The 71,911-nt window shown below is 40.2% G+C and overlaps 5 protein-coding genes across 5 annotated transcripts; 4 read left to right on the top strand and 1 right to left on the bottom strand.

The window, feature by feature from the left end:
* Positions 1-7,454: 7,454 nt before the first annotated feature.
* On the top strand, positions 7,455-14,945 carry LOC125282520 (olfactory receptor 56A1). The gene has a single exon (XM_048217477.2). It carries the CDS (start codon positions 10,661-10,663, stop codon positions 11,603-11,605), a length of 945 nt encoding a protein of 314 aa, XP_048073434.2. The 5' UTR covers positions 7,455-10,660; the 3' UTR covers positions 11,606-14,945.
* An 11,737-nt stretch (positions 14,946-26,682) lies between these two features.
* LOC125282521 (olfactory receptor 56A4-like) lies at positions 26,683-27,636 on the top strand. The gene has a single exon (XM_048217478.2). It carries the CDS (start codon positions 26,695-26,697, stop codon positions 27,634-27,636), a length of 942 nt encoding a protein of 313 aa, XP_048073435.2. The 5' UTR covers positions 26,683-26,694.
* A 14,394-nt stretch (positions 27,637-42,030) lies between these two features.
* On the top strand, positions 42,031-43,360 carry LOC125282522 (olfactory receptor 56A4-like). Its single transcript, XM_048217479.2, has one exon. It carries the CDS (start codon positions 42,148-42,150, stop codon positions 43,087-43,089), a length of 942 nt encoding a protein of 313 aa, XP_048073436.2. The 5' UTR covers positions 42,031-42,147; the 3' UTR covers positions 43,090-43,360.
* Positions 43,361-52,512: 9,152 nt separating this feature from the next.
* On the top strand, positions 52,513-55,078 carry LOC113248222 (olfactory receptor 56A4-like). The gene is made up of 2 exons (XM_026489580.4): positions 52,513-53,444; positions 54,225-55,078. Exons 1-2 carry the CDS (start codon positions 53,061-53,063, stop codon positions 54,918-54,920), a joined length of 1,080 nt encoding a protein of 359 aa, XP_026345365.3. The 5' UTR covers positions 52,513-53,060; the 3' UTR covers positions 54,921-55,078.
* An 11,732-nt stretch (positions 55,079-66,810) lies between these two features.
* On the bottom strand, positions 66,811-67,701 carry LOC113248219 (olfactory receptor 56A3). The gene has a single exon (XM_026489577.4). The coding sequence runs from the start codon at positions 67,699-67,701 to the stop codon at positions 66,811-66,813; it is 891 nt and encodes a 296-aa protein (XP_026345362.3).
* Positions 67,702-71,911: the final 4,210 nt, after the last annotated feature.

Genomic DNA, 71,911 nt, shown 5'->3' with positions numbered 1-71,911 from the left:
AATTTCAAGAAACATTCCAGCAAAGATTTTCAGAGGATGTTTGGTGTAGTCATACTGAAATGTAAAGTGGATATGTACGGTAAAAGTTTCACCAAATGCAAGAGAGTTTTTAAAAAGATTTGTCACACCTTACCAGATAATAAAACTCATTGTATATCTAATGGTTGTGCGTAGTGCAGCATAATGGGATAGAATAAAGAGTTTATAACAGGCTTACGTATTTAAGTTAAATTGATATGGGATAATATCATTTACATGTATATAACTTTAATATACACATAGAAAAACAGATGAAAAATACACAACATATTGCTTATACAGTTATTTCTAGTGACATTTTGCTGGACTTTAAATGATACACAATACTACATAATTTGAATGTCAGTGTATTATCAGAGGGAAGATTAAGAACTGCCATTGGTGGGCTGTATTGTTCAGAGTGAGAATTCAAAGGATGAGTATCGGATTGGGGAGAAAAACTGTCAGTTACATAAGTAGAAAACAAAGGTAAGAAGTCAGTTAAAAATTGAGCTACCCTATGATCCAGCCATTGCACTACTGGGTATTTACCCCAAAGATACAGACGTAGTGAAGAGAAGGGCCATATGCACCCCAATGTTCATAGCAGCAATGTCCACAATAGCTAAATCGTGGAAGGAGCCGAGATGCCCTTCAACAGATGACTGGATTAAGAAGTTGTGGTCCATATATACAATGGAATATTACTCAGCTATCAGAAAGAACGAGTTCTCAACATTTGCTACAACATGGATGGCACTGGAGGAGATAATGCTAAGTGAAATAAGTCAAGCAGAGAAAGACAACTATCATATGATTTCTCTCATCTATGGAACATAAGAACTAGGATGATCAGTAGGGGAAGAAAGGGATAAAGAAAGGGGGGGTAATCAGAAGGGGGAATGAAACATGAGAGACTATGGACTATGAGAAACAAACTGAGGACTTCAGAGGGGAGGGGGGTGGGGGAATGGGATAGACTGGTGATGGGTAGTAAGGAGGGCACGTATTGCATGGTGCACTGGGTGTTATACACAACTAATGAATCATCGAGCCTTACATCGGAAACCGGGGATGTACTGTATGGTGACTAACATAATATAATAAAAAAATCAATAAAAAAAAAAAAAAAAAAAGAAGTCAGTGAACTGAGGGATGCATTTTAAAGGTCACTAGTTAGGAACTTGTAGAGAAACAGTAAAAAGTTAAGTGTGGGAGAAGTGGGAACTACAAAGCAGCTCTTTCACTTTTTATTGGCTTGGTCGTAGCATCCTTTTTGAATTTCAGTTTTGGCCATCAGTATGTTTTGTTGCTATCTTTGCGCAGCACTGTTGTGTTCCAGGTGCGTACTTCCCAGCACAAGAGAATAGAGCTGTGTTACTGGATTCCCAGCAGAAACAGCTCATGCCCTGCTTGCCAGCTGAGTGGTTATCTCTTTGTTCTCCTCATTGTATCTATTTCGGATGGGCTCAGTCCTCCTATGCGATATAAAGTAACAGGAAGCTCCAGACTGCTACAATTACACCGATCCCAAACAAATTTATAAAGGGCACCAGGAGATAAGTGTCTGCCCATTTTCTAATGTAGGGTAGCTGCCAGGTGAATTACGTTTACAGGGGGATCAGATGAGACAACAAGAAAATTAAATAAATTATTACGTAACCAAATTGTCTAAAATCAGTGGGAGATACTATGGTCTAAAAATCCACATCACAAATTATTTCTCTCTTGAACATATTCTTTGCTTGATATCTAAGCCTTTCCTAAAGTCCTCTCAGATGTATCCTTAATTCTAGTAACTATACTGTATGTATCTTCTCCTATAGTTGTTAATTACTTTATGTATATGCATTTATTTTTCAGTGGAGTCTTATTGCTGGGAAAATGAAATATGTAAGTACTTAGATCAGCCTGTACTCAAACTTAAAAACTTTTTTGCTTAAACCTCCGGTTTTGACTTATGTCATTTTTGCTGCTCATCTACCTCTAACATATAGACTTGAAACATCTACTTCCTATCACCTTCGACCTTCAGGCTCAAATTTTCAACTATCCTTAGTATAGTCACAGTTGTTGAATATTTAGGGTCACAAGCCATTGGCAGAATCTTCTTCATACTATCGTTCATTCCTTTCTTGTCCTGATTTAATTTTTTTCTAGCCTTAGATTCTATAGCCCATCATTTAATTACATTTTTGGAAATAATCTAACCTCCTTTTGTAGTTGCTTGAAAAACCCCAAACTCTGTTTAAATCTAAATATCTGTCTCCTCTGTGAAAGACTGAAATTTGCTAGGAAAAAAATCCCATAAATAAACTTACAGATTTCATGTTAAATTAATCAATTAATTTAAGATTTTATTTATTTAAGAGAGAGAGAGAGCATGAGCAGGGGGGAGGGGCAGAGGGAGAGGGAGAAGCAGACTCCCCACCGAGGTGGGAACACTATGCAGGGCTCCATCCCAGGACTCCGGGATCATGACCTGAGCTGAAGGCAGACTCTTAACCGACTAAGCCATCCAGGCACCCACATTAAATTTATTATTACAAATTTCAGATGTACCCTCAACAATACCCAGAAATCTTAATGTGTGATGTCATTACAGTAAATGAGCCCATATCCACCAAGTTGTCCAAGATAGAATTCTAAGATTCATATTTGATTTCTACATTGAATACCTCATTTCTTATTTGTAATTCATCATTACATTAACCTGACTATTTTTCCAAAATTTGTTTATTCAAAGTCATTTCCTGTGCCACCAGTCTGGTCCATGCCACCACCATCTCTTGCCTGGACCAGATAATAGTCTTCTGCCTGTCTTTTCTGCTTCTACACTTGTTTTCCTTCCTGTTCATATCTCTCTTTGTTAAGACCTTTCTGATTTGCCTTACCTAAGCTAAAGCTCCCATAGTAATGTTCCATGATGGTACAAGAGGATTTTGTATATTTTCTTTCATATAATTACCAAAACTTTTAGCATTTATTTGTTTTATATTTTTATCTGTATTACCAAAAGAATGCCTTTTAGAAATATTTAATTAAAGAGTACTGAACTGATGAATCATTGGACATTATATCAAAAATCAATGATGTACTATACCTTGGCTAATTGAATTTAAATTTAAAAAAGTAATATATATACATGGTTCAAAATTTTGAAAATTAAAAAAGGTATTCAGTAAAAGTAATTATTTATTTGTTTCAGTTAGTGTATATCTGATTGCATACAGTAGAAACTCCAAATATGGTGACCAACAAATTAGAAAATTCTTTTCCTTTCATGTAGAAGAGTTTCAGAGGTGAACATCCAAGGCTGAAACCAGAGCTTCACCAGTTTCTCTCTATCCTCTTTATCGTACTTAAAAACTGACTTTTGTCCTCAAAGTTGCTGATGGTTTAAGCTAGAAATTCAGGTGTCAGTCCTGTGCCTGTTCCATGAGAAAGGAGTGAGGGCTAATGACCTTCATTTCTCAACTGAGTTAGCTCATATTAGAGTCTTCTTGGAAACCCCACCAAATGACAGCTACTAGCATTCAGAATCTGAGAGGTATAGTATTTCGGCAGTGTAGATGGGTACCCAAATAAAATCATGGTTTTTGCTAACAAGGAAGAATGGGGCCATCAGGTACACAACCAGCAGTCTCTAAGCTATCATTCTGTTCTATCTGCCAAGCACAGAATTTTCTTTCCCAGAAGCAACTGTTCTTACAGGTTTCTTGTATATCCTTCCAGAGGTAATTTGATTATACTTAAGAACATATATGATAACGCATGTATTTATATATGCACTTACTTACATGTATTTTTGTATAGCATTAAAAATAATGTTCTGTAGCATTCTATGCACTGCCTCTTCTTTGCTAAACAATATATCTTAGAATTATGCAAATAAGTACATTTAGAGATGCCTATTTTCTTTTAACAACCACATAATTAGAATGAGCTCTTGGTGAGGATAGGAACCATGTTTGCCTTATTCACCATTGTATACAGTGCCTAATACAATTTGTGGGGCATATGTCGTAGTTGCAATTAGCAAATGCCAGGGCTAGTATTCAAATCTGCTTGTGATTTGAATGGTTTTATTCCCATGATCTTATCCACAACCTTGATGTATTAGGTGACAGATTTCCTTATATTGAACTCTTGTTGCATTCTTTAAAAGGTAAATTTATTTGTCAGTTAAAAAATGTTAGCAGTTTTGGAGCACCTGGGTGGCTTAGTTGTTAAGCGTCTGCTTTCAGCTCAGGTCACGATCCCAGCGTCCTGGGATCGAGCCCCGCATCGGGCTCCCTGCTTCGTGGGGAGCCTGCTTCTCCCTCTCCAACTCCCCCCTGCTTGTGTTCCCTCTCTTATTGTCTCTCTCTGTCAAACAAACAAAGAAACAAACAAACAAAATGTTAGCAGTTTGCTAAACTCAACTTGCTAGGATTTTGTTTAGGATATTAATACCTATGGTCACATTTATCAGTGAAGAGAAGGGTCATTTAGAACACAGACGTTGGAATCTGACATGGCTATGAATGTAGGCTAATTGTGGTGAGTTTGGGCAAGGCTTCGTTTTTCTATTTATCCGCTACACAGTGGGGATGGTTAGTTTCTACTTAAAAGAGTTGCCCATTCATATCTAAGGAAGGTGATTCAATGAGAAACAATGTAAAAGAACTTAAGTAGTTTGGGTCCCTTAGAAAGGTCACTCAAAGCTTTAGAATTACAATTATAGTAAAGGAGGTTGCTCTGTAGTCTCCTTTACTACACATTTGACCATGTTTGCATGTCAGGTTTGTGCACCAGATCATTGGCTTCTGGCTTCTGGACAAGTTCTTACCTTAGCTTTAAACCACTCCATTCTTTACATCCCAACTCCCTACCTGCAGGAGCACCGTAAGACAGTTCCCAAAGGACTCAGCTCTTCATCCCCTAAGTCTGCTTCCCAAGCCACCTTTTCCCATCTGGGTCCAAAAAGGGAGGGTAGGAGAAGAATAGGAGCTCATAAAACTGTTCAGATTTATTCAGTCATAGTCCCAGCTGGTTACCGATACAGCTGATATATCATAAAGGACTCGTCCTTTGACATCTTCTGTAAGTTCCAGGGTCAAGGGAGGGTTGGTAGCACAGACTGAATTGGATCTAGGTGGGAAGAGTGACAAGGTAGGCAGGACTCTTTTCTAATAGGCAACCTCCAATTAGCAGGAAGAAAAGGCAATGAGGAGGTGGGAGATGTGGTGGCTCTGGATGCATTAGCATCCAGAAATCTTAAGCACCTCTGTAAGGAGCATGCTAGGTTTTCTTTCTTCCCTCTGCCTTTCTAAAAGAGGACCCCATTTCCTTGCTTGGTTAGGAGACCTAGTACATGTAGAGAATTGGACTTCCATCTTGCCTGACCAGGAAAAAAAAGGAGATCTATAAATCCTACAATGGGATAGGGGGTGTAGGTATGCTGAGCTTAGTATGTCACAAGATGCCTGGCACAGAGATTCAGGAAAAAAATGTTGATGAAGAAGCTCCCCCTCCCCCACTTTGTCTCAGTAGAGGAGTATGTTTATGAAATACATGTACACACACACACACACACACACAGCACTTAGAAGAATGTCTGGTACATACTAGACACTTGGTATATTTCAGCTAATATTGTCAATCCAGTTTTGGAGTCCTAAATCAGTGTTTATTCTATGTACCACATCACTGACTTATGTTTATATGTGTACTTCTACCTTTTAGGACATCTAGGAATCTGTTCTTTTTCCCTTCTCTCCTATTCCAGATTTTTGACTCCCTTCCCCTGTCCTGTTCTCCAATGTTAAGCAGTGAAGAGATGGAGTTGAATAGACTCTGAGCTGAAGTGGTAATACTGGGTGGCTGGAGGCAAGTATCCTGGGCTTGATGAGTTTTCGGCAATAAAGGTTTTTGCTTTTCCATAAGTTAATGACCAGCCTGCGAAGAACAGAAGCAGGTACATAGGAGAATTGATCAGTGAGTGGCCTTTGAGAAGAAGCATAAACCAGTATGAAGATTGTATCAAACAATGCTAGAAGAGGACAAAGTGCCAAGAAGGTCATTCAACAGGGATGAGAAAATAGGATATAGAGAGGATAAGAGTCAAGGAGGAGAGGAAAGACTGGTGCAGGGAGATAGATTTTGTATGGATAAGTTGGTAGTGACCAGACTGGAGGAAATTCGAGAGAATTCTAACCAACAGGGTAGGAGCAATAGGATTGTTTTGCGTTTGTATTAATTAGGGCCAGGGCAAAAGATTTCTTAAGTCAGAGACCTAACCCAAGGTTTTACCATTAACCAAGGAACAGGCTCTTGAGGAACACCTGTAAACAGTGGCCTGAAGACGCCCCCAAGTTCCAACATGCATTTTGTGCCCTTTCCTCAGTGACCACCGTCTGTCGTATTGATCAGGACTTCTCTCCCTTCCTCAGTGTCCCCTTCAGCACATTGACGCTCTGGCTAACTCTCCTGTCTCACTTTCCCTCCTTGGAATCTTCCATCAGTGTAGAACACCAAAGCTCAATAATTCATAAATCTTTTCAACAGATTTTTATTAAGAATCAGTGGGGTCTTAGAGAATGTTGGTGTGTATAAATGGAAAAGTATACTTTGTCTGTCTTCAGATATTTCATAGGAAGGTGGAGGGAGACAAGTACAAAATCTATGTGTTAAGTGTTACAGAGAAAATAATAATGATAATAATAATAATAATAATAATAATAATAATAACTTCCTCAATGAACTAACTGCATCAGTTATCTTACTTTCCTTCTGAATTTTAACGTTTCCATAAACTAGTAAGCATGCTGCAGTATGTTTCATTCCTGTCTTGCTTTTTTCTTCACTTACGAACTTGAAATGAGGCTCTTTAGCTATGTTTGCATGTCCTCTCTTACTAACTTCATCCCCCTTCGTTCTGGTTCCTGTTGGCGCCAGTCCAGTGAATTACTTTTGTCCAGGTCACTATAAAATTTAATGGCTATTCATATTCTCATGTTATTGAACTTCTGCTTGACTGACAAGTTGACCATCTACTCCTTGAAGTTTTCCCCCTGATTTTTCCTAGGTCACCATATTCTTCTGATTTTTTTCATACTATTCCAGACCCTCCATTTATGTGCTAATGCTTTCTGAATTTATATCTTAAAACAGAATCCTTCTAATTTGTTCAAACTCCTCTTCTCCAACAGTCTAAGATAAGTCTCTACATAGAGTATAAACACCTCAGCCTTGACATACACTCATACACACTAAACCTACTAATTCTCCTGTTTCACATCTTGGTGATTCTATTTATTCAAGCCAGAAAATTCTGGGCTTCTCACCTACCGTCTCTCTCATAACTGTCTACATTACCACCAGAACATGCCATTTCCTTCCGTCCTCAGTGCTCAGACTTTGTTTACACAACACTTTTCATCTGGGCAATTGTGGCTTCCATTCTTTTTGCTTCTGCTCTCTCTCCTTACTCAAATCATCCATTGCGTTGCATCCAAAGTGATCCTCTGATAGCCCATACCTAGTCACCTCTCTCCCCTAATGAAAGTATTTCTGTCTTCTCTTTATATATAAGATTAGTTCTAAAATCCTTAGCATAGAAAAGGTCCTTCATGATCTGGCTTTCTTTTTTTTTTTTTTTTTCCCAACTTCGTTTTCTGCTCTTTCTTTCAACTCCCCACCCTCTAGGTTCCAGTCAAATTAAATATTTCACAGTCTCCCTCTGAAGGTTTTCTCCAACTTATTTCCATGCTTTTACATAACCCACTTCATATATCTGAAATATGCTACCCACGGATTTTGTGCACATATGTCTTCCAACTCCATCAAAATTCAGCTAAGGTGTTAGTAACTTTGGAAAGTCTTCCTTTTTCTTCTCAGGCCGATTTAGGAAATTTTATTCTATGCCCCTCTATCACTCTGCTCATAAAACAATTAATTTATTCTTCAAATATTGTTGGGCATCTCTTCATGCCAAGAACTGTGCCAGCTGGTGAACATGGTTCCTATTCTTATGGCATGAAATGTCTAACTGGACTTGGGGGAGGGAGTGTATAATCAAATTATTTCACACATATAAACTGTGAGGGTGGGACAAGTGCTATGAGAACATAAAGTAGGAGATCTTGATCTTGTCTGGAGAGGGTTAGAGAAAACCACACAGAGAAGGGAATATTTGAACTGAGATGTAAAGGATGAATAGAAAGTAAGTGGATGTGGAAGTGTAAGTAGAAGCATGGGAGGCACAGTCTTCCAAGAGAAGTGGGAGCAGAAAGTGCATATTGCATTTGAAGGTCGGAAAAAAGGACAGTGTGGCTGGAGCAAGAGAGAGGTATCAGATGAAACTGGAAAATGGGGAAGGAGGCAAATGATATATGACCTAGTATTCATTCATTCATTCATTCATTCATTCATTCATTCACTTATTTATTAAATAATTCATTCAAATAACTATGAACACGAATAAAGGAATCTACCTATACACTTACGTATGGTGATGAAAAACCCCAGAAGATATGAACTTCTTCTCTCATCAACTTGTGATCTAATAAAGTTAAATTTTGTTTTTATGCCTATTAACAATGACAAGCCAATGGGATATTTTAAGTAAATGAGTGGCAAGATCATATGTATATTTTAAAATATTTCTCTGACTTCAGTTTGGAGAATGGTTTGATAATGAAACCTAGAACATAGTAAACTTCACTCAAGAAACAGTGGTACTGTAGTCTTGGCTGGTGACAGTGGTGATGGAGAAGTACGTGGACTCAAGAGCTGATTAAAAGGGAAACTTGACAGGTTTTGGTGGTGGGTTTGTAATGGGTGGTACAGGTGAAGGATATGTTCAAGATGGTTTCTAGCCTTTGACTTGTGGGATAGTCCGGATACATGTGCTATTCAATGAGATAAGAGATGCTAGAAAACCAGGCTTGGCAGACAAATGGTAACTTAATTTTAAACTTGGTGAGTTTTGGATATCTTTGACCCAAGTTGATATGTCAAGTAGGCATTTAAGGAGGTTTAGGCAAGAGATATAATTTAGTAATCATCAACATGGAGATGGTAATTGAGCATATGGACAAGGAGTGGAAGACAGAGAGAGCAGATTAGCACAGAGGAGAGAAGAAAATCAAAGAAAACCCAGGACTGAACCTTGAAACTGATGCCAAGGTGGTGGTTGGAAAAAAACCCATAAGAGAAAATGAGAAGGAGACCAGGAGGTGTGAGATAAACCAGGAGACTGTGATGCAAACCAAACCAAATAGAGTGTGTCAGAAAGAGGATCTGATCGATTGTTTCAGAAAATTTTTTTTTTTTTTTTTTTTTAAGAGGCATCTTGTGGAACTATAGAGGGAGGCCATGCCAGGAGTTGTGGGATGGATGTGAGGTGAGCACCGAAGACAGGGAGTGTAGCAGTGCTTGTGAGAAGTTTGTGTGTAAAGGGAGGGAGAGGGAGAAATAGCTGGAAGGAAGAAAGGAAAAAAGAGGCTTTTTTATTTTTATTTTTAAAGATGAAAGATAACTGGAGACTGTTTGAAAGACAAGGCAGATCCAGTGAAGAAGGAACTATGACTCCAAGTTAGGGAACTAGAACAAATAATTGATGGTATAATTGCAAGGCTAGGAGGGCTATGATTCAGTGTAGGAGGTGGAAGGTTTGACATTTTGAGGATGGGCAGATGCTGTTTCAGTGGGAGGAAATAAGGACAGGGTAGGAGAATGTACAAATAGATTGGTAAGTTTTATCTTGGGAAGTTGAAGAAAATATCACTGGACACTTCTTTTCTCTGCAAGGTAGTGTTCGATGCCATCTTCCAAGAGAAGAAATGGAGCTCAAGGTTTGAAAAGAATGAAGAAGGCTTGAAAAAGGCTTTGGAAGTAGGAAAAGTTGATCAGACAAGCTTTGTAGGACAGACAGGCAGCATTGAGGACTCATTTAAAGTTGGTAGCTATAAATTTATAGTAAAAGCAGCCATTTCTGTAGTTTTAGACTTATTCTAAGAACACTTGGTATGACTAGGTGCAGGCCCTGGAAAATGAATGGTTCTATTCAAATAGAACTGGAGTTTTAGCAAAGGACTGATTTCATCAATTTTGTATTCCATTTCCTTCTAGTATACCATGAGTTTGGGGAAAGGATATAACAAAATTATTCATTTAAAATTATATTGGATATGGTAGTAGGTGAGTACCTAATTAAAGGTTTTCCAACCCACATCAATGGCAATACTTATCTAAAAAACACCTGTTAAAGAACCTTCTTCTCATGCCTCCTTCATCTTACTACTGGATGATTGTAAGAAGTAGGTGTGTTTTTGGCTCATCTTTTTATACTATTAACATTTTATTTTCCTTACTGGTACCATGCTGACATAATTTGTTGCACATTTTTAATGTTGTGAGGTTATTCCCTAGCATTATTCACCTTTAAAATCTTAATTTTTTCACTGATTCATTTTTCCTTCATAGACCATAGCATTATTTGTCAAATCTCACCCACCAGTCTGTCTTTATGATATTGACTGGGACTTGCCTTTTGGGGTGAGTCTCCTATATATCGTTAGCTACCTAAAGAGTGAGAAGCACAGGATAGGAGTATCTACCCATACAAATAGTCAAGAGAAGCCTCAAGATTCATTCCATGGCCTTACCCAGCAACTACTCCACTGCTCCAGTCTCCGAATTCCTCCTCATCTGCTTCCCTAACTACCAGAGTTGGCAGCACTGGCTGTCCCTGCCCCTCAGCCTGCTCTTCCTCCTGGCCATGGGGGCCAACGCCACCCTGCTGATCACCATCAGGCTGGAGGCCTCTCTGCATGAGCCCGTGTACTACCTGCTCAGCCTCCTCTCCCTGCTGGACATGGTGCTCTGCCTGACCGTCATCCCCAAGGTCCTGGCCATCTTCTGGTTTGACCTCAGGTCCATCAGCTTCTCAGCCTGCTTTCTCCAGATGTACATCATGAACAGTTTCCTCCCCATGGAGTCCTGCACATTCATGGTCATGGCCTATGACCGCTATGTGGCCATCTGTCACCCACTACGATACCCATCCATCATCACTCACCAATTTGTGGCCAAGGCTAGTGTCTTCATTGTTATCCGAAATGCCCTTCTTTCTGCACCTATTCCTCTTCTCACTGCCCGGCTCCGTTACTGTGGGAAAAATGTCATTGAGAACTGCATCTGTGCCAACTTGTCCGTGTCCAGGCTCTCCTGTGACAATTTCACCCTTAACAGAATCTACCAATTTGTGGTTGGTTGGACTTTACTGGGCTCAGATTTCATCCTCATCTTCCTCTCTTACACCTGCATCCTAAGAGCTGTGCTTAGGTTCAAGGCTGAGGGGGCTGCTGTCAAAGCCCTGAGCACATGTGGCTCTCACTTCATCCTCATCCTGTTCTTCAGCACCATCCTGCTGGTTGTTGTGTTGACAAATGTGGCCAGAAAGAGGGTCCCCATGGACATCCTCATCTTGCTTAATGTCCTTCATCACCTCATACCTCCTGCCTTGAACCCTATTGTATATGGGGTTCGGACAAAAGAGATAAAACAAGGAATTAAGAAATTGCTCTGGAGAGGGGTGTGAATACGTAAAATAGACTTCTAATTCCTTTTCTTCCTTCTCCTCAGTGATTTTGTCTAGGCAGTGAATTGGACAAAAGCTTGGTGAGTATTTATTTTACACTCTGAAGCTCACTTCATAATTGACCCAGATTTCTTCCTTTATTCTACTTGCCTGGTTTGGGTCAAGGTAGAAGAAACTCATATTTCTTGAGTAACTGCTTTGAGCCTAGGCAATTTTATTTAAGTAAATTTAATCTTTCACAACATCTCTGTAGGCGTTATTACTTCCATTTTACATAGTAGAAAAAAAAAGAGGCTTTTCAAGAGTGGAAAATGCCAAAGGCCACCCTCTCTGGGAAGTGGCAGAGATTGAAATCCAGACTCCAGAGCCTGGGCTTCTTCTACAGACATACCCCTTCAAGTGCAATTGATGCTGGGATATCAGGCCTCTGTCTCCTTTGCTTGTGTTTTGTCCTTCTGGATGTCTATTTCCCACCTATACCTACTTCCTTGAGAACCAGCAGATTCTCAGAGAAGGCAGAGACCTGCCTGACAAAGCATCTGCAGGCCTATGGAAGAAGGGTGTTCATAATAATATACAGCAATGCCAGCTTCCTATTCTAACCTACACAGTCTCACTACCTTCAGCGAGTCTTAGAAATGAGGGTAGGTTGAGAGAGAGAGGTGGGGAGAAAAGAAGCCATTTCTCAGAAAATGGGGAAACTGAGCAGTACAATGGGTTGGCCACTTCCCCTAAATGTTTAAGCTACACATCCAGTGAACTGAAAATCAGGTCTTATTTGGTCTGTTGACTCTGCTCAAGAGCTCTAGCTGAAGGTGAGAAGATGCAGCAAAGGGTCAGGTTTCTGGATAATAATGAGTCTAGTCAGGAGACGAGAAAAAAAATTGCACTGGTTATTTTCAGAGATTTAATGTAAGCAAATGGTTGGATGGATGTTGGAAACTTGAAACGAAAACAGGGGATGCTGAAGTAATTGCAGAGGTAGCACCTGTGGGAAGAATCTTACACTTGAGAAGAATTTGGTCATTGGACCATAGAAGTTTGGAGATAGGCCCATGGGACTGGGTCTCACAGCTCTGAGGAGGGTGCTGCCTTCAGCTGGTATTGCTGTCACAGAAGCTCAGAGGACGTGCCTTCAGAGCTGGGACTAAGATCTCTGAGGGTGGGACTCTGTCCTGCTGCTGCTGGTACCCCGTGGAAGTTCAGTGAGGCTGATTGGATCCTGGGAGTTCCAAACCCAAATCAAGCTCAAACCCAACACCCACCCACCCAACCAACAAATCCTGGAGACTAGAATCAACTCCACTGCCAGGTGAAGAGTCATTGCTCAGGGTACTGACAAGACAGGGACAGGAAGAAGCAAGTATCCCCTGCCCTGCTTTAGCCTCCCAGTCTTTTCCTGCTGTTCTCTGTGGGTAGAAACTAAAAGGCAGCCAGCTGACAAAGAAGAGTCCTAGAGTCCAAGTCCCAGCATCCCAAGCAGATCTGGATGGTGGGTCTGGGGCTGAGAGACAAGAGTTCATGACTGTGAGGCTCCTGTCAGTTCTGAGTCTGAGGGCTGTGACCACATGAGGGACAACTGAGGCAGCACCCTGCAGTGCTCCCAGGGAGTGGACACAGACTCAAGTCCTCCCGTGCGGGTATGCAAAGAGACATGGCATCATAACATGATGTCACAGGGGCAGCTTTCATAGCTGTGGAAGAGTCTGGAGTTAGCTCTGAGCAGGATAGAGAGTGACCACATCGCACTGCAGGGATTCCCCAGAGTAACTGCAGCTCAGGGCTGCTGTGGGCTCCAGGGCGGACTCTTCCAAAGCCACACTCAGTAACAGCAGGAAAGGAAAATGACATCCCTTTGCCTACAAGAAGGGGCTCTTATTACCCTCAGGCTTGGCTCTCATTTCCTTAAGCCAGAGCCACAGGTGCGACTCAGCACTTGTCATTTTCCACAACAGAATTCTCTCACAGGGCTCGCCTCCATCTCACGGCTGTTGGAAGAGTTTATCCACCACCACCTTCCTCCTGTCCCTCAGAGGACGGAAGGGCCAACTTCAACACTGACGACCTAAAATGATACTAATAATCTCAACGTCCTTACATACTGATAACAGTGATAGTAATAACAATGACAACGAAAGCTCAAATGTTTTGAGTACTTGCAATATACCAGTATCTGTGCATATCAATTTTCATAAGACCCTTGTGTGGACGATTATAAAAATTAGTTTTAAAAACATCTAACAGAAAGGATGCAATTCATAGGAACAGGATACATATTGTCAGGAGATACTGTCCGGCATTTGGTCCACTCTGTCGGTCTCTCTAGGAGTGCTTTCTCCACCTCTGCTATGCTTCTCCCAGGTGCAAATCCAGAGGGGCGCAAAGAGGAATCTCTGTTAGTTGGTCATATTCAGATCTTAATTCCTGCACTAGGCTTCCCTAGATCAGGGCAAACAGCCACCATAATTACGAGAAGCTTGACTCAAACTGGGAGTGCATGGTTATAGAAACTACAGCTTGTGTTAGGGATTTGTAAGGGATGTAGGGGCCTGCACACCTGTTGTCATCCCTCAGAGTGATGAGCACAGCTTCTGGCACATTAGGGGGCTCAGCAAACATCCACTTGCTTATGATATTGAAGTGACTACGAGAGAGTTAACCAATGGTGTCTACAATGCATCTTTCGTTCTAAGTAGGAGAGCCCTACGTATAAGAACAGACGTGGCATGAACGTGAGGTTGGCTCTCCGCTTTGGTCCTTGGGAGACAGGTTAAGAGGATGGCAGTTTCTCACAGAATTGTCAAGCCAGTGCAGGTGGCTCAAGGAACTGGACACAGTGGTTCTAAGACAGATTTGGGGTGAGTCTTCATACAGATAAAGGGAATGGAGGGACAGGATTACCCAAAGAGCCAGATCTTGAAGGGTAGACACACCTTTGCCTTGAAGCTCCCATTGCAAAAAAATGTCCTCTTAGTACAGTCTTTTAACATGTCTTGAATGTCTAGAATGAAGTAGCAGAAACTAAAGGCATTTTAAATGGACATTTTAAAGGTACAGGCTTCCAGTTTTAAGAGAGAAGTACTGGGGATGTAATCTAGGACATGATGACTGTAGTTAATACTGCTGTACGGTAAATTCGAAAGTTGCTCAGGGACTAGATCCTAAGAGTTCTTATCACATGGAAAAAATTTTTTTCTTCTTTTTCGTATGTATATGAGATACTAGATATTAACTAAACTTGTGGTAATCATTTCACAATAGATATAAGTCAGGCCATTATGCTGTACACCTTGGACTTCCATGCTGATCTATGTCAGTTACATCTCAATAAACTAGAAGAAAAAAATAAGATGTTTTGTCAGTTTAAGTGAAAACCTGTGGAGTCACTTTGCTAACACAAAATGACTGGTCCAATTGTACTGGAAGGGGGTGTATTAAAAATATGAGAAGGGGGAGGGGACAGGCCAGCCAGTAGCCACTCACCTCTCCCTAGTTTGCATGTTAGTCACGTTTGCAAGAGGAACACAGAGACTTTTGGAAAAGAATATCTGAAACCATTGAATACTCCTATTCAGGACCAGAGCAGATTTAAATAAAAAAACCAGTAGCAAGAAAGCGCAACAAATCTCCTGGAATTAAATTATCTGGAGGAAAAAGGGAATTAATGCTGGTGACCAATGCTCAAAGACCTAAATATTGTCGAAGGAACAAAACTACATTTTCCACGTTCATCAAGTAGAGTTTGGGAGCCTTTTAGTACATAGTCATCCTGATGCACTCTTGTTCTTCAGATATATTCTAAGCCTACAGGTGTTAGCAACGAGAGCTGTGACCTCAGAGGCCCCGTGTGGGCCATCAAACTGCGCAGCCAGGGAGTCTATGAAGCCTGGAGTCAATGCCAAGAGTAAATAAAGGCATCATAGCCTGCAAGTCAACACTGCTCTCTTGTGGCTGCTGTTGGAAATAGCAATACTGGGGTGAATTCAGTTCTCAACCTCTGCGCGGTGTTTGAAAGGGGACTGGCAACTCTGTGTTCTGAAAACTCCCGGGATCTCCAACACTTAGGGAAGAGGCAGTGATGCCTTCAGGAAGATATCATACTTCCTGCTTATAAGGCACATGGGAATTGAATGATTAATTAAAAAATAAAATGATATAACAATTATACTCTGATTTTCTTTTCTTCTATGACATCCAAAATCAATAACAAATCAATGATGTGAGTCTGGAATTCATGAGTAGAATGTATCTTGGTATTTAATAAGATGTTACATTAGCAGTATTGGCTAAGGACTCTATATAGTAACATATATTCATTTCTTCACCTCCGCAACCAAAAAAAGGTTGAGCGCTTTATGTGCGGTTAACACAGGAGTGATTAGTATATGTTACCAAGAGATAAACTACTTTTAGAGAAATTATGCTCAAAATAGCCCATGAATTATCATCATTCCCAATTTTGCATATTAGGCAATTGAACAAAAAGGTAAAATACGGATGGTCATTCAGCTAACAGACCAGAATCAAGAGAGAAATCAGGCATCTTTGCTAACTAAATCCGTTTTTCCTATCATGTGGTCTAGGGATTGAGCTGCATTTTTAGATTTCGCCTGGACAGCTTTGTGGTTTTCTGAAGTATTCGTGCTCCGGATTATAGATAGAGAGGCAGTGCACATCAAAACCCAAAATATATTGAATTAGTCAGTGCACGTAAAGTTAGTTACTACAACAAAGATAGCACAGTAACTTAACAGAAACTAGTTTACTTCTGATCCAGACCCAATCCAGTCATGGGGGCTTTGCTTCCTGTCAACACTTAGGGACCCAAGCTGCTCCCATATGTGGATCCTCTATGTATTCAGCCCTTTGGGATCTCCACAGATATTCTGAATCTGGCTGATGTACAACCAAAAGGAGATAATGTTCTGGATCTCTCTCTTTTTTTTTAATTTAAAGATTTTATTTATTTATTTGTCAGAGAGAGAGAGAGAGAGAGCACAAGCAAGGGTTGCTGCAGGCAGAGGGAGAAGCCTACTCCCCGCTGAGCAAGGAGCCCACTGCAAAACTCAATCACAGGACCCTGGGATCATGACCTGAGCCAAAGACAGACGCTTAACTGTCGGAGCCACCTGGGCGTCCCATTGTTTCAACTCTTGTGGGAGATTTTAGGGGCTTAAATTTGGGAGAGATTTACACCACTTTTTCTGTCATTCCATGGGCCACACTGCTCACACAGACCCAGCTGCCTACAGGCGAGGCTGGGTCACTGAATGTTCATTTCTTAAGAGAAATGATACAAGAGAGACACTCGCATGTAAAATAAATTTACCCTCTTCCCCAGGGAGACCACCGGGCTCTCACAAAGTCCAAGATCCTGAGCAGTCAGTGTCTTCTCCATCAGGTCCTGATGTGATTCCTCATGGACCAGTCGTTTTCCACCTCTCACCGCATAGGTAATGGTGGAGCAGACACTGGTATCCGTCATTAAGATTCCCGTTTGGAGGTGAGGCATGGAATTCGTTCAGCAGGAACTTGTACGTAGTAATGCTGGAACACTTTGGGGGTGGGCACTGCCACATTTTTACCCACTGAAGTGGTGGCAGTTCCCTGACTGCACACTGGCTATGTTCTCTGGGAAGAACTTGCCATTGTTTCTATGACCCCTTGTTCTGACTTCGGGGGCGGGGGGTGTCTTCCTCATTGTCCCCCATGGCATTATGTCCCACAGGCACTGGAACATGTGACTTCTTTTGCATTACTGCATGTGGAGCCTGCTTCCAGCTCATAAAATATTAAGATCAATAATTGTTTTAATTCTTAATCAAAAACTTTCTTTAAAAGCCAAGCTCAAAGGGGCGCCTGGGTGGCACAGCGGTTAAGCGTCTGCCTTCGGCTCAGGGCGTGATCCCGGCGATCTGGGATCGAGCCCCACATCAGGCTCTTCTGCTATGAGCCTGCTTCTTCCTCTCCCACTCCCCCTGCTTGTGTTCCCTCTCTCGCTGGCTGTCTCTATCTCTGTCGAATAAATAAATAAAATCTTAAAAAAAAAAAAAAAAGCCAAGCTCAGGTGTCTTTGTCAATAAACACCCTCAAAAACCAAACAGGTTTCTCATCTGTTGTATTTGTATCAGGGCAGTTCCATGCACTAATAATCATACACACATGTTCTCTTAAGCATAATTTAAGTTTTTTCTTTTGTTTCTTTATTGTCTTTTCCAGCTCACCATGCCACTCCTTTTTAGGTAATGGTGTCTGTCTAAGGCCATCAGACTTGAGTAAGACCACTATACACATAATCTACTCTTCTCAGCGCTGGTTTCTATGAGTCTGTGTTTTTCAAAGATGATCTAGAACTTTCTCTTAACCTTTGACCTCCCAAGTAGTAGGACAGTTTTTCAAGACTCCGTATTTATGGACTTTCTCTATTATTCATTTCTGCTTGAAGACCAGCCAACTATCTGTTAAGCTCATATACTTATCATAATAACTTGTCAATGGAATCAGCAATTGCAAACACACACAATTATTTTCAGTTGTAACGAACCATTTCCCCTGGACTTACTGTTTAGTAGACATGTCAGCTTTCATTGTTGAGTGATCTTTCTAACATTGGTTGTCGATTTTCTCAGTGTCTGCAGTGTTAATCAGGATAACTTGCTGGTTGATGAAACAAACAGTTCCATGTATCAGTGGTTTAACACGTACAATTTAATTTTTTGAGGACATCCATCCAATGCATGTGGAAGAGGAGGCTTTCCTCCATGCTTTCTTTTAAAAACTTAGCTTCCTCCATTGTGTGGTTCCATCATTTCTAGGGCTTCATGTCTTCAGTGGACTGAGGCAACTGGCCAGAGGTGGGGAAGAGAGTGTAGAGGACATTAAGGAGGCTATAAAGGTTGTGTCTAGAAGAGGTGTGTGACATCTCCTTGGCCAGACTCAGTCTTATAGCCCCAGCTAACTATAGGTGAGCCTGAAAAATGTAAATTTATCTGTGTGTCTAGGAGGAGGAAGAACTCAGCTTAGTAAACCTAGCCTTGTCTCTGTCATTGATACACACTAATTGTCAGGTGAACTTCAAGTTGGGCAGTGGGAAGGGTGAGAAGTGGTAGGAGACCTCTGGAGATTTTGTGGCTCTCCTGGTCTCTCTGAGACACTGTCAGACCTAGAGCCTGGTTTGCTGTTTGCCTCTTTCAGAGGGCTTATTAAGTAGATCATCAGGTTTTATTTTAGACTTGCAAGAGAGAAGCAAAGGAGACTTTCTGAGTCCCTTCCATGTTTTCCAGTTATCCCCATATCAGTTGTAAGGATGAAGAGAGGGACATTGGTATGCTGCATCTTAGTGAATGGGTACCGGGATTTGAATGCCCTCCCCTCCAGACCCAGTCTGTAGCACAGAACTGTCCAAACACATTCCTGAAAGCTACCTTAAGATATGCTAGGATGACATCAGAAGCCTGACATGGGAATCAAATGAGTAATGCATTTTCTGCTTAGTCCTTGAGTTTGTGCAGAGTTCTTGTGGTCTGTCAAGAGACATTGCTGTTAGGACACAGCGGGTGGGGGACCTGATCAGTTAATATTCCAGGGAAGCACAGACCTTGCTGGATTCGCTCCACAAAGCCGCTGAATTTATTGCCTTCACTTGGGTGTTTATAATAGAATTAAGAACTGTGTCCTGTTTGAGAAAGAGGCTGAGTTTCCTTAGACCTATGCTTGCTCCTGAAAAAGTAAATATTGATTTGTCTGTAGATGGAACCAAAAGAGGTCTGTTTATGGGTCCATGTGCTGTGCTTCCTCAGAGCAGGGTGAGAGCAGTTTCCTTGACTTCCCAGGTATGCTGCTGCCTTTGGAGGAGTCTGAGGACGTCTGTACACTGTGTTTATCCTGCCAACTACTATCCGCTAGAACATATTTCTGAGACTGTAAGATCACACTTCTCTGCATGTCTTTTCTTCCTGCTGTGGGGCAAATACTGCTTTGGTTAGTATCAACACCTTCCCTTTCCTTTTGCACCATCATCTTTTTTCTCAGCCAGATGAATCACATAGTTCACCTATCCCCCTCCTCCTCCTTCAACCACTAGTTTTTTCTCCATATTTATGAGTCTGTTTCTCTTTTGTTGTTGCTTCTTTGTTCATTCATTTGTTCTGTTCTTTTAGATTCCACATGTAAATGAAATCATATGGTATTTATCTTTTCCTGTCTGACTCATTTCACTCAGTGTAATACTCTCTAAGTCCATCCATGTTGTCCCAAATGGCAAGATTTCATTCTTTTTTATGGCCAAGTAATATTCCATTGTATATAGATATACCACATCTTCTGTATCCATTTGTCTATCAGTGGACATTTAGGTTGCTTCCTATCTTGCCCATTGTAAGTAATGCTGCAATAAACATAGGCATGCATATATCTTTTTGAATTAGTGTTTTTGTTTTCCTTGAGTAAATACCCAGAAGTAGAATTATTGGATTATATGGTATTCCTGTTTTAAGTTGAGGACCTTCCCTACTCTTGTACAGTGGCCGTGCCAATTTACATTCCCACCCACAGTGCGTGAGGGTTCCTTTTTCTCCATTTTCTTGCTGACACTTGTTATTTCTTGTCTTTTTGATACTACCCATTGTGGCAGGTGTGAGGTGATACCTCTCTGTGATTCTGATTTGTTTTTTCTTGGTAATTAGTGATGTCGAGCGTCTTTTTATGTGTCTGTTGTTTATCTGTATGTCTTCTTTGGAAAAGTGTCTATGCAGACCCTCTGCCCATTTTTAAATCAGATTGTTTTACTGATGTTCAGTTGTATGAGTTGTTTATGTGGGTATTAACCCCTACCTGACATGTCATTTACAAAACCTTCTCCCATTCAGTAGGTTGCCATTTTGTTTTGTTGGTGGTTTCCTTCATTGTGCAAGAGAGTTTAGTTTGATGTAGTCCCAGTTGTCCATTTTTGCATTTGTTTCCCTGGTGTGGGGAGACACATCCATGAGAAATATTGCTAAGGTTGAGGTACAAGTGATGACTGCCTGTGTTCTCTCACAGTGGCTGTATGCTTTTAGGTCTCACATTTAGGTCTTTAATCTATTTTGACTATATTTTTGTGTGTAACGTAAGAAAGTGGTCCACTTTCATTTTTTGCTAGTTGTCCTTACATCATTTATTGAAGAGACTGTCTTTTCCCATTGTATATTTTTGCTTCTTTTATTGTAGATTAATTGGACATATAAACATGGGTTTATTTCCGGGCTCTCAAATCTATTTGTTTTTAAATCTACACGTATGCTAACATTCCAGAACCCTAAAGATGAGGTGTTCTGAATAGAGCAAAAGAAATGATTCATTACCTACAAAGGAACAGCAATTGACTGGTAGTGTACTTATTAACAGCAACAACAGAGATCAGAAAGCTGTGGAAATGTGTATATATATTTATAATATATAATGTACATATACATATAACATATATAATGTGACATATAACATATAGCATGTTATATACATGTTATATAAATATATATAAATGTATAATATATATAACATTCAGTTTGTGTGTGTGTATATTTATATAAAATACTTGTTAATATTCAAATTTTACCCAGATAAATTGTCAATTAAAAGACCCTGCTAAATAATAAAATAGAAACATATTTTTGAAAGTACTAGAAAGTTAAGGAAAGGTCAAAATCTAGGAGAAGATAAAAAATGAGAGATAAAGCCAAGATTTAAAGCTACTTCTGCTCTGAGGACTTCTGCCAAACCTGAAGAAATCAGTGTGAAATGGAGCAAAATTTGGCAATTTTCTGGTTTGAGGAGACAAAACTCAAAGCGTAGGATTAAGAACAGGGTCAACTATCCTCCCTACCCACTCCACATTCTAACCTGAATCTTTGGATGTGCTCTTAGGGGGTGGTTGGACTGAAGTTCATCAGTCTTTGTGTTAAATGGTAAGATCTTAATCTTAACATCTACAAAGACCCTATTTCTACAAGAGGTCAAACTCACATGCACCTGAGGGTTAGGACTTCAATATATCACTTTAGGGGACACATTTACATCCAAAATATGTATTTTTGGATTTCTCATCAGGAATTGGTAACTATAGTTGTTGCCTTTAATAATATGTATCTCATTAGATTGTTATGAGGATTAAATGAAATATCAGATAATATTCAGAATATTATGATACATATATATAATCTCCAAAGATTTATTATTATTATTACTTGTGTTATCCTCGGTGTGACTTTATATAAAGTTTTGGTCTCCCTCTTTAAGGTGGCAGAAACCATTCTTTGATGTACATATTTCAAATATGTAGTGCTTTGTCAAAGTAGGATAAAAGTATTTGTTCAATGAAAAAGTAAATATAATTTTATCCTTGCAACAGACCTGTGTTGGAAAGTTTGTTATGCCCATATTTCAGATGAGAGAATTGTGGTTCTGAGAGCTGATGAATGTTTTTCAAGGAAAAGCAATGAGAAGGTAGTAGAACAAGGGTTCAAACATAAGCCTCCAATTATCTCTTCCCAATAGCCCTATGATCTGACAGTGAAGAGGGATTATTCATTTACAAGAAACATGGGGACAAGGGTTTTTTGCTCAGAGTAAACTGTATGCTCTAGCAGCATTCTTTCATTGAATGATGATTCAATCATGAAATACTTTTCTTCATTTGGCATATCTATCAACTCTGTTTGATGCTGACAAGGACCTTGGCACTTTGCCCAGGACCTCCAGGTAGCAAGGCAGAGGTGGGGGCAGGACAGCAGTTAGTGCATGCAGGGAACAAGATAATATTCTATGTACATTCCTGCCCTGATATCTCCTCCAGCGGTTGTGGGTAGGAAAGTGTAAGAGCCAGAACCAGACTCCACTTGCTCTCTCTCCTCTTTCCAAATTCCTGTGCCCAAAGCCCCAAAGATCGTACATTTAGCCTGAGAATCCCTATCGTAAGACACATCTGAGAAGGTCTACAGGGGCAGCGATCTTCTAAGTCCTACTGTGCATCATTCAGAGTGGTGGCTGCACTGGTGGCAGTCCCACTGGTTCCCAAGGAAACAATGCCAAGTGTTGCTGTGTGGAAGGTGAAGATTGTTAACAGCTGAACTTTCTGCACCCACACTTAGGTGACAGAGTTTAGACCAAGAACAGCTGTGAAGGTAAAATCTTGGACATGAACCACATGTGTGTAAATAGGGCCCCTTCCAGGGATTTGCTTGGGTCCAGACCACTGATGCTCCCACTGCAGAAGAGGGGCTCACAGGGAAAGTGCTTCCTGGTCTTTTGGTTGCTAAAGGTCCATGCTCCTTTGATGGCTGGTGGTGTCCCTCTGTCACCTCCTCCACAGAGTTACAGGGCTGAGGAGCGTTTAGTCAGTTCTTCCCCACAGGTGCATCCGCATAAATTTTCCTGGAGAAGATTCTCATCACAGTTGCCTTACCCTTCTTTTCCCAGGGTTTCCTTATTTAGACCCCCCAAGAGCCTTTAACCCCTCCTGCCCTTACTTTATTGACAATGCCGAATCAAGCCTTTTGCAGTATATTCTCTTGGGAGATAGACCATGGGGCCTCAGGGCCCTAGGGCTTAACAAGGGCACCAACTCCTGTGAACAATGGGGAGAGGGGCCGTAGTGGAGGCAGAGTTCATAAAACCAGCCTCCAGAGCCCTTGGAGGGACCAGTTTAGTGCTTTCTCCAGCAGCCAGAAAGAGCAGGAGGGCAGCCTTCTGAAGCTGGTGAGTCTCAAGCTGGACCAAGCAGGACGACTGTGAGGAAGGAGATAATGAGGAGAGGAGGGGAGTCCAGGAGCCTAGTATGTAAAGGAAAAGGAGCTCTTTCAGTAGGGCCTGGTGTACGTGCTGACCCTGCCAAGATGCTTAGATCTGGTAGAAGGCTAAGTGGCAGGAACTGACCTAATGCTGTGATTTCATCAGAGATGAGGCTGAGTCATTTTGCATCTGTCCAGGGTTTGCAAACTTCCATAGACTCAAAGACCCCACCCACATCATGGCTGGGAGACCAAGGCCCTGTGCCTGGCTGTGTCAGAATCTTCCTTTCTGTGCTAGTCTAAATTCACCTATGAGCCAAGGTAATCCATCCATTTTCTGATTTGGTCTTGGGTCTTCTGTTGTAATTTTGTTTATTCAAGGCTTGTCTGATCTTTCCAGACTGTCAATATATCATTGCCAGAGACCAGGTTTGTTCAATAGCACTTAGAACAAGGGTCACCCCTCTGTAAATGTCAGTCTGCCAGTACAAACGAATGGAACTGGATATTGAATATCAGAGCCATGCCCCAGATGGCCAACGAGTCCTCATTTCTCACAATAGAAGGCCTCAGTTTCACTGAAAAGAACACAGAGAGTAAGAATGGTCCCAGCTCTTAGGAATTTACTAAAACAGGGAGGACGGTCTCTTACCACCTGGGAGAAAATATGAGTGTTCTAGGAGGTCTGTATCAGTTAACAGGTCCTTGGTGACATTCCGGACTCCAGTCTCTCTGCCCGCTCATCCTCTCTCACACTAAATCCTTTGGGTCTCCTCACCCCTCTGCTACAGCCTGCTTCTCTGCCTGCGTGGCCTTCCTTCAGGTCTTCGTCACTTTTCCCTTGGACTCCTCAGGAGCCTCCAGAAGCCTCCAGCCCTTCTGTGTGATTCCCTGTGTCCCACCTACAGCACGTCACTTCCCTGTCTCGGATCCTCTGTGCTCACTCACAGCGTACACGCTCACGCCTGCTCTCAGGCGGACCTCGCCGGCTGCTCGCGCACACCGTACCCGTGTCTCCTGACACGCTCTCCTGCCTGCTCCCCCGAAGAACTTAGGATCTACCAGCCCCGCGCACCTGTTTACCAATCATGCTGAACATCCACACAGATGTTTCTTCTCTTACCACTGTCTGCAAACAGAGTCCTCCTCTCCCAGTTAAATGTGGCCTCATTTTTGTATCCTTCTCTGATGCTCTCAGCTCATGGTGTCTCTTGGCCTAACAGGACCTCAGGAAATCGTAGCCCTTTTTCTCCCCAAAACAACACCTGAAGTTAAATATCACTTATTGATTTCATAAATGAGGAACATATGTATCATGGAGTTTAAATAGCTCTCAGGGTTATCTAATGGGCGTAAGAGTCAGGCTTCATTTCTGTCTGAAGCCAACTTTTCAACCATATCACATTGCTCCATTCATCTGTGTATTTTCTTTTTCCCACTGTTCATAAGATCATCTTTATTACCACAACTATGCTGTCTTATAAGTGTTTGTGAGTCAACTTTCCTGTATCAATGAAGATACAACGTTTTACTTAATGCACACCATATGTTTGTATACCTAACATTAAGACCAACTGCAGGGAAGGCCTGACTATATTCTTGCTTATTCAAACAGATCAGGTCATGCCGAGGATACAGAACTTGAGGTTTATGGAAAGGACAAGACTTTTCTGAAAAGGTGGTTATGTTTTTTATCCTTTTTATGTTTCTGATTCACATTGAGGGTCATTTCCTAATCCAATATGAAAATACAAGACAGAGCTGATACATATTTGTCTCTACTTTACTTTAGCCCTTGAATCTTTGGTTTGTTTTGAAGCCCTATAATGAGTAGAAAGTGTGTGAAGTGTGTGTGTGTGTGTGTTGTATAATCTATATTTGGGAAGTCTGGGATATTCAGATATTCAAAATGAAAATCTTACCCAATCTATTGGATCTTATCTTCTCTGGCAGCTAGTCTGATACCTTCTTTTATACAATTTACTCTTTTTGAAGAGATTTGTCAGATAGGACAGGTGAGCAGGATCAGTAAGCCCACCTATACCGATTAGTTGCTGCCAGGGCTCCCTCTCTTAGTCTGCCCTGACTCCCTAGCTCTTTTCTGGTTCTTTGGCTGGGACAGCCCTTACTGTCACTCTTCTTCATACTTGGCCACTCTGTTCTTTGTTTAGTAGTGAGGGAAATAAGATGGGACCCAACAAAAGAAATAACTAAATAAAGCAGATGGATTCATACAGCATAGATTTCACATGAATAGAATATTTGGATTTTGACCACAAGGAATCACAGATAATGTTGCTTACCAGATAAATGGATCCTATATAGGTTTATATACCGGAAACATACTTATTAGCTACCTCCTAATCTATCCTTGGTGTACCCCTCTGTACTGACTGTCTCTGTCACCAGAATATGAAATTTATAAGCTCTTCGAAAGAATCCAAACCAAAGAAACACTCTAGAAAGTCACACAGAGAAAACATAGCAAATAACCCAGTAAGAGTGATAAACACTATGCTTTAAAAAGTGAAACCCTGTTTGGGACTAGAAGATATTACTGCTCTTGGGTGGGGTCAAGGGATGCTCTGCCTTTAATCCAATATTCTTAAGAAATGAAAATTAGAAATCCTGAAGTCAGGCCCTGTCTGAGTCAATACTGAGTAGGGGGCTGGCTTTTCTGGGACCTTCATGTATTCTGCTAAACAGAACTCTCCATAAGCTATTCCTTCTAAATTCCAAAGGAAGGTGGGGCTTAGTTAAGTAATTGTGCTTGTCAAGGCTAAATAATGTATAGTGGTTGAAAGCAGAGACTTTAGTCAGACTCTTTTGTCATAGTCCTGGCTTCACCACTTACTGGCTGTCTAATTTTGATCAAACTACTTTCCTCTCTTTGCCTGTTCCTTTTAACTACCTGGAAAATTAGGATAATAATATTATTTACTCTTAAGTGTTTTTCTTTCTAAAGGAAACGTGGTAATATAAACATTCAGCATAATGTGTAGCACATGATAGCTGCTCAGTTAAAGGTCAGCGATGATTGAGATGGGATGATGATGATGATGTGAAAACTTGAAACAGGTTAAAAGCCCTAATGAAAACCTGAGTTTTACTACATCCAGAACACATACGTGATGAGCACTGGGTGTTACACGCAACTAATGAATTGTTGAACACTACCTCGAAAACTAATGGTGTACTATATGTTGGCTAACTGAACATAATGAGAAAAAAAAGAGAAAAAAAATAGAACACATACTTTCTATGTCGATGTATTTTGTTCTGCTTTTTAAGGGACTCTGGATTTTTACCTTGTTCAAGATACTTTATATGGCTTCACCCAGCAACTACTCCACTGCTCCAGTCTCCGAATTCCTCCTTATCTGCTTCCCTAACTACCAGAGTTGGCAGCACTGGCTGTCCCTGCCCCTCAGCCTGCTCTTCCTCCTGGCCATGGGGGCCAACGCCACCCTGCTGATCACCATCAGGCTGGAGGCCTCTCTCCATGAGCCCATGTACTACCTGCTCAGCCTCCTCTCCCTGCTGGACATGGTGCTCTGCCTGACCGTCATCCCCAAGGTCCTGGCCATCTTCTGGTTTGACCTCAGGTCCATCAGCTTCTCAGCCTGCTTCCTCCAGATGTTCATCATGAACTGCTTCCTTGCCATGGAGTCCTGCACATTCATGGTCATGGCCTATGACCGCTATGTGGCCATCTGCCACCCACTACGATACCCATCCATAATCACTGACCAATTTGTGGTTAGGGCTGCCATATTTGTTGTGGCCCGGAATGGCCTCTTTTTTCTTCCTGTTCCAGTACTTTCTTCCCGGCTCAGATACTGTGCAGAGAACATCATCAAGAACTGTATCTGCACTAACCTGTCTGTGTCCAAACTCTCCTGTGATGACATCACCTTCAACCGGCTCTACCAGTTTGTGGCAGGCTGGACCCTACTGGGCTCTGATCTCATCCTAATTGTTCTCTCCTACGCCTTCATCCTGAAAGCTGTGCTCAGGATCAAGGCTGAGGGCGCTGCAGCCAAGGCCCTGAGCACGTGTGGTTCCCACTTCATCCTCATCCTCTTCTTCAGCACAGTCCTGCTGGTTCTGGTCATCACTAACCTGGCCAGGAAGAAGATTCCCCCAGATGTCCCCATCCTGCTCAACATCCTGCACCACCTCATCCCCCCAGCTCTGAACCCCATTGTTTACGGTGTGAGAACCAAGGAGATCAAGCAGGGAATCCAGAAGCTGCTGAGAAGGTTGTAAGAGGTAAAACAGATCAGAGACACCTTGGAATTGTTAGTAAAAGTCAGGGATTATTTTTATGTTGGAAAGGAAATTTTACTTTTTAATCCCAGAATGAGCTCTGATTCTTTTTATCTCAGACAACAATGAAAACATTCTTCTGTGAATCCTTATTTCCTCCTGCTTCAAAGGAAACCTCCATTTCCTGGATTCTGTGGTCACTTGGGAATTTGCCTGACTGACTCCTTATCTGCGGGTCTTGCCAAACCTTAGCCAAGTGGAGCTGGGTTAGAGTGGGAGTGTTTGGACCTAAAGAAACAAACTTGATACTTAGAGAAATCTTCCTGTTCCCTGATTTGCAAAGAACATAGATGACTCTCCTGCCTCCTGTTTCAGACATGGCTTTTGTGTTGTGAGGGATTGACTGGGCTGAAGTAAGGACATTCACCCAGAATTTTGGTTTTTGGGGTCTAGTGCTTTACTGTGAACACCGCTCTCTTTTTTGGCACCTGTGGCAGATGTGTCATCTCCTGGCTCCTCAGATCCTACCAGATGCTATTAAGATTTTCTGTTTGTGAAACTGCTCTGGGAGCATCTTCTCCTACACTCCTTCCCTCCCTCCCTCCCTCCCTGCCTTCTTTCCTCCTTTCCCTTCTTTCTCCTTCCCTCCTTTCTTCCCTCCCCTTCCTTCCTTCCTTCCTTCCTTCCTTCCTTCCTTCCTTCCTTCCTTCCTTCCTTCCTTCCTCTTTCTTTTCTTTCTTCCTTCCTCTTTCTTTCTTTCTTTCTTTCTTTCTTTCTTTCTTTCTTTCTTTCTTTCTTTCTTTCTTTCTTCTAAGATTTTTATTTGTAAAGGAGATAGAAAATCTTTTAGGGTTTTTTTTTGGGGGGGGCAGACTGATATCGTTTGAAGTGTTATATGTTTTTTACCTCATTATGTTCATGACTCTATAATCCTCACTTCATCCCTTATAACCTCCTATAAGGAACTTAGAACGTTACATCACATCTCAGGCACCATCCCTCCCTGACTCTGACCTGCACATCCTAGGCACAACTCAGCTGTCCAGTTCATTCCTTCTATTGCCCTGTTTGCTTCAGCCTTCAGCCTGGGCTGATATAGCTGTTGAGCTTTTCCATGATGTAGAAGCTCTAGGGTTTGATTTTCACAAATAAGTGTGTTCCATTATTTTGCAATCCCTCCCTTAATGATGCCACATGTTAGTCCAATGTTTCCAAGGAATATTTTATAGTAACCACCTGTCTCTTTTGTGGATGAAAATTAAGAGTTTGCAGTCCATTAGTTTTCCAAGCATCATTTAAAGAACATTCCCGTTGGACTGTCCTACTTTCTTCTGTATCAAAACTTTTCTTGGGGCGCCTGGGTGGCTCAGTTGGTTAAGCATCTGCCTTTGGCTCAGGTCATGATCCCAGGGTCCCGGGATCGAGCTCAAGCCCCACGTCGGGCTCCCTGCTCAGAGGGGAGCCTGCTTCTCCCTCTTCCTATGCCTGCCACTCCCCCTGCTTGTGCTCTCTTTTTTTCTCTCTCTGTCAAATAAATAAATAAAATCTTAAAAAACAAAACAAAAACCTTTTCTCTGATGAATGAATTATATTTAAATTTAATGTTTCTGTACTATTTAAAAAAGTTATATATTTTGCAGCAGTGATCCTCTTTTCTTCTCTTAGAGACCTCTGTGGTTTGGCTCTAACAGACTTTCAGACTTATTTCAAGCTTTCTTTGTTTCCCCTACTGTAGCTAAAGCAAACTGCTCACTTTTCCCTGAACATTCCCTCCTTGTGTTTGTTGTCTGTCTTGATCAGTTGACCCTTTCTACACCAACCTTCATTTACTAGTATCATCATTGCTGAACCCCATATTTCCCACCAGACTGAAGTCAAACAGCACTTTGCACAGGGAGACTTCTTTTCATGACTCTTTCCTGGAATCGCTACTCTAGCATCTTGAATATCTGTATGTCTTTCTCTGATGGTGTCATGAGTTTCTTTTAGGTTAAGAGAGTATTTTATTCATCTTTTTATTCTACATGGTTACTTTTGCTCTTCCTTACGTAGAGGAATTTAGAATAAAGATATGTCGAATCAGGTCAAACATTTTATCAGTGCATATCTTGTCCCTCCCGTCCTTTGAAAACTACTTGGGAACAATGATCAGGTCTTATAGTAATATGTGTTTTTATAGTACCTAATACAGAGACTATTTTTAGCCAACACTAAATGAAATTTATATGAATTTATTTAAATGAAATTTATATCCCCCTAAGGTTGGAATAATCAAAGCAATTGGGATTTGATTCTCAGATAGACCAATTTGGCCAAATTTGCTAACTCAGGTTTTATGAACTTTGGCTAAACTTTTTCCTTGCCTTGAAAATGGTGATAATGATCCTTATCTCTTACCATTGTTTGGAAGAGTAAATACACTAAGTATGAAAATTTTTGTTCAGTACCTTGAATGTGCACACCTTAATTACATAGATATTACATGAATTATTATTATTATTATTTTCCTAAGCACACTGCTTTCCCTGCTGCCCTCTGGATATGAGGCAGATTATTGTCTCACACCTCATTTACCTTGAGGAGAAGGTATCCACGTCATGTTGTCCTCCTCTAGCCCTGTAGTCATTTTATTACTATTACATTTCCTTGAGAAATCTTTTACCTATGTGAGGGTTACTTTTTAAACTCCAAACTATTTGGTCCTCCATAAATCTGTCAGTTGGGCATTCTATTGGTATCTATTTCAATCTGGGTATGCCATGAGGCTACCTACAGGCATACCTTCTGGAAAGGCAAAGGACAGCCATGGGTGATATGTGGCTATGATACCATCCAGTGCTCACCTCCTTTGAGGTTCTCTGGCTTCCAATGTCACCTGTCCCCCAAAGTTGACTCCACATTTCCCTCTGGGATAGTGAAGGGAGAAAGACAGGCTCTGACACTCCAGTCATGAAACACAGTCTGCTTTCACCACACCCCGACAGCTGTTGTAGTACATTATCTTACTGACTTGTGGCCACATGGTATGCAGATGATCGATTGTTTTGCAGCCCCTGCCCAGGGCTTTAGAAAGGAATATCACTCCCAGTTTACCTGTAAAATAACCAAGGAAATAAACAGAGCCTAGAATGCTGTACCACCTATTTTCTACAGATCCCATGGAGTCCTTACTTTAGTCCAATTTTCCTTTTTTAGGGTACAAGGCTCCTGCAGTTTCTCTCAGAACCAGCTGTGACTTGACACTTCATCTGAGAAAAGCTGCGAAGCTATGAATCTCTGCTTTAGAATTGTTCTCAGTAGAAAAGAGCGATGATATCATTCTTTGGTGTCATCACCTTTGTCTGCCTTTCTCTTTTCTATCACAATTTCATCTTTATGTATTGTATTTCCTAATTTAGACTCTTCCTGAGTGAGGGCTTCTGGTTCTGGCACATGGATGCTACATGAACCAGATGGTAGCAGGAGCCTCCCTGGGATATTCCCTTCTGTTCAGGAAGAGGTGGCAGCGTTAGAAGAATAAAGTAGAGAAGGATTATCTCAGTCCTAGGCAATACTAAGGGGCAGTGCTAGCATGGCCAGTGAGGTGAGGCTGTTATGTAACCCAAGGTTCCCTTTGGAAGACATAGGGCTAAGTCCAAAGCAAAAGAGGTAGTGTCTTGCCCAGCTATTTCCCAACATCTGAAACATGATGGCAACCCCAGTGCTGGGACTCAGACCTTGTGAGGTGAGAAAGAGAGAACTGTGTCCAGAATCTTCTCCAGCTCCCTCACTCCTATTTCTGGTTCCTAGAAGCTTTCCACAGCATTTCCTCTTTACTGCTGCATATACTCAGATGAAGCCTATACTCATCCAGTGAGTAAGTTAGATTTTCATGTTCTTATCATGCCCTGTCATTAATAATAAATGTCTGAAGTGTCCATTCCTATTTCCAATTAAGCCACTGCACTGTGGGTAATAGAGGAAATGATATGTCCATAACATGCTAACTGCTTGGCCCATTTTTGTACAATGACCGTAATGAGATGACCCTAGTTTAATGGTAATATTAAACTCTCATTTAATAATTTTTCTAAGAGTACACTTAAGACCTGAAATAGATTTCTCTCTCTTCTAAGTCTAGAAATATTTGTTTTTCAAACATATATGTTCCTTATTTAGAAGCACCCTTCTCCCAAAGATTTTCCTCAACTCTCTCCTTGTTACTGCTACTCCCGTATTAGATTTTGTCTTCTGTTTTCTTTGCTTTCTTCTCCACCTCCCCTCCTGAGAATACGTGCCTTAGGCTCTAGGTTCAGATGGCTAAAATAGTCTTAGCCTCTGTGGGCTGTGGGGAGGGAAGAGACAGCATGGACCTTAGGGCCTTAAAAATAGCCTCCGGAGTCTCTGAAGGGCTTGGGTAGGTGGTGCAGCAAATAGTCATAAATAGCAGTAGTAGAGTACAGCCTCCTCAAGCTGGTAGGTCTGGTTTGGAGGCAGGAGAATCATGAAGATGGGAAGGATGAAGCATGTCAGCCTCCAGGTATTCCATATTCAATATAAGCAGGGAGAAGGAATTCTCCTGGTAGGACTGTAGCAGGCCTGGTGCTATAGATTCCACTTCTATCAATTTCTCCAAATCTGGTATATCACTGCTTTGAACCATGGGGCTTGAACTCACGACCCTGAGATCAAGACCTGAGCTGAGATCAAGAGTTGGACCCTTAACCGACTGAGCCACCCAGGTTCCCTGTATCACTGCTTTCATGTAGGAGCAAAGTTTTTCTAGTATAAACTATACCTTTTCCATTTAAAAAAGCAGAGATCAGGGTGAGTGTTCTTGGAATTAAATCTATATCTTCATTATTGCTTATGGCAGCTAGAAACCCAAAGTTGATTTCCTCAACTGCAATTCTGACCCCCTACAGAAGATTGCTGTAGAAGCACCAGATGGGATAGGACCAGTAATCCCAGTTGCCTTGATTACTCCCCCTTGGCCATACCTTTGCATCCTGGCTTGTCTCTCAGTGCTCTTTCCTGCTTCTCTCTCTGGGACGGAATAGTTTTCCTATTATTCATGTTTCCATGCTCTCCAGAAGACTGGATGTAGAGTCAATTCCTTATTTTTGGTTTGTTGATCCAGGAAAAAGAACATAATGACCAGTTGGAAATGAAGTGGATGAGTTTATAGGAATAGATTTATTTCTTTAAGTTAACTGGAATCTGGCCGCAGGTAAGTTTGTATGGTCTGACTAACAGGATAAATTGGTTTGGTCTAGATTTATGTTTGAAGCTGTAGCTGTTACCTAATTCTGATTCTACCCTCTGAACTTCTACTCTTTTATCACCCTTTGTTAAAAAAACCTAGTTCCAGGCCCCAAATATATCTTATGTGGAAGAATGGTGTTCCTATAAACCACATTTGGAGATATCTAGATATTCTGGGGTTCTTTGACGACTTGTGACAACTGACTCCAAAAAAATTAAATCACCGCATTGGTTTAAGTTACAGGTCAGGGCAAGAGTCATAATCTAACCTGAGTCAGGGAGGTAGGTGTTGCTGGAAAGTCCTTGTCTCTGATAGAAGCATCTATGTTAACTAATCTGGGCTCTCTGGACGTGTTGATTATTTCTGTTCTTTTTTTTTTTTTTTTTTTTTTTATTTTTTTTTTTTTTTATTTTTTATTTTTTTTTTTGCATAGTTCTGTGCTGATACCCTTTATTTGAGATTCCATAGTATATGCTTTATTTTTTTTTTTTTAAATGATTTTTTATTATATTATGTTAGTCACCATACAGTACATCCCCGGTTTCCGATGTAAGGCTCGATGATTCATTAGTTGTGTATAACACCCAGTGCACCATGCAATACGTGCCCTCCTTACTACCCATCACCGGTCTATCCCATTCCCCCACCTCCCTCCCCTCTGAAGTCCTCAGTTTGTTTCTCATAGTCCATAGTCTCTCATGTTTCATTCCCCCTTCTGATTACCCCCCCCTTTCTTTATCCCTTTCTTCCCCTACCGATCATCCTAGTTCTTATGTTCCATAGATGAGAGAAATCATATGATAGTTGTCTTTCTCTGCTTGACTTATTTCACTTAGCATTATCTCCTCCAGTGCCGTCCATGTTGTAGCAAATGTTGAGAACTCGTTCTTTCTGATAGCTGAGTAATATTCCATTGTATATATGGACCACAACTTCTTAATCCAGTCATCTGTTGAAGGGCATCTCGGCTCCTTCCACAATTTAGCTATTGTGGACATTGCTGCTATGAACATTGGGGTGCATATGGCCCTTCTCTTCACTACGTCTGTATCTTTGGGGTAAATACCCAGTAGTGCAATGGCTGGATCATAGGGTAGCTCAATTTTTAACTTTTTAAGGGACCTCCACACTGTTTTCCAGAGTGGCTGTACCAACTTGCATTCCCACCAACAATGTAGGAGGGATCCCCTTTCTCCACAGCCTCTCCAACAATTGTTTCTTGCCTTGTCTATTTTTGCCATTCTAACTGGCGTAAGGTGGTATCTCAGTGTGGTTTTGATTTGAATTTCCTTGATGGCTAATGATTTTGAACATTTTTTCATGTGTCTGTTAGCCATTTGTATGTCTTCATTGGAAAAGTGTCTGTTCATATCTTCTGCCCATTTTTTGATTTGTTTATTTGTTTCTCGTGTATTGAGTTTGAGAAGTTCTTTGTAGATCTTGGATACCAGTCCTTTATCTGTAGTGTCATTTGCAAATATATTCTCCCATTCCGTGGGCTGCCTCTTAGTTTTTCTGACTGTTTCCTTGGATGTGCAGAAACTTTTAATCTTGATGAAGTCCCATAAATTCATTTTATCTTTTGTTTCTCTTGCCTTTGGGGATGTGTCATGAAAAAGGTTGCTTTGGCCGATGTCGTAGAGGTTGTTGCCTATGTTCTCCTCTAGAATTTTGATGGATTCCTGTCTCACATCGAGGTCTTTCATCCATTTGGAGTTTATTTTTGTGTATGGTGTGAGATAGTGGTCAAGTTTCATTCTCTTGCATGTAGCTGTCCAATTTTCCCAGCACCATTTATTGAAGAGACTGTCTTTTTCCCACCGGATGTTTTTTCCTGCTTTATCAAATATTAGTTGCCCAAAGAGCCGAGGGTCCATTTCTGGGCTCTCTATTCTGTTCCATTGGTCTATGTGTCTGTTTTTGTGCCAGTACCATGCTGTCTTTGTGATCACAGCTTTGTAGTACAGCTCGAAATCCGGCATTGTGATGCCCCCAGCTTTGTTTTTCCTTTTCAACAGTTCCTTGGAGATTCGGGGCCTTTTCTGTTTCCATACAAATTTAAGGACTGTTTGTTCCAGTTCTTTGAAAAATGTCCTTGGTATTTTGATCGGGATAGCATTGAAAGTGTAGATTGCTCTGGGTAGCATGGACATTTTAACTATGTTAATTCTTCCGATCCATGAGCATGGAATATCTTTCCATCTTTTTATGTCTTCCTCAATGTCTTTTAAGAGTAATTTATAGTTTCTAGAATATAGGTCCTTTACGTCTCTGGTTAAGTTAATTCCAAGGTAACGTATGGTTTTTGGTGCTATTGTAAATGGGATGGATTCCCTAATTTCTCTTTCTTCGGTCTCGTTATTCGTGTATAGAAATGCAACTGATTTCTGAGCATTTATTTTGTATCCTGCCACGTTACTGAATTGCTCTATAACTTCTAATAGTTTGGGAGTGGCTTCTTTTGGGTTTTCCATATAGAGTATCATGTCATCTGCAAAGAGAGACATTTTGACTTCTTCTTTGCCAATTTGAATACCTTTGATCCCTTTTTGTCGTCTGATTGCTGTTGCAAGGACTTCTAGTACTATGTTGAATAATAGTGGCGAGAGTGGGCATCCTTGTCGAGTTCCTGATCTTAAGGGAAAGGCTTCCAGCTTTTCCCCATTGAGAATAATATTTGCAGTAGGCTTTTCATAGATGGCTTTTATGATATTGAGAAATGTACCTTCTATTCCTACACTCTGAAGGGTTTTAATCAGGAAAGGATGCTGTATTTTGTCAAATGCTTTTTCGGCATCGATTGAGAGGATCATATGGTTCCTGAGTCTTTTCTTGTTGATATGATGTATCACGCTGATTGATTTGCGAATATTGAACCACGCTTGCATCCCAGGTATGAATCCCACTTGATCGTGATGGATAATCCTTTTAATGTATTGTTGGATTCTATTAGCAAGTATCTTGTTGAGGATTTTGGCGTCCATATTCATTAGGGAAATCGGTCTGTAATTCTCCTTTTTGAGGGGGTCTTTGCCTGGTTTGGGGATCAAGGTAATATTGGCCTCATAGAATGAGTTTGGTAGCTTTCCTTCTGTTTCTATTTTTTGAAATAGCTTTAGGAGAATAGGTATTATTTCTTCTTTGAATGTTTGGTAGAATTCCCCAGGAAAACCATCCGGGCCTGGAGTTTTGTTATTTGGAAGGTTGTTTATCACTGACTCAATTTCTTCATAATTAATTGGCCTGTTTAAGGAATCAATTTCTTCCGGTTTCAATCTTGGTAGTTTATAGGTTTCCAGGAAGGATTCCATCTCTTCCAGATTGCTTAGTTTATTGGCATATAGGTGTTGATAAAAATTTCTAATAATCCTTCCAATTTCAATGGTGCTCGTCGTGACCTCTCCTTTTTCATTCATAATTTTAATAATCTGGGTCCTTTCTCTTTTCTTTTGGATAAGTCTTGCCAGTGGTCTGTCAATTTTATTGATTCTCTCAAAGAACCAGCTTCTAGTCCTGTTGATCTGCTCTACTGTACTTCTGGTTTCTGCTTGATTGATTTCAGCTCTAATTTTGGTCAACTGCTTCCTCGTGCGTGGATTAGGCCTGTCCCTCTGTTGCTGTTCCAGCTTCTTGAGGTGAGAATATAAAAACTGCATTTTAGATTTTTCTATTCTTTTGAGTGAGGCTTGGATGGCTATGTATTTCCCCCTTAGGACTGCCTTTGCAGTATCCCATAGGTTTTGGACTGTTGTATTTTCATTCTCATTGGTCTCCATAAATTGTTTAATTTGATTTTTGATTTCCTGGTTTATCGAGTCATTCCTGAGCAGGATGGTTCTTAGTCTCCAAGTGTTTGAGTTTCTTCCAAATTTTTCCTTGTGGTTGAGTTCCAATTTCAGAGCGTTGTGGTCTGAGAATATGCAGGGGATAATTTCAATCTTTTGGTATCGGTTGAGACCTGTTTTGTGTCCCAGAACATGGTCTATTCTTGAGAATGTTCCATGGGCATTAGAATAGAATGAGTATTCTTTGGTTCTGGGGTGTAGTGTTCTATATATATCTATGAGGTCCAACTCGTCGAGTATGGCATTCAAAGCCTTTGATTCTTTGCTTAGTTTTTGCCAGGGTGTTCTGTCTATTTCTGATAGTGGAGTGTTGAGGTCCCCTACTACTAATGTATTTTTATTTATATGTCTCTTTATTCTGGTTAAGAGTTGGCTTGTGTATCTTGCTGCTCCCCTGTTGGGGGCATATATATTTATAATTGTCATATCCACTTGTTGAATACTTCCCTTAAGAATAATATAGTGCCCTTCTGCATCTCTAACTATAGTCTGTAGTTTAAAATCCAATTTATCTGATATGAGAATTGCTACCCCAGCTTTCTTTTGAGGTCCATTTGCGTGAAAGATGGTACTCCATCCCCTTACTCTCAGTCTGAATGCATCTTTGGGTTTGAAATGAGTCTCTTGTAGGCAGCAAATGGATGGGTCATTTCTTTTTATCCAATCTGCAACCCTGTGGCGTTTTACGCGATGGTTCAAACCATTTACATTAAGACTGATTACTGAGAGATATGATTTTAATGTTGCCATGTTGCCAGTAAAGTCTTTGTTTGTATTGGCTGTGACTTTCTGTTCTGTATCACTCTTGGGGCCTTTTTACTTTTATAGAACCCCCCGTAATATCTCCTGTAGGGCTGGTTTCGTGGTTACAAAATTGGTTAGTGACTGGCGATTCTGAAATGTCTTTATTTCTCCATCAATTCTGAATGACAGCCTTGCTGGATAAAGGATCCTTGGCTGCAGGTTTTTCTCTGAAAGAGCTTTAAATATACTCCCCCAACCCTTTCTCTCATTCCAGGTCTGTGTAGACAGGTCTGACGTAATTCTGATGCTTTTGCCTTGGTACGTGAGAAATTTCTTTGCCCTGGGTGCTTTCAATACTGTATCCTTGCATCTAATATTTGCGAATTGCACTATGACGTGACGTGGCGTAGGTTTGTCGTGGTTGAGCTTGGGAGGGGTCCTCTCTGCCTCTTGGCCACGAATGTTTGTTTCCCTTGCTAGATTAGGGAAGTTTTCAGCTACAATTTGTTCAAATATCTCTTCTAGACCTCTGTTTTTCTCCACCCCCTCGGGGATGCCGATGATTCTAACATTGGATCGTTTCATTGAATCAGTAATCTCCCGTAACCTACATTCGTGGGCGTGGATTTTTTTAAGACCATCTTCTATTTTCATTTTTTCCTCTATTAACCCATCCTCCAATTCACTAACCCGTTCCTCTGCTTCTGCGACCCTGGCCGTCAGAGCCTCTAGTTTTGCCTGCATTTGGCTCATAGAATTTTTAATTTCTGTCAGATTCGCTCTCATTTCTGTCCTTAGGGATTCTATATTCTCAGTAACCTTTTCGTTAATAGTTTTTTCAATTCTACTCATCATTTTGACCATCGTTACTCTGAATTCCATTTCTGATAATTTGGTTACATCCATATCCATTATTTCTGTGGCAGAGGCCACAGAATCACTGTCTTTTCTTTGCTGGGGGGGGCTTCTCCTTCTTGTCATTCTGATGAGGAGAGGTTGCGGGGTTTCCAGAGCCCAAATTATTGACTGGGTCCCAGGCCGTGCCCCTTGTTTTATAGGGATCTTAGGGATGTGGGCTTCTTCTTTAAAGATTTTATTTATTTATTTATGTGGCAGCCAACCAGCGAGAGAGGGAACAGAAGCAGGGGAGTGGGAGAAGAAGAAGCAGGCTCCCAGCGGAGGAGCCCGATGAAGGACTCCTTTCCCGAATGCCGGGATCACGCCCTAAGCCGAAGGCAGGCGCTCAATGACTGCGCCACCCAGGCGCCCCGGGTTGTGGGCTTCTTGATTTTTCAGCCTGCCTTCTGTGTTCTGGGGGAGGGGCCTGCCGCGCCGATACTCAGGCAACCCTGTTTGGTTAGAGTCTCCGTGTCCCCTGCGAGGGGGGATGGGGATGGGCACTCCCTGAGCCGGTATTTCCAGGCTTTTGTTCTCTGGCGGCTTTCCCTGGCGGTTTGCTGTGCCTCTTCTGAGAGTCAGAGCAGCAGCGGCCGAATTTCAGCCTCTGTCACAGAACAGAGGGATTGCGGCCCGTTCTCTACTAATGTTCCGGCCACTTTAACTCTGTTTCTGTTGGTGCTGCTCAACCCTGCAGCGTCCGGGATGTGCGCCCCACACCCGGCGTCCCAGCCCTCACTTCCAGGGCCGGCGCGTCTCTGTCCTTTGTGTTTCTAATGCCGCCAGCCGCCAGCCGCCCCGCGCCCGCTCCCGGATCTCCCAGTCTCAGTCTGCTTCCAGTGAGCTCAGCGGGATTCCGGAGTTCCTCGAGATGCCTGGTGGCGCGCACACCCTGCTCACGGTCTCAGTCTGCTGTTTTGCGGGTGCCGTCCGCGAGCCCCGCCCGCTCTCCCGTGCAAGTGGCTGCCGCTTCCCGGCGCCCGAACGCGGCGGCTCCCTCCCCCTTCCGTTTATCTTCCGATATCTGTGCACAGTTTCATGGCTCCCCGCTTCATACCTCAATACTCAGCGCTGGAGATGTTCATTTGTAGAGATCCAGATGTGTCTTCCTGCATCTCAGGCTGGTTCCGTGGTTGTTTAGGCTGGTCTGGTACCTATCCTGATTATTTCTGTTCTTAACCATTCCCATCCTGAAGTTTGAAAGATCAATTTACTTAAGAATCTCTAAAGGAAATTTGATGGGGAGTATTGAAAAAGAAAATAAAAACTGTAAATTTGAGCTGACCCAGAGCCAAATGAATGGAATTTCCACAAATAACTCAGGTTATAGATGCCATTTGCCAATGCAAAAAGTGAACTCATTTTAAGCAAAATAGAAAGAGGAGTGTTTAGTTTTCCAGAACTCTAGACCTGAGCTGTCTAATACACTACACATCCAGGCCACGTGTGGCTATGGGTGCTTGAAATGTGGCTAGTCAGAATTAGGATGTGCTTCACATATAAAATGTACCTGATTTTGAAGACTTCATGTGAAAACAAAAACAAAGAATGTAAAATAATAGCTCTATAAAGTTTTTCATATTGATACATGTTGAAATGATAACACTTGGGATATACTGAGAAAAATAACATTATTAAAGTTAATTTCATGTGTTTCCTTTGAGTTATTTAAAGGTAGCTACTAGAAATGCAAAATTATGTATGACTCACAATGTATTTCTCTTGGAATTGCTGCTATAGATTATATAGCAAATATGGAAACTGATAACGTATTAGGCAAAATAGAGGAAAAAATTTATTTCTTTCAATTTCAAAATATGCCTTCAAATATTTACACTTACCTTATCTTCTTACATCTTAGGAAAGACGGGGAAGCTGGCTCTAGGAGGGTCAAACACTCATTAGGACTACTGACATTGTTGATAAAAATTGGTTTATTTTGCCCTCCAATGCATCAAAAACTAAGGATATACTGTATGGTGACTAACAAAACATAATAAAAAATTATTATTAAAAAATTGGCTTATTTTGGGCATCCTCAGAGAGTGGAAAACGAAGTGCCACTGAACATGTCACTCAGTGTTCTGAGATAAACCTTAGCATGGCAGCCATATAAAAGTTATCTCAGAAGTGTCTTAAAAGCTCATAACTGATTCGGGTGTACCAGACCAGGGGTCCATGTGAATCTGCTCAGTCTGGGTTTGTGACTGACAGAGAATCCACATGGAATCAGATGAAGACAGCAATTACTACTGTCCCTCACTGTTGGGTAGTAGTGTTGGACCAAAATTGCTGGCTCCTACAATTTCTTGTTCTTATCCCAACTGCCTGCCCAAGACATTAGGAGACTTTTTCATACCTTTTTGTCTCAAAGTGTATTCTTTTTTAAACTTCTCTAAGATGCTATTTCCTATATAAATGGTAGTAATGACTCTGTTGAAGTCTTTAGGTATTTTATGGTGATGCATGTAGTCCTGATTTCTCCTTTGCCTATGATGTCATCTCTTGGAGGAAGGACAGGGGCATGCATTTGTGTAGGGCCTATGGTTGATCTGCTCTAGCAGCAGAGCCTGTGTGGGTGTCTCGGTGTCGTAGGTAGTAGTAGTATAGTAGCTAGCTGTAGATTCAGACTTCACAATTTCAAGGCATGGCTTCACCTCTGTGATTTTAATAAAATGACCTTACTTACTTACTTTTGCCTTTGTTTCCTCATCTGTAAAAGTGGACTAACAATGGTGTTTTGTTATAAGGAGGATGATCATGTAATTTGTCAACCAAGATGGGAAACTATTAAGAGTGTGTACGGGCTTAAATGGGAATTATCCCAGGCAAACAGGAAATATTGTCATTCTACTATCATCCTACTTACAGGATTTTTAACAGGATGGAAGAGTTTATATTTATAAAGTACCTAGGAGGGGATTATGCTAAATGAAATAAGACAAGCAGAGAAAGACAATTATCATATGGTTTCACTCATATGCGGAACATAAGGAATAGTATGGTGGACCATAGGGGAAGGGAGGGAAAACTGAATGGGAAGACATCAGGGAGGGAGACAAACCATGAGAGACTCTGGACTCCCAGAAACAAACTGAGGGTTACAGAAGGGAGGGGCGTGGGGGATGGGGTAACTGGGTGATGGGTATTAAGGAGGATGTGTATTGTGATGAGCACTGGGTATTCTACGAAACTAATGAATCATTGAACACTACACATCAAAAACTAACGATGTACTATATGCTGGCTAACGGAACATAAAAAGAAAATATAGTACCAGACACTTAACTACTATTATTTTTAAGTAGTTCTATGAAAAATAAGTTACTTCTCCATGGGTGTTCATATTGTTTGGATGGATTTATTCTTTTTTTAAATGATTTTTTATTATATATTTATTATATATAATAAATTATATATATTTATATTATATATTTATATTTATTATATTTTTTATTATAACACCCAGTGCACCATGAAATACGTGCCCTCCTTACTACCCATCACCAGCCTATCCCATTCCCCCACTCCCCTCCCCTCTGAAGCCCTCAGTTTGTTTCTCAGAGTCCATAGTCTTTCATGTTTCATTCCCCCTTCTGATTATCCCCCCTTTCTTTATCCCTTTCTTCCCCTACCGATCATCCTATTTCTTATGTTCCACAGATGAGAGAAATCATATGATATTTGTCTTTCTCTGCTTGACTTATTTCACTTAGCATTATATTCTTGTCTTACCCTTCAAGGTTTTCCAAAGTGTCAGTAGTGATTAGGACACTTTACATGGCAGCACCCAGCAACTACTCCACTGCTCCAGTCTCCGAATTCCTCCTCATCTGCTTCCCTAACTACCAGAGTTGGCAGCACTGGCTGTCCCTGCCCCTCAGCCTGCTCTTCCTCCTGGCCATGGGGGCCAACGCCACCCTGCTGATCACCATCAGGCTGGAGGCCTCTCTTCACGAGCCCATGTACTACCTGCTCAGCCTCCTCTCCCTGCTGGACATGGTGCTCTGCCTGACCGTCATCCCCAAGGTCCTGGCCATCTTCTGGTTTGACCTCAGGTCCATCAGCTTCTCAGCCTGCTTCCTCCAGATGTTCATCATGAACAGTTTCCTCCCCATGGAGTCCTGCACATTCATGGTCATGGCCTATGACCGCTATGTGGCCATCTGTCACCCACTACGATACCCATCCATCATCACTCACCAATTTGTGGTTAGGGCTGCCATATTTGTTGTGGCCCGGAATGGCCTTCTTACTATGCCTATCCCCATACTTTCTTCCCAGCTCAGATACTGTGCAGAGAACATCATCAAGAACTGTATCTGCACTAACCTGTCTGTGTCCAAACTCTCCTGTGATGACATCACCTTCAATCAGCTCTACCAGTTTGTGGCAGGTTGGACTCTACTGGGCTCTGATCTCATCCTAATTGTTCTCTCCTACGCCTTCATCCTGAAAGCTGTGCTAAGGATCAAGGCTGAGGGCGCTATGGCCAAAGCTCTAGGCACGTGTGGTTCCCACTTCATCCTCATCCTCTTCTTCAGCACGGTCCTGCTGGTTCTGGTCATCACTAACCTGGCCAGGAAGAAGATTCCCCCAGATGTCCCCATCCTGCTCAACATCCTGCACCACCTCATCCCCCCAGCTCTGAACCCCATTGTTTACGGTGTGAGAACCAAGGAGATCAAGCAGGGAATCCAGAAGCTGCTGAGAACGTTGTAAGAGGTAAAATGGGTGAGAACTAACCTGGGGAATTGAAATTGATAATAGGGAATATTTTTCATGATGCATAGGAACTTTAAATAGTTATTGCAGGGATAAGTTTGGATTTTGCACTCTCCAAATTTTCAGTTGATTATGGGGATATTCATATCCTGACTCCTGTTTTCTCTGCATTGACTAGGACCTTAGTTTTTTGCATTCTGGAGTTATCTGGAAGTTTCCTTTGGCCTCATCTGTGTGAGAGAGACTTGTCAAGTCATAATTACAGGAACTTAATTAGAGTGAAACTGTTTTTCAAATAAAGAAGAAATGGTATTCTGGTCACTTTCAGTGCCTCTCAGTTTCCTCAGTTGTTTCATACTTAGATATACATTAGAGCACTTGGTTCTACCTGACACAGTTCATACTGGTTTTGTGTCATGAATGGGGCTCCTGTGGAGATCCAGCAGTTGGCTCTAGAACATTGATTCTTACAGTGAGGGAATGACACTGCCTCCTCTAAGCCCTGCCAGATATTGTTAATATATTTATCTAAAGCCACTTCTCTGGAGTATGAATTTCCTGGAGTTCTTTACTTATTTTTAACAAATTAAAAAATATTAAGATGACTCATTTGTGTGTGTGTACACTTCGTTTTAAGTGAAAGTGTGTGTCCTGTTTTCAGATGTGCTTTACTAACTTGTGTCTTCATCCTCTCCTATCTCACCTTTTCCATCAGATTTCAGGTGCTCTCTACAACCCCATTTTTTCCTGCCTATCACTGATATACAGTTAAATTGACTTATTCATTCTACTTTCAGCTCTGTTGTGTCAATCCTCATATCTTGTGCTGGTGCCAGCATAGCATCCTATGGGATCCAGGCATCCATATTAGTGGGTTACTTGAACAAGCCCTGGTGTGTTTAATTCTTTGCAGTTCCCTTCCTGATCATGCCCTGAAAATGGTGGAGACTCAGGTATTGGACAATATTTCCTGGGATTAATTTACATTGGCGACAGAATCCCCTTTTGGATACTGAGAGCCTCACATATAAGAGCCACTTGAGAATGTCTTCTAACATAGCTGATCTATGATGCAGGTGGTCATTCTTGGGGGATTTATAAACTAATTTATCACTCCTACAGTATCGTCTCTCACCAAAATAATAGCTTTGATCCACTCTTTCTTCTCTCTTCCGCAGCTCCAAAGACTGATCCTAACTGAACATTGTCCTATTTACCCATCATTCCAGTTGCTCCTAGGTCATTATTTTCAGATTATACCCATTGATATTTTTTCTTAAAATCTATTCTCAAGAATCTTCTTGCACATAGGAAACCAGTACAGTGTCTTCATTTGACAAACTGCAAGTCTCAATTTAAACTCCATCTATTTTACAGTCCTTCCCTTTTTTCACCCCAGTGAAGGTAATCTATCTGAAGCAACATGTATATCTCCCTCTGGCACTAGTTTATGAATTCCTGAGTCTGTTGAGAGTTTTAGTCATCTTCTTAGCTTTATATACTTAGGACTGGTAGCACAATTATTTACATATTTTAGTTATTTTTGTTGAACTAAAGTGAATAATTCATACATGCAAATCTTGTTTCTTATTTCCTCTGAAAATTAAGGGAAGGATCAAGTTGTTAATATAATGTATTCTCCAAAGCACTTTACAAAAAACGTTACATAACTTACAGTTCAAGGTGATTTTATATAACATAGCACCTAAGACTGCTTCTCTTGGATGAGATAAGAACGAATCTTTATTTATTTGAATCCCAGGTATACCAATTGGCCACTGACTAGATGTGTAATTTTTGACTCACTGATCTGAGCTCTCATTTTCTCATTTAAGAAGGGTGATAATGAGCCTTTTATTATGTAATTTATCTGATTTTTGGGTGTCCTACTCTATGGGAAGTTTTCAACCAGAGACTAAAACATGCTAATAACTTATAGATGGGAACCCATTCCATTATTTTCCTATAAACATTGATTTCTCTCATGTCTTCAAAAGAAGATGCTCTTCATTATCTTATACACAAGATGTATTTCAGCGATGCTCTGCTCTGCCCTGTGTGTCATTTCTATTCCCCAGTGCAATTTCTTGATTATTGTGCATCACTAACTTATAAAATCCTTTCCTTATTCAAAGCTCATGATGTTGCACCATGGTACCCTCTGTCATTCCTTGTTCTAAGTCATCTTTTAAAATCTTGGTCCTGTTGCCTCATTTCAGATGTTGGCAGTTGCCTAAGGGTCTGGTTGGAATGCATCCAGACTAAAACCACCTCTCTTCACAATGAAAGACTGGAGGGATCGCAAATGAGCCAGTGAGGAACATGTGCTCACAGATTGGCTACATGTATTCCTATAATTTTTCATGTTACTATTTCATTTCTTTAATTTATAAATTGTATTTCTACAATTTTTCATGTTATTCATTTAAAAATTTTATTGAATTAAATAAAATTTAATTTTAATTCCATGTTACTATTTCATTTAAAAATTTTAAATTTCATTCAAAAATGACATATACATTAATAGAAAAAATTAAATTTTCTATAATTTACCTCTTGAGGCACACAAAAGTATTTGGTGGATTGTCCACATTGGCCATCTTTTTTTTTTTTTCTCTTAAATCTCTGGATACTTAGAATTTTGTATCTACAGGGATTTTAAAGTCATCGAATCTAGAGTCCCCTTGGAAACAAACTGAGGGTGTCAGAGGGATGTTTAGCAAATGCATATGTGATAGATTAATAAAACGTGGAATGCAGTAAAATGGGAGAATGAAATGATATGTGGAATGAAACGTACAATAAAATAGAATGTGGCAGATAAATTTTATATTTAGGAATGTGGTCCTAAATGTCTGGTATCTCTTACAGACAATAGTCCAATGCATGGGACTTTAAGGTGCTCTGAGTGAAGTGCTATAAACCTCTATTTTCTCTTTCTTTTTGTATTTAAATGCATACATCTTTCCTCCATCTCTGGAAGTATGTAGGTCTGTGTAAGTGTGTCTGTAGGCTTAGGTAGGTAGGTATGTTTGTGTAGGATGTAATACTTCAGGGAATGGTGACCATGAGGACAGGAAACGCAAAGCATCTCTATTATATTTTGACCTACGAGAGAGGCAACATTATGACTTTATCAATTTTATGGAGCCCAGCCAAGAGCATAAGGCAACAAGAAGTTGAAGAGTTACATACTGGCAGCAGACTACTAACTGAATAAGATATCCACTTAACTTTACACAGTACCTATCCGTTTAAAGGCTTAGAACAAGGTAGGTCAGTCAGAGAAAGACAAGCACTGTATGTATCACTTATATGTGGAATCTAAAAAAAAAAAAATCAAACCTGTAAAAAACAAAAAGTAGAATGGTAGCTACCAGGAAATGAAGGGTGGGGGGATAAGATTGATAGCTTTTAAGGGTATAAACTTGTAATGAGTAGTAAATAACTAGAGGTCTAGGGCACAGTATAATGACTATAGATAATAATACTGTACTATAATTATGTGACATGATAAATACTGCTCCAACAGCAATTATATTGCAATATATAAATGTAGCAAAGTAATACCTTTTGTATACCTTAAATTTATGCAATGTTATGTGTCAAATTTATTCAATTAAAAAAAAGTCTTAGGAGAAGAAATACCTTGTGTTAGGGTTTTCATTCCACCCTGTATGTAAGAGAATGAGAATGTACCCCTTACATATTGGTGTTTGAGGATCCAGAGATACAGAGATTATTATCCACCAGACATACATTATTCCGCCAGATACATTATTCTAGACATAGTTTTGATGAAACGTCTGTGAATTAGCACAAAACATGTAAAGTGTAGCTCAGGTCTGGATCTAGAAGGGATGCTGAATGGAGAAGCTGAGAGAGGAAAATTATTGTCCCACCTTTGATATATATAGGTGGCCATATATATCTGGGTCTATTTCTGGGCTCTCTAACTGTTCAATTAGTTGGTTTGTCTATCTTTGTGCCAATAGCATACTGTCTTAATTCCAACAGCTCTGTAATATGTTTGAAACCTGACAGTCAATATAAGTCATCCAGTTCATCTTTAAGACTGCTTTATTCAGTTCCCATACGAAGCTTTACAAATGACTTCTTAAAAAAAAGAGAGGAAGAAACTGCTGGGAATTTGACTAGGATTGCTTTGAATCTAGAGATTAACTTTGGGGGGTGTTGACATCCTTACAGTGTTATATTTTACAATCAATAACTACATTTCTGTATTTTATTTAGTTTCCAATTTTGTATCTTTCAGTGTAAAGATATGTAATCTTTATTTAGACTTATTCCTAGATATTATTCTTTTCTGATGCTATTGTGGATGTGTTCTTTTTATTTTGTTTTCTGTTTGTTGTCATACATAGCTAATTTGTGTATTGACTATGTTTTGGGTGACAATGCTAAATTCATGTATTAATTCTAGCTTTTCACTTTTGGCTTTTCTAAATACTCATTATGCTTTGCAAAATGACAGTCTTATTTCTTCCTTTGCAATTGTTCTGCTTGCTATTTGTTTCTTCCAGATTTACTGTATTGAATCGAGCCTCCTGTGCCGTGTTGAAAAGAAGTGGTGGTAGTAGAAATTTTTGCCTTTTATTTTGTCTTTTGTTAAAGGAAGAGTCTTTATTATTTAACCATTGATTACCATGTCTGCTGTAGGTCTTTTGGAAATATGTTTTATCAGATCAAGGAAATTCCCTCTGTTTTTAATTTGCTAAGATCTTAAAATGGGTATTTACTTTGGTCAAATGCTTTTTCGGCTTATTTTGAGATGATCACATCGTTCCATTTGTTATTCTGCAAATGCAGCAACTCACATTAGTTTTCAAATATTATATTACACTTGTGATCACTTAATATTTTCATATCATTGCATTTGATTTCCTGATGATTTGTTAAGAACTTTTTTTTTTTTTTAAAAAGATTTATTTACTTTAGAGAGACAGAAAGTGAGGGGGGAGGAAAAGAGGGAGAGGGAGAGAGAGAATCCTCAAGCAGACTCCCCACTGAGAAAGGAGCCCAGTGAGGGGCTCAATCACAGGACCCTGCAATCATGACATGAGCCAAAATCAAGAGTTGGCTGCTTAACGGACTGAGCCACCCACGTGCCCTCTGAAGAACTTTTATATCCATGTTCCTGAGAGGGATTGATTTCTTTTCTTTTCTTTTCTTTTCTTTTCTTTTCTTTTCTTTTCTTTTCTTTTCTTTTCTTTTCTTGGAATGGTATTTCTTCCCTCCTTCTTTTATTTTTAATCTATTTGTGCCTGTATATTTGAAGTGGGGCTTTCATCGGTAACATATAATTGACCTTGCTTTTTTATTCACACTCATAATTTTTGCCTTCTAATTGGGTTGTTTAATTTATTTGCATTTAATTTTATCACTGATATGGTTGGTTTAAATCTACCATCTTGCTATTTGTTTTCTATACAATTTATCTGTTCTTTGTTCCATGTTTTCCTGTTTTTATGCTTCATATTCGATTATTTCTTTTCACTGTTTCTTCTCCTCTTTTGGTTAGTAGTTATAACTTTTTGTTTTTTTATTTTAGTTGTTGCTTTAAGGTTTACAATATACATCATTAAGTTATGACAGAGTGCCTTAAAGTGATATACCATTCATACATAGAACAGTCTTATAATAGTTTGCTTATTTATTTACCTACGTAATTATCATTTCTGGAACTGTTTATTTCTTAGTCTGGATCCAGATTTTAATCTGGTATCATTTTCTTTGTGCTGAAAAAAGAATTCCTCTAATACTTTTTGCAGTTCAGGGCTCCTGGTGATGAATAATTTCAGCTTTCGTATGTCCGAAAAAGGATTTTTTTCCCTTTATTTTGGAGAGATATTCTCCCAAAAAATAGAATTCTAAGTTAACAAAATTTTTTTGGTAGTTTAAAGATGTTGCTTCACTGTATTCTCACTCAATGGCTTCTGACAAAAAAATCTGCTGTTATTCTTAAATTTTTTCTTTTGTGTATGATTTGTCTTTTTCCTATGTCTGCTTTTAAGATTTTCTTTTTATCATTGATTCTGAGCAATTTGATCATGATATGCCTTCATATAGTTTTCTTCAGGTTTCTTGTGTTTGGGCAATCCTTCTAATCTTATCTTAATTATTGCTTCTACTTTTTTGATTAGTTCTTTTTTTCAGATGTCATACTTAAACATTGACTTTTATTCTTTCTTCTTTTCATTCATATAAAACATATTCTATTTTTATTACATGTACTACATTAAAATATGCTAATTTAATATATAATATACATATATGTATATATATTTGACTATAGATTTCTTTTTATGTACTTTTACTATTCTGTAGAGTTGCTTATGCTTTATATTATCATCAGTTCAAAATATTTTCCAATTTACATTTTGATTTTTTCTGTTACTTATATTTATTTAGATATATATTATTTAATTTGTGTGAGGTGTGGGATTTTCAGATACATTATTATTATTTCTTCTTGGCTTAATTATACTGTTGTCAGAGAACATATTCTGAATAATTTCAATAGTTTGAAATTCGTTGAGACTTTTTTTTTATGTTTCATCATTTAGTTGGTTTTGATAATGTTTTATATATGAAAGGAATATTCATACTGTTGTGATTGGGTACAATGTTATGTACATGTCAATTGGGCAAGGTTGGTTAATTACATTGTTCTAATGTTTCCTATCTGTATGGGTCTTCTTTTTATCAGCTGTTCTATCATGTTTTAGGAGAGGCATGTTGAAATCTCACTTTGTGGATTTATTTCTCCTTTTGTGCTGATTTTTTTGCATTATTTTAATCGGAGTTACGATATTGTTATATTTTCTAATTCATCATCATAAAAACTTCATCACTGTAAGATATCCTTTATTATCTCTGGTAATGCCTCCAGCCTTTATGTTTGCATTAATCAGATTAGTGTAGCTACTGACATTCTCCTGGTTAGTATGTTCATGATATAGTTTTTCCATTCTTTTGTTTTTAATCATTCTGGGTGTTTATATTTAAAATGTGTCTTTTGTAAGCAACAAGAATATATTCAGTCTGATAGTCTTAGTCTTTTACTTGGAATACTTGGTCTATTTACATAAACGGAATTGCTGGTTGCTTTATAGCTACCATATTATTGTTTGTATATTACCTCACACATTTTAATTTCCTTCTCCTACTTTCTTGTCTTATTTTGGATTAATGAAATTTTTATGCAGTCTTTTTTAGTGTTATTTTAGTGATAATCCCAGAGTAAAAACTGGTATTCTTGACTTACTACAGTCTATTTAAATACACTGTTCGGAGTGTTCAGGATTCCATCTAGTTGCTTTCCTTCAAGTGACATATTTTCCCTGTGTGAAGGTATTTATAAAACTTAATATAAATTAATGATGAAATAAGTCATCATAAAGTACTCATTTTAGAAAGTTTTTCTAGAATACAGCTAATATATAAGATGAAGTCATTTCATAAGTCTGTTAACATTTATCTTCCTAAAGGATCTTTAGTTATATCTTCCAAGTCCCTGAGTGATATTCCTTTCCATCACAAGTAATACATCTCAGCTATGTAACTCAGACACCTCAAAAGAAACTAGGAGCTAATCACTGCTCTTTCGCTTCCTCTGAGTATAAATGCAGAAATTTTTTCTTTCTTTCTTTCTTTCTTTCTTTCTTTCTTTCTTTCTTTCTTTCTTCTTCTTTCTTTCTTTCTTTCTTTCTTTCTTTCTTTCTTTCTTTCTTTTCTTTCTTTCTTTCTTTCTTTTTTCTTTCTTCACATTAGAAATGTGTGCACGTCTACAGGGAGGCAGGAACCCATGGGAGCAGGATGCCCCAACCAACTCTTCATATTTCCAGCCACAGGAGAGTGGTGGCTGTTATAGGGACAACATCTTCATAAAGTTGTCCAGGGGCCAAAGTCACAATACTCTGGTTTCTCTTCAGATCTGGTTTCTCTTTCCCATTCCACCAAAGCCATAAGGAGAGGGCTAGTCAGAGTTGGAGAGGTCACACATTACCTGACAGCAGCTGGATGGTCCAACTGCCATTTGGAGCAGACTTTCTCTGTAAGTATTTTTGAGAACAGTACAGTGGAAAGCCAAGCATAAGTGATAATTTAAGTTTGATCTTCAACTTAATTCACTGTTCCTTGTGCTCTCAGATGTTAGTATGTGAAGACCCTGAAGATCAGCCGTGTCAGAAGAGCATGAGCACAGCAGGGTGTGGGTCAGTTCAGCTCTGTCTCTGATTAGTAGAGACATATTTTAAGCGTCTGGATTTGTGCCAACTGCCACAAAGAAAAATGGTGTATACCTTGTTTTTGACCTTAATGCACGTTGGTCCTCCTAGGAAGGGTGGCTAAGAACTATACATCCAGTCAGAGAGATAAAACCATGAAAAAGGAACCTATAGAATTCCCAGAGTGTCTGTGGGAGGAAGATAACTTTCAAGTTAGGAGACGAGATTAGCCGGAATTGTGCTCAAATAAGTAAAGATAATGGGAAAAGCAGCCAATGTGATGTTGAAGCTGAGCAGAGCTGACACCAGGGCTGGCTGAACTGAGGCGGCAGTCTGTCTAAATCAGTGGTTAGGTCAGTTAGGACAGGTGGGTGTAGCTTTGTAATTTTCCAAGTATCGTCCCTGGAAAAGCAGTATTGGCATTACCTGGGAACTTGTTAGAAAGGTAAATTCTTGGCTTTCTCCCCAAAAAAACTATTAAATTGGTAATTCTGGAGCTTGGTATCAGAAATCTGTGTTTCAACCAGCTCTCCAGGTGATTTTCATTTGAGATCCACTGGTCTAGATAAAGGGAAATCCTGATGAGAAGCCCACACTGTATATTCAAGAAAAAAAAAAAAAAAACAGGTCTAAACCTTGATTGGGAGACTGTGTGTGTGTGTGTGTGTGTGTGTGTGTGTGTCTGTGGAAACCCCAACAACATGCCCCAAAATCCATCTGTGAGAGATGGTTTTTCTCCTGCCTCAGAGGAGAATAAGCAGAACCTGGCCACTTCTTCCTATCAGGATCCGGGATGGTTAGGAAGATACTTGAAGAGAACTGAAGCTCCAGTCTGTGCAGCATTCTGTCCTGGGGGCATATTTCAGTATTCTTTTAGTTTTTCTCTTCTTCTAGATGCCTCATTTCATTATTTTTTTTCTCTGCCCAGGAAATGTAGTGGTTTTATTTTATTATTTTAAGTTACTTACCAAATATAGATGCAAGTTAGATACTGCACAGGTATCTTTTGTGTTTATTATTTTCACCCCTAGGTTTTACCACTAATGTTTTTCCCATTCTGCTTTGTTCAGCTTTTTACTGAGTGCTAAGCAAGGCTGCTGATGGTTCACAGTACAGCAAGATATGGAGATGCTAGGTTAAAAGAGTCAAGGGTATTATGATGCTTTCAACAATCTGTCATTTCATATATCTGACTTGTACTTACTGAGTGCCTGTGATGTCAGCAGATGCATGAGGTGCTGTTCTCTGTGCTATGATAAAAAGACAAGATTCCATTGCTGACAGATGGAGCACTGACTTTTTGGTAGACAAATAGGAAATATCATTTGTATAGGAGAAGTTTATTAATGTTTTAATAGCAGCATGCTCAGGATATTTAAGGATCATAGAGAAACAATGGAAAGGGGAGGTGTCTAACTATGGATGCAGAAAGAGTAACAAGAAAAAAAATTCCTAAGAGCTATAATTCTTGGTCCAGATAGAATGGGACAAGCAGAAGTTAGTTATTTGAGGGCAAGAGAGTTGATTCTAAGAGGATACGACATGTAAAAACACGGCGGTGAGATGAAGTGTAAAGCATGTTCTGTCAGTGGCTGGGTCTATGTGTGGAGTTGGAATAGACTTGTGAAGGGAGTTATTCTTTATTCATAAAGTTATGAATGCTAAGGACATTGTTTTAACAAAAAATAACTTGTACAATTTAAATTGTAGACGTATTTTATGTCACCAGAACCGTGGAGAAACTTGACAGCCTATACCAGAGGCCGGTACATCAGTTACGAGGTTACTAATGAAACAGTCAAAACCTGGATTCATGTCTTTTCTTTCAGCCAGTTTCAGGCCCACCTGCCAGTCATGGTACTACTTCTCAACAACACAGCCACCCAGGTGACTGAATTCCTGATGATCTGCTTCCCAGGAATGCAGGACACACAGCACTGGCTATCTGTCGTCCTGGCGCCCCTCCTGATTTTGGCCCTTGGGGCTAACTTTGTGTTGTTACTCACCATCCAGCAGGAGACATCTCTGCATGAACCCATGTACTACCTGCTTGCCATCCTCTCCATGCTGGATATCATCCTCTGCCTCACTGTCATCCCTAAGGTCAGACCCCACCCCCAGATTCACTTCTAGGCACTGTCCTCGTTCTCTGAATAGTACTGTTTTGCTGCTGTAAATCCTCCTATCCCTGAAGGAAAATCCTCAGCTAGTTGTCCACGCCATCACACTGGGTTATCACAGCTCCCACACATGTCCCCTCTCATTCCCAGTGTCCCCCCTTTTTTTTTTAAGGTTTCATCCTTTCCCAACTGACAGGCCCTCTCTCAATGTCTGAGTCGGTGATATGCCAAGTTTTGACCTTCCTTTTACTTCTAGGGAGAGATTCTTCTTGACTCAGAATGACCCCACCTTTACATCCAAGAATTCTAGAATTTACTTTCCAAAATGTAACTGGATGTATGTTTACATCATATGATGACATAGGAATCATAATTGGAAGAGCTTCCTTATGTCTTTAGAGAGATTGGAGGGTACCCAAATATAAGTATTAGACTTACTGAGTTCTGATGTTCTTGTGATGCATTTAGGTGGGCAGATGTGTTCAGATGGAATTTGGGTAGGAGCTCTGAGGTTGACCAAGAGAAGACAGGCTGAACAGGTTTAAACACAAGGCATGGTCTATAGATGGAGAGAAAAGGGTATAAATCTGGTTCTCTAATTGGGATGCACATAGATGGTACTTGAAATTAGAATACTGTACCAGCTGGGATTATGGGGCTGTGGTTTGGAGATACAGGTGGTTGAACCCATTGGGGGTTTCCCCAAGGTTAGGTAACCGAGGGTGGGAATGGACGCAGTTTTTGAGAATAATGATTCTGGCAGGTCCTGCTCATCTTCTGGTTCAACATGAAGACCATCAGCTTTGCAGGCTGCTTTCTGCAGATGTTCATCATGAATACATTCCTTCCCATGGAGTCTTCCACCTTCCTGGTTATGGCGTATGACCGCTATGTGGCCATTTGCTATCCTCTACGCTACCCATCTATCATCACTGAAAAATTTGTCATTTATGCAGCCATTTTCATTGTCTTCCGCAATTTGTTGGCCACACTGCCTACACCAGTTCTGGCTGCCAGGCTCAACTACTGTGCCAGCAATGTGGTGGAGAACTGTATCTGTGCCAACATTTCTGTAGCAAAGCTCTCCTGTGGTGATATTCACCTAAATAAGCTCTACCAGTTTGTGAGTGTTTGGTGTCTATTGGGTTCTGACTTGGTGCTCATCTTGCTATCCTACTGCTTCATCTTGAGAGCTGTTATGCGTCTGCAGTCAGGAGGTGCGGCCACCAAAGCCTTGAGTACTTGTGGTTCCCATCTCATTCTTATACTTTTCTTCTATACATTGCTGCTAGTTTTCATCTTCACAAACAAGGCAAGAAAGAAGGTGCCCTCAGAGGTACCCATTCTTCTCAATGTCTTACACCACCTCATTCCACCAGCCCTGAACCCCATTGTTTATGGAGTACGAACACAGGAAATCAAGCAAGGGATTATCAAAATACTCAAGTACCAGTTCTGAGAGAGATGAGTCAAAGACCAGGGATTATGGAAGTTTTAGAGTTGGTTCATCTGAATGTCACAAGGAACACATTTGACATCCATGATGCTAAACTCATCTTGAACTTAAACCTTCTCCAGCCACTATCACAATATTTACCCTCACTAACTCCTCAAATCCTCATTGAACACACGTTTGGGCATCCATTGCCTTTTTATTCTAACCCCTTGTCATCATGATCCTTCAATTACTCACTCATTAAATGATTATTTAATGCCTCCCACATACTTTTCAGTCTTTACATTCTGAGTGCCTGTCACATTTAATTCATAGGGCAAGGATGAGACAACACTTTAAATAGAACATAGGAGATATGGGTAGGATCAGGGGAACCAGTGAGGATGTAATTTAAATAATCTAGGTGAAAAGTAGTAATAGCTTGGTTTAAGGTGGTGAGTAAAAATTAAAGTTATGGGTCACAAGATTTGCTAAGAGTCCATACGTAGGGTACAAAAGATGGAAAAGAGTAAAGGATGACGCCAGGGCTTTTTTCAAAAAGTTAAAAAAGTTTTTTTAAATTTAAATTCAATTTAGGTAACTTAGAGTCTGTTAGTTTTAGAGGTAGAATTTATTGATTCATCAATTGCATATAACACCCATGCTCATTACATGAAGTGCCTCCTTAGTGCCCATCACCCAATTACCCCATCCGCCCACCCACCTCCCCTCCAGCAACCCTCAGTTTGTTTCCTATAGTTGAGTCTCTTATGGTTTGCCTCCCTCTCTGTTTTTATCCTATTTTATTTTTCATACCCTTCCCCTATGTTCATCTGTTTTGTTTCTTAAATTCCACATATGAGTGAAATCATATGATAATTGTCTTTCTCTGATTGACTTATGTCACTTAGCATAATACCCTCTAGTTCCATCCACATCACTGCAAATGGCAAGATTTCATTCTTTTTGATGGTTGAGTAATATTCCATTGTATATCTATACCACATCTTGTTTTCAAAAAAGATTTTTATTTATTTGAGAGACACAAAGAGAGAGAGAGAATGGGGGGGGGGCAGAGGCAGAGGGGGAGAAGCAGACTTCCCACTGAGCAGAGAGCCTGACATGAGGCTCAATCCCAGGACCCTGGGATCATGACCTGAACCTAAGGTAGATGCTTAACCAACTGAGCCACCTAGGAACCCCTATACCACATCTTCTTTATCCATTCATCTGCTGATGGACATCTGGGTTCTTTCCATATTTCTTAAAAGTTTTAATTTAAATTCCAGTTAGTTAACATGCAGTGTAATATTAGTTTCAGGTGTACAATATACTGATTCAGCACTTTCACATAACACCTGGTGCTCATGACAACAAATATACTCCTTAATCTCCATTACCTATTTAACCCATCCTCCCACCCACCTCCATTCTGGTAACCATCAGTTTGTTCTCTATAGTTAAGAGTCTATTTCTTCAATGCTTTTTGCAAGAGTAGTTGAAAAGTCAGAATTGCCATTAACTGAGGAGCCAGTTTTATATATGATATTAGAAGTTTGGCTTTGGACACCTAACTCTATTTCCATATCAAACTCCTACAGATGACTATACTTTTAAAATTACTGTTAAATATCCAAATGGAGAAGTAAAAGTAAGCAACTGGACACATGACACTGTTCAGGGACCAGATCTAAGCTAGAGACAGAAATCTGAGTCATCAGAGTATATAGGTGGTATTTAATCCCACTTAGATGTCTTATATGAATTATATCAATGAATTATCCACTTATTTCTATCTTTGTATCTAGCACATAGTAGGCACTTTTTCAATTAATAAATAATTTTGACTCTCAAAACTTTTGGTCTCACTATGTGGATCTGGATTATGGAGGCTTGATGAAATTTCATATGCTGGTTTTAGCAAACATTAAAAGTTATACCATTTTTATAGGAAGAAAGGCATTCATTAACATAATTTAGCAAGGTAATGGGCTTCTTATATTCAAAATAGAGGCTAGAATTTTAAAGTAATATTTAAAGAGCTGCAAAAACATAAGTAGTAAGCTCCTTGACATAAGTCTTGGCAATGATTTTTTGGATGATACCAAAAGCAAAGGTAACAAAAGCAAAAATAAACTTTTGAGACTACATCAAACTAAAAAGCTTCTGCATGACAAAGGAAATCATCAACAAAATGAAAAGGCAAATTATTAAATGGGACAAAATATTTGCAAATCATGTATCTGATAAGGGGCTAATATTCAAAATATATAATGAACTCATACAACTCAAAAGCAAAACGGAGAAGAAGAAGGAGGAGGAGGAGGAGGAGGAAGAGGGGGAGGAGGAGGAGATCATCTGATTAAATAATGGACAGAAGATCTAATAGACATTTTTCCAAAGAAGATGTACAGATGGTCAACAGGTGCATGAAAAGGTGCTCAACATCACTTATCATCAGGGAAATGCAAATCAAAACCACAATGAGATATTACATCACACCTATTAGAATGGATATTATCAAAAAGATAAGAAATAACAAGTCTTGTGATGGGTAGTAAGGAGGGCACGTATTGCATGGTACACTGGTGTTATACGCAACTAATGAATCATCGAACTTTACATCAGAAATCAGGGGTGTACTGTATGGTGACTATAATAAAAAAATAAAAAAAAAGAAATAACAAGTCTTAGCAAGGATGTGGAAAAAAAGGAACACTTGTGCATTGTTGGTGGAAATGTACATTGGTGCAGTTCCTGTGGAAAACAATATGGAGGTATCTCAACAAATTAAAAATAGAACTACCCAATGACCCAGCAGTTCCACGTCTGGGCATTTATTGGAGGAAAATGAAAACACTAACTTGAGAAGATACATGCACTACCATGTTCATTGCACTTTATTTATTTATTTACTTATTTATTTATTATTCAGATAAATAGGTTGGGCTCCACACCCAACATGGCGCTTGAACTCACGACCCTGAGATCAAGAGTTGCATGCTCTATTTATTGAGCCAGCCAAGCACCCCTGCAGCATTGTTTATAATAGCCAAGATATGGAAACAATCTAAATGTCCACTGACGGATGAATAGATAAAGAATATGTGATACACATACACACAATGGAGTATTAGTCAGCCAAAAAAAGGGAATGAAATCTTGCCATCTGTGACAACATGGATGGACTTTGAGAGCATTATGCTAAGTGAAATAAATCAGATAGAGAAAGACAAATACTGTATGATCTTACTAAGGTATAAACTTTCAGTTTTATAACAAATAAGTCATGGGAATCTAGTTAATAAAACTGTACTTTGCACACTTGAAAGTTGCTAAGAGTGTAGATCTTAAAAGTTCTCATAGTAAAAACGTCTTCTACGTATGGTGACATGTTAAGTAGCCTTGCTGTAGTAATCATTTCACAATATATACAAATACCAAATCATTATGTTGTACACCTGAAATTAATATAATGTTATGTCAATTATACCTCAATAAAAATATAAATTAAATTAATACATTCATACAGCAGGATGTTATTGAACATGTAGTCAGTAGAGAGAAAACTTGAAACCTCTCACTGGGCAGGCTGAATGTGCTCCTGTCCCCTGCCACTCCAACTGAGATCCCAGATTCCTGGTAAAGTGTATGGGGAAAGGTGATTGTTTTAGGTCTCCTTTATTTACCCCAGTCAGATTTAATAATCTACTCTTCAGCTCAGATCTGCCTCCAGTGGCATCCAGTCTAGGAGTAATGAGGATGCAATTATGCAATCAATCAGTATTTGAAGAAGATACTAATGTTGAGCACTGTTCCAAGTAAACTTGCCCAAGATATAATGTTCTCTCTGTTGTAGCATCCCATCTGTAGTACTATTGTAATAATAGGGTCTAGTCTTTGAACTCTAGCCTCTTCTCCTATATGTCTCTGGTTTGTAGGATTGGGTCCCTGCTTTGGTTCTGATATGAGTTCCCACTGACCTCTAGTCCTTTGCCAGGTATTAACAGATAGTCACCTTTTAATAGCCATTTGTTCTTTGTCACAGGTCCCGCTACTTGCAGATCTCCCCATCGGCCACTGCCTTGGGCTTCTGCCTTAGCCTCCGCATGGCTGCATCCCACCTACCTGCTAGGATATCCACTACCTCATGCACTTCTACTTGTTCTCAGCTTCAGCCTCTTTGCTTACTGTTCCGTCTGATTGGAACAGTCTTATAGGTTCAGATGATTAATTTATCAACATTCATAATTTCAGTTCAAAACTGACCTACACAGAGGGGCGCCTGGGTGGCTCAGTCGTTAAGTGTCTGCCTTCAGCTCAGGGCGTGATCCTGGAGTCCTGGGATCGAGCCCCGCATCGGGCTCCTCTGCTGGGAGCCTGCTTCTTCCTCTCCCACTCCCCCTGCTTGTGTTCCCTCTCTCACTGGCTGTCTCTCTCTCTCTCTCTCAAAAAAATAATAAAATCTTAAAAAAAAAATAAAACTCGTAAAAAAAAATGACCTACACAGAGAGTACCTCCTTAATAATTACATCCAAAGTGGCCTCCTTATCCTATTTCAGGTCACTCTAAAACATCATACCATCTTTTTTTCTTTATAGCACTTATTGCTTTCTGGAATGATTTATTTGTTTAGAATCCTAGATCCTGGTATGTCTGGCATATATCAGGTGTTGAATACCTATTAGGTAAAGGAATAACTCATCCCCAAATTTGTCATGCAGGGCCACTGTCATAGCCTATGAACATTCTGAAATATATTCTTAGATCAATCTCCAGAATCAGCTAGAATGTCCTCTGAGATATTTGTCTGATGTACCTACCAGTGATGGGGGAAGAGTCTGTGATCCCTAGTAATGTTAAAGTTATCAACAAATCCTTCATTTATCATTATCTAGATAGTTGCTCCATGGTTCAGATGGCTAGATTTCCTGTTTGTGTTTCATTTTGAATGTTAGATTATAAAGCTTTCTGTATCTAATGTCTCCTCTAAAAATCTTAAAAAATTAAAACTTGTCAATTTTATTTAATTTTTTTAAGGTTTTATTTTTTTATTTGACAGAGAGAGAGCACCAGAGAGCAAGAACAAGTTGGGGGCAGAGCCAGAAGGTGGAGCAGTCTCCCCTCTGAGCAGGGAGCCTGATGCAGGGCTCGATCTGAGTACCCTGGGATCATGACCTGAGCCACAGTCAATGCTTAACCGACTGAGCCACCCAGGCGCTCCAAAACTAGTCAATTTTAAATACTGATTGTATAAAATTGTGAAAATCTGTTCAAGGCAAGAGTTAAGCTTAGATAAAGAAATATGATGTAATTATTTCCTTTCTAATGAACTCTTATCATGAGCAACATTGCTTATTCTAAGCCTAATATTCCTTATTATTCACTAATTAAGCTAGTTAGGAATAACATTTTCCTGGATTTGTTTATGGCTCATTTTCAGCCTTAGTCCTGTCGTTGCAGGATTTTGGGGCTGTTTGACATGCATACAGCTAATAAATAAGCCTTCCACCATTTTAATCTTTTACCCTGCATTCTGATATTTTATGTGCTCTCTCATTATTTTACCCAAAGAAGTCATCATTTACCCTAATTCCCTGGCCTCCTTTTCTCTTTGGTAAAGCATAAATGAATGAGAGACATTTCATTTAATACTATGGCCATTTTTTAGAGTAATTTTTTTTGTCCGATTAGGGCTTTTCCTATCAATTTGCCTGAATTTTACATCAGTGGCTAGAGAAAAACCTGGTTCATATCACATACCTTGAAGAGGATACAGCCACTGTTGTTCTCTACATCTGTTTTTCACATACAACTTGGGCAAATTTTTTTTTAAGAAAGCCAGAATTTCTCTTTCCACATTTAAAAAATTATTAAGTAGACAAAAATAGTGTTTTTAATAATACAAGAAATTTCAAAGATATGTTTCAAGTAACAATAGCTTATGATAAGTTCCTCAGTTCTGGGGAACCATTTAATCAGTTTTATTCTGACACTGTATTGAAAATTCTGGGTTTCTGGGGCTCCTGTGTGGCTCAGTCAGTTAAGCGTCTGCCTTTAGATCAGGTCATAATTCCAGGGTCCTGGGATCGAGCCCCATGTCAGGCTGCCTACTCATCAAGGAGTCTGCTTCTCCCTCTCTCTCTGCCCCTCCCCCTCTCTCTGCCCCTCCCCTGCCCACAGCTCGTGCGCTCTCTCTCTCAAATAAATAAATAAAATCTTTTTTTTTAAAAGAAAAATCTGGGTTTACTTTGAAGTAAGTTGATGTTGAGTCACAATTAGAAATGACTTTCAGGGGTGCCTGGGTGGCTCAGTCGTTAAGTGTCTGCCTTCGGCTCAGGTCATGATCTCAGGGTCCTGGGGGTGAGCCCTGCATCAGGCTCCCTGCTCTGCGGGAAGCCTGCTTCTCCCTCTCCCACTCCCCCTGCTTGTGTTCCCTCTCTCGCTGTCTCTCTCTGTCAAATTAAAAACAAGAAAAAGAAGAAAAGAAATGACTTTCAGATGATTGATGGACAGATGTTGGAAAATATATACAGATTGTAAGCATTATCTATTTCATAATAGTAGTTGATTAAATTTGCTTTTAGAAGTAAATCCTATTTTTATTTTGAGAATCCTCATTGGTATTTAGTTGTAAATATGTTTAATTACGGTCTTCCTCTGAAACAGTAATATTTCAACATTGAAATTTTAGTTGAATTTCTGGTCTATATAATAAAGATGTATCGTGTGAATGGAATTTAGATCTAATATTCCCTGCAATTACTGTTTATTATTAGAATGATGTACACGTATTTTCATTTTCAAGCAGATGCTAATAGGAGTCCAACAATAGTGAAACCAGAGACCATTAGAAGAAAGATTATTTTCATTACTGAATGGAAGATTAAAGAAACAGACAATGGGTGGAAGACCAAACCTTAAGTAGGTCAGTGATTTGTCAAATAGTTTATTTCAAGACAAAGGACTTAGTCTGTAGGAACTGATAGTGGACTTTGAGACATTTTCATCTTTGGGTCAGAAGGCAGGAACCCATAATTTTGCGTATAGTAGGACTTCCCTGAGTTTATATTTCCCCCATCAGTAATTCTGGGAACATGTGAATCCGAAAGACAAGATGAAGACTCAATAGTATGACAACTTTTTCAGTATGCTTTGTCTTTGGGGGCCTAATGGCTATTGGACCAAGAAGTAAACATACATGGAGCCCTCCCATTAGGAATGACCATAGACTTCCTTTGGGCAGGGGAATGCAGGCTGGGACCTGTAAATGATATGCACATATAAATGATCTTTCAGGAAGGCTTGAATTGCACCTGTGAATAATATCATAAATTGTACTATTTGGAAGTTATCCTTGATACAGTGTTTAAATTATCCAGTTAGTTTTGACTGTCATGAGGGAATGGGAGAAGTGTTCATGCCCATTCTTAAAGGCAAGAAGTATGGAAACAAGACTCAACAGCATGAGTGATGCCTATCTTAAGGCAGAACATGGTTTCATAGACTTTTAGAATGAGAAATTAAAAAAAAAAACCTAGTTCATTGTTTTCATGTCATAGATGAAGATGCTGAATCTCAGTGAGGCTACTAATTTGTTCCCAGTCAAATCTTTTATGTGGTTGTGCAAGTATTGGAGTGCAGAACTTCTAACTCACCATCTCAGGATTTTTCTCTTTTTCAAGTTGCTTACTGTACTTATTTATACCTCATTTCTTTCTTCTTCTTTTTTTTTTTTTTCTGGTTATTCAGCATACTTTATTTTTTTTATATTTTTTTTATTATATTATGTTAGTCACCATACAGTACATCCCAGGTTTTTGATGTAAAGTTCCATGATTCATTACTTGCGTACAACACCCAATGCACTGTGCAATATGTGCCCTCCTTACTACCCATCACCAGTCTATCCCGATCCCCCACCCTCCTCCCCTCTAAAGCCCTCAATTTGTTTCCCAGAGTCCATAGTTTCTTGTGGTTCATTCCCCCTTCTGTTTACCCCCCCTTTCTTCTTCCCTTTCTTCTCCTACCGATTTTCCCACTTCTTATATTCCAGAAATGAGTGAAACCATATGATAATTGTCTTTCTCTGCTTGACTTATTTCGCTTAGCATTATCTCCTCCAGTCCCATCCATGTTGCTGCAAATGTTGTGAAATTGTTCTTTTTGATGGCTGAGTAATATTCCATTGTATATATCGACCACATCTTCTTAATCCAGTAATCTGTTGAAGGGCATCTCGGCTCCTTCCACAATTTGGCTATTGTGGACAATGCTGCTATGAACACTGGGGTGCATATGGCCCTTCTCTTCACTATGTCTGTATCTTTGGGGTAAATACCCAGTAGTGCAATTGCTGGATCATAGGGTAGCTCAATTTTTAACTTTTTAAGGGACCTCCACACTGTTTTCCAAAGTGGCTGTATCAACTTGCATTCCCACCAACAATGTAAGAGGGATCCCCTTTTTCCACATCCTCTCCAACATTTGTTGTTTCCTGCCTTGTCAAATTTTGCCATTCTAACTGGCGTAAGGTGGTATCTTAGTGTGGTTTTGATTTGAATTTCCCTGATGGCTAATGATTTTGAACATTTTTTCATGTGTCTGTTAGCCATTTGTATGTCTTCATTGGAAAAGTGTCTGTTCATATCTTCTGCCCATTTTTTGATTTGATTATTTCTTTCACATGTATTGAGTTTGAGAAGTTCTTTGTAGATCTTGGATACTAATCTTTTATCTGTAGTGTCATTTGCAAATATCTTCTCCCATTCCGTGGGCTGTGTCTTAGTTTTTTTGACGGTTTCCTTGGCTGTGCAGAAGCTTTTTATCTTGATGAAGTACCACAAGTTCATTTTTTCTTTTCTTTTTTTTTAATTAAAAAAATTAAAAAATTTTATTCTAGTATAGTTAACATACAGTGTTGTATCAATTTCAGATGTACGGTACAGTGATTCAATAATTTCATACAGCATGCAGCACTCATCAAGACAAGTGCACTCCTTAATCCCCATCACCAATCTAACCCATCCCCTCACCCCTCCCCTCTGGTAACCATCAGATTGTTCTCCATAATTAAGAGTGTTTCTTGATTTCTCTTTCTCTTTTTTTCCCTTATGCTTTTTGTTTTATTTCTTAAATTCCACATACTGAAATCATATGGTATTTGTTTTTTTTTGTTTGTTTGTTTTGTGTTTCTTTTTACTCTTTTTTTTTAAACTTTTTCTTTTGTTTCTCTTGCCTTTGGAGATGTGTCATGAAAAAAGTTGCTGTGGCCAATGTCAAAGAGGTTGAAGCCTATGTTCTTCTCTAGGATTTTGATGGATTCCTATCACACATTGAGGTCTTTCATCCATTTGAGTTTATCTTTGTGTATGGTGTGAGAGAGTGGTCAATTTTCATTCTTTTGCATGAAGCTGGCCAATATTCCCAGCACCATTTATTGAAGAGACTGTCTTTTTTCCAGTGGATGTTTTTTCCTGTTTTGTCAAAGATTAGTTGCCCAAAGAGCCGAGGGTCCATTTTTGGGTTCTCTATTCTGTTCCATTGGTCTATGTGTCTGTTTTTGTGCCAGTACCATGCTGTCTTGGTGATCACAGCTTTGTAGTATAGCTTGAAACCCGGCAATGTGATGCCCCCAGCTTTGTTTTTCCTTTTCAACAATTCCTTGGCGATTTGGGGCCTTTTCTGGTTCCACACAAATTTGCTGTATGCTTTCTACAAGAGACTCATCTTGAACCTAAAGATACATCCAGACTGAAAGTGAAGGGATGGAAAACCATTTTTCATGCCAATGGACCTCAAAAGAAAGCTGAGGTAGCAATTCTCATATCAGACAGATTGGATTTTAAACTAAAGACTGTAGTTAGAGATACAGAAGGACACTATATTCTTCTTAAAGGATGTATCCAACAAGTGGATATGACAATTATAAATATCTATGCCCCTAACAGGGGAGCAGCTAGATACACAAGCCAACTCTTAACCAGAATAAAGAGACATATAGATAAAAACACATTATTAGTAGGGGACCTCAACACTCCACCATCAGCAATAGACAGATCACCTAAGCAGAAATTCAACAAAGAAACAAGAGCTTTGAATGATACACTAGATCAGATGGACCTCATAGATATATACAGAACACTCCACCCCAGAACAAGAGAATGCTCATTCTTTTTTTTTTTTTTAAAGATTTTATTTATTTGACAGAGAGAGAGACAGCCAGCGAGAGAGGGAACACAAGCAGGGGGAGTGGGAGAGGAAGAAGCAGGCTCACAGCGGAGGAGCCTGATGTGGGGCTCGATCCCGGAACGCCAGGATCACGCCCTGAGCCGAAGGCAGACGCTTTAACCGCTGTGCCACCCAGGCGCCCCAGAATGCTCATTCTTTTTGAACGCACATGGAACTTTCTCCAGAATAGACCATATACTGGGTCACAAAACAGTTCTCAACCGATACCAAAAGACTGAAATTATTCCCTGCATATTCTCAGACCACAATGCTTTGAAATTGGAACTCAATCAGAAGGAAAAATTTGGAAGAAACTCAAACACTTGGAAACTAAGAACCATCCTGCTCAAGAACGATTGGGTAAACCAGGAAATTAAAAATCAATTTAAACAATTTATGGAGACCAAGGAGAATGAAAACACAATGGTCCAAAACCTATGGGACACTACAAAGGCGGTCCTAAGGGGAAAATACGTAGCCATCCAAGCCTCATTCAAAAAAATAGAAAAATCTGAAATGTAGTTTTATATTCTCACCTCAAGAAGCTGGAGCTGGAACAGAAGAACAGGCCTAACCCATGCACGAGAAAGCAGTTGATCAAAATTAGAGCAGAGATCAATGAATTATACCTCATTTCTTTCCACCCCCTTCTATGTAGAAGAAAATATTCCTTCAATTTTATAGGGTCTAGATTGCTTTATATTCTAAACAGCGTATGTGTTCCTCAATGACTATACATTTGTTCTGTGCATCTTTGTGCCCTCGAACACTAACAAAGTTCCTATACCAGAGCAGTTGCCTAGAAAATCTTTGTTCAATTAATAGTTGTCTTAGTTTTTTCAAGTTTCATTACTGGAACATCTTCTGATGCTGTGACATAATAGTACACCAAAGCAGAGTACCATATACATATCGCAAAGTGAATCTTTGAATCCTGAAGATGAAGCTTCAAGCACAGACAAGAAGATGCCGAAGAAGAGGCTTTGTGTGATAACTTCTCTGAAACCCGGTAAATCCCATTTCTCCACATGTGAGCAATTCTTGCAAGAGCTCTACCCTTTTGAGGGTTGCACCAGAAAGATACAATTTTTGCTTGAACAGGGATAGGAAAAGAAGAAAGTTATTGGCTTGTTTGGAGGTAACTGAAAGAGATTTACATATGAACTCTAGCTGTTTTTCATCATTCAGAGCTGATATTTTTTTTCTTTAAGATTTTATTTATTTATTTGGCAAAGAGAGCAGGAGAGCACAAGCAGAGGGAGCAGTAGAGGAAGTGGGAGAAGCAGGCTCCCTGATGAGCAGGGTACCCAATGTGGGGCTTGATCCCAGGACCCTGGGATCATGACCTGAGCCGAAGGCAGATTTTTAACCATCTGAGCCACCCAGCACCCCAGACCTGTCAGTTAAATACTGTGGTCTTTTTCAACTGCATTATGCAACTAGGTTAAAAACAATAATAAATTAATAATTATGTTATAAGCCAGTACATTAATGTCCACAGTTATATATTTATTTTTTAAAGATTTATTTATTTATTTTGGAGAGAGAGAGAGCACAAGTGCAGGGGAGAGGGGCAGAGGGAGAGGGAGAGAGAGAATCTCAAACAGACCCCTGCTGAGGGCAATTGTTCTTATTACCACCCTTTGTTCAGTAATCTCTGGATTCCTTGCTTGATCTCCTGGGTTCACACTCCATAGACAATGGGGTTGAGGGCTGCAGGGATGACATGGTGGAGGACATTGAGCAAGATTGGCACATCAGGGGAAACCTTCTTCTTAGCCACATGGGTGAGCACAAAGACGAGAAGGATGGTGCTGAAGAAGAGGATAAGGATGAAGTGGGAGCCACACGTGCTCAGGGCCTTGGCCATGGCACCCTCTGCCTTGAGTCTCAGCACAGCCCGAAGGATGAGGCTGTAGGAGAGGAAGATGAGGATGAGATCAGATCCTAGCAGTGTCCAGCCTCCAGCAAATTGGAGGAGGCGATTGATGGTAACATCATCACAGGAGAGCCTAGAGACAGACATATTGGCACAGATGCAGTTCTCAATGACATTTCTCCCACAGTATTGGAGCCGGGCAGAGAGGATGGGAACGGACACAGTAATAAGTGCATTCCTGGCCAAAATAAAAATGGCGGCCTTGGCTACAAATTGGTCAGTGATGATGGATGGGTACCTCAGTGGGTGGCAAATGGCCACATAGCGGTCATAGGCCATGACCATGAATGTGCAGGACTCCATGGCAAGGAAGCAGTTCATGATGTACATCTGGAGGAAGCAGGCATAGAAGCCGATGGACTTGAGGTCAAACCAAAAGATGGCCAGGACCTTGGGAATGACAGTGAGACAGAGCACCATATCCAGTAGAGAGAGCAGGCTGAGCAGGTAGTACATGGGCTGGTGTAGAGAGACCTCCAGCCGGATGGTGATCAGGAGAATAGCGTTGGCCCCCATGGCCAAGACGAAGAGGAGGCTGAGGGGCAGGGACAGCCAGTGCTGCCAGCTGGGGGACCTAACAAAACAATTCAGGAGGAACTCTGAAACCCCAGTGGAGCCATTTCTGAGAGGTGTCATCCTGTGGATTTTGTTTCTACAGATTTTCTTTGATGACCTAAAAAATTAGGATTAGCATTAGCCTCTGAACTGTGGTTAAAATGGAGGAAAAATTCAGCTTCATTTGAATCAACTTAGGGCTCTAGCAGGTTATTTGCTTTAAGTGGAGATTTTGCATGTTACATACAGAAAGAAATTAATTTCAGTCTTCAGCAAATTGTTTCTTCTCATTTCTGGAATATTTCTAATTTCTTAATGAAGCAATCTTAAGAAATAGAATTAGTAATTTCAGTTAGCTGTGAGGCAGTGTCCTTATTTTTGAAAAAATAGGCTCTCTGATTTCAGTAGTGTGAAGGTGGTGAGATTGGTCTTCAGTAGTTCCCCTCTGAACCCGTTTACCCAGTTGCTCAGATAACGTCCCCAGCTTCCACAGCAAGTACTGTTCAGTGTTGTCACTGCTTTCTTCCTATGTGCCTTTTATTGACCCTTTATATACAGGAGACACAGAGATTAAGGATTATCTAGTTCTCAAGGAAGTGACAATCCACCGGGGGTGATAAGGATAGATAAATATAAAGACAATAATAATAATAATAAAGACAGAGCAGTGTGCAGAATATTTTGAGAGTATAGGCGAAGATTAACTTCATTCACATGGAAGTAAAGTGTTCTCAGGACTCCCCTCCTGCTGAATTTTAAAGGCAAGTCCAAAGAAGACTCTGATAAAAAGCTACCTGTTGCAGTGAGATGCCTGCAAAATGTTTGACATCAGCATGTCTGGAGTGTTTAAAATCACGCTGTGTGGAGTCCCTAGATTTGTCCATCTGTACTGATGTTCTGCTCCGGTGTCCTCCCACGACAGGAAATTATCCTGCTTCATCAGTATTTAAACTTCACCGTTCTGCATTTGTTTAGCAGGAAAATAAAAATGTCTGCAGTGTACTGAATGGATTTTCAATACTTACCAGGCACTGTGTTATATATTAAGAACATGATCTCACTTTACTATTAAAACAACTACGTGACGGATGTCTTAATATGATTTTACAAATGAGGAAAATGAGGTGAAGAAAGGTTGAGAAAATTCCAAGATCACAGTAAAACTTTCCATCTAGATGCAAAATTCTATTTCATTTTAAACCCAATTTTTTTTTTAAAAGATTTTATTTATTCGACAGAGATAGAGACAGCCAGCGAGAGAGGGAACACAAGCAGGGGGAGTGGGAGAGGAAGAAGCAGGCTCATAGCGGAGGAGCCTGATGTGGGCCTCGATCCCGGAACGCCGGGATCACGCCCTGAGCCGAAGGCAGGCGCTTAACCGCTGTGCCACCCAGGCGCCCTAAACCCAATTTTTAGTCACCTAAACTGTACTACAACTAATTGCAAAGGAACACCGGCTGCGTAGTCTCTCAGAATTGCTCTGATCCCTGGGGCGCCTGCGTGGCTCAGTTGGTTAAGCATCTGCCTTTGGCCCAGGTCATAATCCCACGGTCCTGGGATTGAATCCTGTATAGGGCTCCTTGCTTGGCAGGGAGCCTGCTTCTCCCTCTGCCTGCTGCTCCCTCTGCCTGCTGCTCCCTCTGCCTGCTGCTCCCTCTGCCTGCTGCTCCCCCTGCTTGTGCTCTCACGTGCTCTCTCTCTCTCTCTCTCAAATAAATAAATAAAACCTTTAAAAAAAATTTTTTTTCTAAGACTTATAATGCCATGATATTGTGTTTGGTTCTCAATCTCTATCTATAAAAGTAAGATATATATACCCCTAGGGTAGCAACAATTTTGATTTTTGAAAATTGATTACAATAGTAGTCAATAGAGAGGTAGTTTTGGAATAGGGGCTGAGAAGTTATGAAAGGATTTTTAACAGAAATATGAACGGATGGGTATTAAGGAGGGCACGTATTGCATGGTGCACTGGGTCTTATATGCAAGTAATGAATCATGGAACTTTACATCAAAACCTTGGGATGTACTGTATGCTAACATAACATAATAAAAAATTTTTATTTTTTATTATATTATGTTAGTCACCAAAAAAAGAAATATGAACGGAGAACTGAAAACAGTTTTCAGTCATCATAATCTATTTGATGTAGCTGTTAAAATGACACACTTATTTCCATCTGTGTATGTCCTTGCTCCTACACTTCCAGTCGTGATCACTTTGTTTTTTCTTAGACCTGGACCTTCTTCCCAATGGCCCCGGCAACTGCTGGGTCAGGGAAAGATAGTGGGAATTACCCTCCTCTTCCCCACCTCCTCTTTTCATTCCTTCTGATGTTCTGCTTTAAATCAAGGGAGTGCTGTCCCATTAGTGTCTGCCAGCAACCGTGTGTCTCTCTCTGGAGGCAAAAGGAATTTCAAGACACATGGAGAGTTTACCTTACCTCCCACTTCTTTTCCTGTTATTAAGGACAGCATATGTTAAGGATGCCTCTGTAAATTTCAGAGTGCTTTTAACGTGGTCTCATTTGTGCCAATGACACACAGCACACAGGCAGATTTGCTGTTACACCAGCTAATTTTATCACAGCACATGCGACAATTTCAGTGTTAAATTCTGACACGATTTCCTGCTATCAGGATTGTCTTTTGCACTTCATTTTTTATTCCAGCTTCTCCTCTGCTCACACCTTATACAGTAACATTAAAGCACTTTCATTCTTAGCACAGCCTCAGATCTCACCTTAGTTATGCTGGATGGAGGATCCCTGCCTGATTTCTAGAGGATCGAGCCACATGGAAGCACCCCTGCTGCAGGAAAAGAGGATCCATAAGGAAACCTAAAAGAAGCAGTTTTTTTTTTTTTTTTTGATTTTCTGAGTAGTCTTGGAAAGATTATTTCCAGCACTAGGATAGAATTTCTGGAGAACATAAAGAAAGAGTTTTCCATCTTATTTTCTATTCTTTCTTGTATGTCTTTCCCCCCTCCTGTCTCTTTTTCTGTAACCAATGATTCAACAAGCAATGAGTATCAACTCAACTCTAGGCTAGAGTACTTGGATATACATATATATTTTTTGTTTTCTTTTTCAATCTTCCTCTGGAATCAGAGACCATCTATGGTGAGTAGGACTGAGGCCCCAAAGCTAATTATTTTTTGCCCCCATGAGGAACAGGCTGAGGAAGCCACCTGAAGTTGGAGACCAACGCAGGAAATTAACTTAAGCCCTTCCCCAAGGCTCCAGGATGGAACTGTGTTACGGCACCCTGGAAACACAGACTTTGAAATTTGGAGGGGATGAAAAGGTCTCCTAGCCTCAAGGTATTTGGATAAACTTGTGAAATATTCCCACCAGTCTATCCTTCAAATCATGGACTGGATCCAGAGACAGAAAGAAAATGATTATTTTTTTTCTGGCAGCTTTTTCTAGTATTAGGATTCTAGCTTTTAGAAATTCCTTATCTTGAACTAAGATAACTTATTCTTTCTCTCCTCGCTCTTATACACATCTTTGTTTTCTGACCTTTGTCATGACATGAGTAAGTTTATTCCTCCCCCTCATGAAACGAGTATATATACACAGTTTCCTCTTGTATGGCTTCTAGATTTACAGACTTCAGACTAAAGCCACCAATTCGTTTTACTGGGTCCTACGTTTCCGCTATCCCAAGACTTTGGTTAATATTCCATGGACAAGCTCCAGCTTAAGTATATCCCCGGGACATGAAGCCCCAGATGTGGTCAAGGCAGTTAAGAAGGGTCCTTTTGTCACTCAGGACACAATCTCTGTTACCTCTGTTGAGACTACTCAGGCACCCTTGACTCAGGAAAGGACAGGGATATGCATCCGGATTGAAGAGATAGGGCCCTGTCCTCTAGCAAATCTTGGTTTCCGTGCAGTGCAGGTGCCCCTCCAGGCTTTCCTTCACAGACTTACTTTCAGAGGATGCTACAGCATGGGTTCTGGCTCCGCTGATGCTGGAGCTCTGACCAGTAAAGCTGAGACTCTAATGACCTCAGTGGCCTTTGGGACCCTGCCCTGGGGGAACCTGTCCATCCCTATTCCCTTTAGAGGGAGATGGAAATCAAGAATAGCAATCTCACAAGGCCCTACTAGGATGGATAGGCATGTAGTTAAGGAAGAACACGGTTGTCTCTACTTGAGAAAAAGAGCCTTTTGGAGCCCAGCCCTCGGGGTGCTATGTTGTCTATATGACCTGCAGCAGATCATTTATCTGGATGTCAAAGACTTACATTTACACCTGTGCATTCATTTGTGTACGTGTATGC

Source organism: Ursus arctos, unplaced genomic scaffold (genome assembly GCF_023065955.2).
Source record: "Ursus arctos isolate Adak ecotype North America unplaced genomic scaffold, UrsArc2.0 scaffold_22, whole genome shotgun sequence".
NCBI classification, from domain to species: Eukaryota; Metazoa; Chordata; class Mammalia; order Carnivora; family Ursidae; genus Ursus; species Ursus arctos.
This window is presented reverse-complemented; position numbering and strand designations above follow the sequence as displayed.

Excerpts from the sequence above, each read along its gene's own strand:
- LOC125282520 (XM_048217477.2), top strand. The coding sequence starts at position 10,661 with ATGGCCTTACCCAGCAACTACTCCACTGCTCCAGTCTCCGAATTCCTC.
- LOC125282521 (XM_048217478.2), top strand. The coding sequence starts at position 26,695 with ATGGCTTCACCCAGCAACTACTCCACTGCTCCAGTCTCCGAATTCCTC.
- LOC125282522 (XM_048217479.2), top strand. The coding sequence starts at position 42,148 with ATGGCAGCACCCAGCAACTACTCCACTGCTCCAGTCTCCGAATTCCTC.
- LOC113248222 (XM_026489580.4), top strand. The coding sequence starts at position 53,061 with ATGTCACCAGAACCGTGGAGAAACTTGACAGCCTATACCAGAGGCCGG. Across the intron at positions 53,445-54,224 it reads GCCTCACTGTCATCCCTAAG|GTCCTGCTCATCTTCTGGTT; the intron begins GTCAGACCCCAC and ends TGATTCTGGCAG.
- LOC113248219 (XM_026489577.4), bottom strand. The coding sequence starts at position 67,701 with ATGACACCTCTCAGAAATGGCTCCACTGGGGTTTCAGAGTTCCTCCTG.